This window comes from Apodemus sylvaticus, chromosome 8 (genome assembly GCF_947179515.1).
Source record: "Apodemus sylvaticus chromosome 8, mApoSyl1.1, whole genome shotgun sequence".
NCBI classification, from domain to species: domain Eukaryota; kingdom Metazoa; phylum Chordata; class Mammalia; order Rodentia; family Muridae; genus Apodemus; species Apodemus sylvaticus.
Genome location: NC_067479.1, coordinates 58677651 through 58749739, shown reverse-complemented (window position 1 = coordinate 58749739; position 72089 = coordinate 58677651). Strand labels below are relative to the sequence as shown.

The window sequence follows — 72089 nt, the reverse complement described above, 5'->3', positions numbered from 1 at the left end:
CTCAAATTCATCTGGAATAACAAAAGCCCAGGATAGCTAAAACTATACTCAACACTAAAAGAACTTTTGAGAGGATCAGTATCCTGGACCTCAAGCAGTACTACAGAGCAATAGTGATAAAAAGTGCATGGTATTGGTACAATGTCAAGGCAAGTGGATCAATGGAATAGGATTGAAGACCCGGAAATGAACCCACACATCTATGGTCACTTGATCTTCCACAAAGGAGCCGAAAACATCCAGTGGAAAAAAGAAAGCCTTTTCAACAAATGGTGCTGGTTCAACTGGAGGTCAGCATGTAGAACAATGCAAATCAATCCATTCTTATCTCCTTGTAGTATTGTTGTATTCTCAACTCCATGTGGATCAAGGACCTCCACATAAAACCAGATACACTGAAACTAATAGAATAGAAACTGGGGAAGACTGTTGAGGACATGGGCACAGGGGAAAAGTTCCTGAACAGAATACCAATAACTTATGCTCTAAGATCAAGAATTGACAAATGGGACCTCATAAAATTACAAAGTTTCTATAAGTAGTTCTTAATAGGTCCAGTAACCATATGTTAAATAGTTTCATACATTAAAATACATTTTATTTTAATGTTTTTCTTCTATTTGTATGTGTGCATGTGTCCATGTGTATGTGTATGTGTGACTGTGTGTCTGTGTTTATGTCAGAAGTTGAACTCCCTTGGTTATTGTGGACATGGTAAATAAACTATGTTGGACCCGAAGCTAGACGCCATTCTAAATTCTTACAAGAATCCATTTTCCCCCTGTAGATTGTTCGTGTTCAATAAGAAAATTGATGATTTATAAAGTAGAATTGTGTATTTTGCAATCAAATCTGGAATTTAGCTAATAATAAACAATATACTTTAGTTGTTTAAAAAAAAAGAATTATGGTAGATCATTACCATAAATTACCAGTTACAGAAACCCTGAAATAATTAGACTACACACAATCTCTGCCCTGAGAAAGAGCAAAAAGAATGATTCCTGAATATACAGTTCTCCTATACTTTAAAAGAGCACAGATACCCATATGGTAAATATTGGCACACAGTCTTTACAAGTTTAACACGTATGTATAGGCATATCTTTTACAAGTTTTTATAAACACACACACACACACATGAATGTGATGTGTGCAAATACTACATATACACATATGCAAATACTAAATGTGAATGTATGGCTGCAGAAATATTCCATGCCTGTTTTCCTTCTTGGATTGGCAGCTTTTGAAGACTTTAAGGTTCTGTTTTACCTCTGTGCAGTGTGCTTCATATCATAGACTCCGAGAGAGAGGTTTTTTTCCTGTTTATTTAAATTTTTTCTATTTTTTCTAAATTTGTGTTAATGTTTCTTAAATAGGAAATGTTTGTTTTGTGCATTACTTTCTCTCTGCTTTACCTTACCATGATATTTTCTCTTTTCTTTTTTATTTATTTTCCTTAACCAATTATTTTTCTTAACAATTCATCTTTTGTTTTCCTTATATTCACTTTTGAAATCTCTTTTTCTGGGGTTTACATTACTTTAATTTTAGCATTTTCATCCTCTATAATCTCTGCTCTTCCAAATTTTCTCTTTTTTATTTCCTTCTGAAGATTTTCTGTATTTTCTGACTTTTCACTTTATTTTATCTACCATCTTGTGCATCCTACACACTTTATTGAATGTTTTTGCTCATGCAGATTGCAAGACCAGACAAGTTTCCCTTTTGGAGTTTGTGTTATTATTTCATACTTCACACGTATTCATCTGTGACCTTGATGCTCTGTTGCTACTGCCGTGGCCATCCCCTCTGGTGTGGATGGTAGATCCTCTCATTCAGTGCTTTGTATTTCCTTTCAAGCATTTGGTTGCTTTCTATAACTTCCATGCCTCCTATAGAGTTATCAAGCTGCTTGTTTTCTAAGCCAAAACCCAGGAAAGTCCAAACAGTACACTACACATTTTTTTCAAGGGTGTCTTGATTTTAGGACAAGAATAGCCTGAACTATATTCTACTAGCAATGTGCTGGGCACCACTGACAATGGTGCACACGTACAGGTTCTCTTCCTGGTCAACTTTACCTTGATCTTTCTGTAGACTGACTGGATCCTTAAAACAACTCTTTTTGGTAGAAGCCTACTTAGACTATCCTAGCTAGAATTCTTCCTTTTTACTTCTCCATTTATGTTTTAAGAAGAAAGTCTAGACCATACGGTTCATGTGGCTTCTGTGGTGAGACCCTGTTGCATGCAACCTCAAAGACTGCTGAGGTTGTGTCATTCTGAGGTCATCTGAGTCAGTCCTCAGGGGAAGACACATGATCTGGAGAGAGACTGGAGAACTCAAATCTTCTCTTTGTGTATTATCTCCAGTTGCAACAAAACAAAATATACCTGCATTAGTTCAAGAAGCCTTGTCTGTCAAATATGCACATGAAAAATGCTTTCCAGCTATGTCCTTAGGGATTCCACATTGAACGCACACATCTTTTCAAAGTGGTGCAGACCATTAAGAATGTGAGATGCTGGTGTTGTACCATTACACAGAAAGTTTTGATGCCTATATTTGGTCAAAACCCATCATTACATGATAAATACTTTCAAAATTAATTGTTTTGAGGGAATTTTGTATTACTTCCTTATTTAATATCACCCCAAACAGAATTAATGACAAAGTCATTATAAAGATGTGGTAAAGGTATTCTCATATGCTCAATAAATGTAAATTATCAAGAAGTACAGTCAGTCTAAGGGTTAATAAACAAAAAATTGATGAGATGTGGGTCTTTCAAGTATTTCTTTATGCTTAATTTTGGTGGGGAGTAGGTACTGTCATGATTTTTTTATATTCATATTCTCCAGATTTCAGATTTCTACTTCTGCTGTTCACAATTTCTGGAACCCATATATCTACACAAATGTCTTAGATGTTAAAAATGACTGTTCAGTAATACAAAATGTAGCCACAATCACTAAGATTGCTATGGCTAAACTTTACAGATGAGAGAAAGCATCTTTACTGCTATGAATAGCAAAGCTACTGTTTTGGTTCTTAATTCATGGAAATCAGTTCAACTGGAAATATTCATTCACATGCCTATAATCCCATGAGGTTGAGGCAGGGTGAACATGAGAAATTGTATCCTGGACTATGCAACTATGCACTGAAATACTAACTCAACAAAGAGAGAAGAGGCAGGAAGGGGAGGTAAACAGCAGGGGTCGTCACTTCCTCCCTTACTCTTAGCAATGCATAGTTAATGATGAAAGGGATGGATGGTGGATGTCCTAAGTCATCTGTTAGGTTGCCTTTCCAAATGAATGCGATTTGAGTATGGATCATGATAAGGAGCCACTGACTGCACTTACAGAGTGTACATAGACCACCAGGGTGAGAATGTAGGCAAAAGATATAGACAGGTCTTCAGGCTTTATAAAACAGTAAGGGCATCCCAGAAAGCTTCAGGTCTCAGAGCAGTAAAAGTCAAATGATGTCCAAGAAGAAGGAGGGAGAGGCCCCTGGTCCTGGAAAGGTTCAGTGCAGCAGTGTAGGGGATTACCAAGACAGGGAAGCAGGAGGGGCTTGATTGGGGAACAGGGGGAGGGAAGAGGGCTTATGGGACTTTCGGGAAGCAGGGAACCAGGAAAGGAGAAATCATTTGAAATGTAAATAAAGGATATATCTAATTTTGAAAAAAAAAGAGTCAGTTCCTTCTGATACACTGTGAGTTCCAGCTCTCTGGACATGTTTTGCCTCTGTGGTTTTCCTGTCTCTCATCATAGCTTCTTTTGCTTGCATTTTATGGGCACTGTGAATCTTGCATCAGCTGTTTTATCTTTCCAGTTTAATTAATATTTGTTTCTGGGCAATGAGTGTTGCTTATAAGTATGTAACATTGTATGTTTGATACTTTAAAAATCTCATCTGATCTGGGTTTAAAACTTCTGAATTTTCTCTAAGTTTTTTTTTAATTTGTACTTTTTCTTTGTGTTATAAAGTTTTCACAGTAATTTTATATACATATAATATGTGTGTATATTTAAAGAACAGTGCCACATGCGAATGCAGAAAAGCTACTCTAAACAAAACTCTTAAGTTTACTAATAGTCTTAATGATTTGTGTGCAGTGCCCTGAACATGCCATACTTTTGCTGGTAGTGTGACTTTTATTAGTCTTGGTATCTCTCTGGAAGGCCATATTTCTTTATATGATAATTATTGTAAGTATATGATATATTTGTAAGTATATGTAATTCAAGATTTACATGTCAACTCAACCAACAAGTTTCTCCTGCCCTTTTCTGGTAAACATTTCCCCTATGCATCCTTGGAGCCACTTATCTTCATTGCAGAAATTATTTTATCCTTACATTTATTTACATAAAACTTCACAATCTGGCTGCAGAGCATATAAAGAGGTTCAACATTTTCCTCCTAATATCAGCATGGTAAATGGAGACTTTGTAAATATTTACTTTGGAGAACTAAGGGAAATAACAAGCTAAGCAAAACTGCACAACACATTAAGTTTAGAGAAAGTTTTTTCTTAGTTGACAGTGAATATTAATTATCTTAATAATAAAGTAGGGAGATGAGACATAATTTTAGAAGTGGATCTTAAATTGGGATGATGTTATTTCAGCAACATAAACCTCATGAATGTTAAGAGATACTAAAATTCACATGCTTAACATTATAGTATTACATGTGTTTTCTGTGCAAAATAGTTTTGCAACTGGTAACATGGTGCTGCAGATGGTAAATTTGGATTGAGGTGGGAATGGTGTGTGTACTGGCTGGTTTTGTGTCAACTTGACACAAGCTGAAGTTATCACAGAGAAATGAGCCTCCCTTGAGGAAATGCCTCCATGAGATCCAGCTGTAAGGCATCATTTCTCAATTAGTGATCAAGGAGGGAGGGTCCCTTGTGGGTGGTACTATCCCTGGGCTGGTAGTCTTGGGTTTTATAAGAAAGCAAGCTGAGCAAGACAGGGGAAGCAAGCCAGTAAGTAACATCCTCCCATGGTCTCTGCATCAGTTCCTGCTTCCTGACCTGCTTGAGTTCCAGTCCTGACTTCCTTTGGTGATGCATAGCTGTGTGGAAGTGTGAGCTGAATAAACCCTTTCCTCCCCAACTTGCTTCTTGGTCATGATGTTTGTGTAGGAATAGAAACCCTAAGACCGTGTGTCTTAGCAGTAGAGTTCTTGTCTAGCTTGCATGGCTTTCTAGGTTTGATTTTTGGTACTGAAAGAAAAAGTATGGATGAAGATAGGTAAGTTTGTATACTGTTCTAATGCTTAGTAGCTATGTGATACAGGGGCAAACCATCACTTTTCTCTTTCTGCCACCACCTTGCCCCTTCCCTTCTCTATAAACCTCACATGGAACTGTTTAAAAAAAATGAAAAAAGAAATTCTGAGACCTAGACTTGATAAAAAGAGAAGGAAACTGACTAGGCATATGAAGAAAAATTCTATAAGTATAACAAAATGGAAACAAAGGGACAATCAAAGAAGACTTACCAATGTGAAATGTAAAAATTTCTAAATATTCCAAGTCCACATCCTTCTCAGATATATGTGACACAATAAACTGTACAGGATGGATCTCTGATTGACATTTAATAGTAGTCCTCTTCCTGATAAGTCCTTAATGTAAATACACTTTATACCTTTTCAGATTATCAGAATGCCTCGCTATATATTTTGCTTTATTTTTTCTTTATATGCTTCTTAGAAACCCCTCAGTGTTAATAGGAAGCAGCTTTGATAGATCACCATGATAATCAACTAACCAAGAGAAAATATCTGTATGTTAGAGGTTTCAGTCCATGGTCAGTTGGGCATATTGCTTTGATCATATACTGACCCCATAATTTGTGGTATCAAGAACACAGTCATTCACCTCATGGCTAAGATGTGAAGGACAGAGAGAGTAGGGGGCCAGGGTCTCCCAATGCCATTTAACATGACTTCAATGACCTGACTGCTACCCCTTGGGCTCTACTTCTTTAAAGTTTCACCCATTCCCAAAAGCATCAAAACCTCCATAGACCTTTGAAGACATTCAATATTCAAATTATACAACCCTCCTTGTCAGTGGGAAAGTTATGAATCTTATCTCATTTTATACATGAATAAATCTATTGTTTGGTTGGGTTTTTAAAGATTTATTCATTTATCTTATATGAACACATTGTTTCTTCAGACACACCGGTAGAGGGCATCAGATTTCATTACAGATGGCTGTGAGCCACCATGTGGTTGCTGGAATTTGAACTCATGACCTCTGCAAGAGCAGTCAGTACTCTTAACCACTAAGCTATCTCTCAGGCCTGACATGAATAAATCTGAAGATACTGAGAATGTTTAAATGATGGATATCAGGCTAAAAGTTGGCTGTTGGCAATAACAGGACTGCTGTCCCTTCCTGAGTATGCTGTGTGCCCTATGACTTGAATGTTTTCCTTTTTCATGCCTCCCTATTTCTTTGTAGCATCATCTTTGTAGCATGTTTTCCTCTCATGTTCCTTTTTCTGCCCATTTGACTCTTCAGCCTTGTGGTGGATCAGCTCAGTCATGCTAATAGCATGAAAGATTAAGGACATCTCGCTGAAGCTATATCCTGAAGGCTCCATGCTCATTATAGGCACAGAAAAACACACATGTCCCAGCAAGTTACCATGACAGCCAAAGATTTTAGAAGGTCAGTTTAGTTGCAGGCATTAAGTTCCATGAGGTGTGTGTATGTGGGGGTTCTTTGCTGAGTCCTAACTGTTGGGTTTAAATGGAGGCTTTCACTGAAAGAAATAGCACAACTTGTAGGTCAGTGGTTGCCACTTCCTTTCTTAAAACTAATTGGGACACTAAGGGGAGACAGATAAGCACAACCATTTTTTTTTTGTTTCCTATTTCACCTAGTTGAATTTGTGAACTTCCTTAAATCCTTTTTCCCATGACAGTTACAGAACTAAGATGTCAACATTGGTCTGAAGACAGATGCTTCGTCATTGCTCCTCAAATGACCTTGGAGATAGTTTTTGTTAAGAAACAGATGTCAGAAATTCAGATTGAAAAAATACTTTATCCTCAAGTATTGTAAAATATGAGAGCTTGATAGTATAAAATCATCAATTTAGGTTTCTAAATAGCACAAGTTAAAAGGAAAAGTATAAAGAATTGTTTCAACTAGGAACTGAAAGAGAACAAAAGTGGTGTTGATGTGTGTGGGCTCCTGGAGGCATACACATAATCTGTAACTGTCTGTAAATATAGTAGGAAGAAATAGATTGATGAAGCTTTAAAATAGGATGTGGTCTAAATAAATGCTGCAGCAATGGGTGAAGCTGGAAAGCATTGTGCAAATAAAAATGACCAAGGACAGCCATATGCACACAGACACACAATTAATTAATCATATAATATAGATAGACAGACAGACAGATAGATAGATAGATAGATAGATAGATAGACAGACAAATAGATCGATAGATAGATCGATCGATCGATAGATAGACAGACAGACAGACAGACAGACAGACAGATAGATAGATAGATAGATAGATAGATAGATAGATAGATAGATAGATAGATGAAGATGCTCTCTGAGAAGATTGGCAAGGACTAGCAACTGATAGAGGTCAAAGTTGCATGGTACTTTGTATGTAGTTAAAGGCACTGAATTATATATCATATATTATATGCTATGTGTATTTTATAAAATTTAAAAAAACAAAGAGGAAATTAACTAGAATTGCTGAAGCAAGAGTATAGAGAAGGAAACTTGGTGGCTATGTAATCCAAACTTCCAGTTCCCCTTACATAAAGTGGTCAGAAGAGTACCCATCTCATCTCTGCCTCTGTCAGGAAGCTTTTTTACTGTGGAAACCATTTATAGTAGGTAAAGCTTTAGCTAACATCCAGGCCCACTGCCAGGGCTTCCTGAAGCATTCAAACTCAACATCCTATTCTCCACCATCACAGACAACTCTGATGGATGCTTCATCCCTGGAAGGGTGCATCTGGAGAGCAGATCCTTAGATGTGACTATAATCAGTACAGCAAGGCTGAGAAAGAGCAAGTGGAATACATTTTAGGTGCTGTAGTAGCAGAGATGCCCAATCTCAACCAAGACACACAATATGGGTTTCGTCCAAGCACGGAAAAGTGTAAGAACTAGACATTAAGAAGGGAAATAGCTGATTCTATGATGGGGTTATTATTGATGTTGTTGTTGTTTTGTTGTTCCTTGCAGTGTTATGACTCTTTTGAATCCTGCTGATTACAATGAACTATGCTTAGGTAATTTTGCACTAACCCCATTTGGGGCTTGTTCTTGTGGCATAAGCCATGACTGAACCAAGTGACTGACTCATTGTCATTCCTGGGTGGATCCTGACAGGTAAGGTCTTCATTATAGCAAAAACAAAATATGCCCATGAAGTTCCCTTGTAAACCTGGCCTGTGGAGATGAGACAGTGCATCTCTCAAGACTCAAAATCCCAGGCCCTTCAGACTGAGCATTTGACACTGACTGTCCTGTGACCCTGCTCTTTACTAGACCTCAGTTTGAAAGGTATCAGTTCTGGAAACCCTGTTCAAGTGAACATTCCTTCACCTTATTCCTGAACCCTTCATGGCATCCCAGATCAGGGTGAAAATGTTCCAAGCCATTCAATGAATTTCTCTTACAGAGCAGTGGTTCATCTGTCACCAGTATTTTGTAACCAATCAGTTTTCATTGACTTGTGTCTTCATCTATTCCTTTTTCTGTCTTTACTTTTTCTTTTTCTGTGTGAGTTGTGATAAACTGACCTGTTTGGGTACCATCTTTGTTTTATTAGTCATTGTATTCTAGGTGAGGCAGACCTTTAGATGCAAACTTATATATTAACTCATCTTCAAAATAGTTTTGAATGGTACTAAGCTAAAACTTTGGAGAAAGCTAAAGGTATACAGAAACATCCCTGACTGCTATTTTTATGACATCAACTGAGCATGATTAGAGCCATTTTAATATGCCATCATTATATCTTAAAATGAACATGTTCAAAGAGTTTCTATCTGCCATTTGACTTTTTGGAATATATGTTCTAGTACCTTGAGCTAAGAATGGTCATGAATGTGCCTGGCATCTTTCTTTATGTAATGATGATATTGAGCTGAGAATGCTTAGGAAGAGAGTCATCCACAACTTTCCATATTATTATGTATAGAAATTATAAATAACAATTCTCATACTTCCTTGTTTTGGGGTGCAGAGTTATTGCTTTAGCTAAAATTTCAGGTTCTTTTCCCTGCTATAGAAATAAATATTTACTGTTTTATTTCTTGACTGCACTTATCTTGGGCTTTGTACTCACCAAGATGCAAGCTTCTTGAATTGGATTGCAATTTTTTTTAAAAGAATAAAATGACCTATCCCTCATGGAGAAAGCAGAATTCTTGAGGTTGAAATTGCCCTCACAAACTAGAGGACCTTGTAGTAGTGTGATACTTGTGCAGGGAGACTGTCATAACTGTTCAATATAAGCCAAAGCCTTCAGATTTCAAGAAAACTACTCAATAATAAGTAATATACAAAGAAAATGTGTAGAAATAATAAGCTAACCTAGGGTATATGCCAAGATACCTATCTAGCATAGAAAAATCCCCCTGTGGTGGCCAGTGTTGCCTGGAAAGACCTTTCAGTCTTTCTTGGAAATTATGACTATTTATAAAAACAGTCCTGCCCAAGGCCTCATCTCTGTTGGTGGAACTGTTATTTGTGGTTGATTAGAGAATAAAGGCTTTTTCTTTTTACCTGACTTTGCTCCATGCTAATACTTCTGCCATGGTCAAGCCTGGAGTGTAGCTAGATGAAGCCCTCACTGAGGCATACTAAAACCCCCTCTCATGCTGCCCAATTCTGCTTCCTCACTTCCCATCATACCAACGATAGCATGAACATACTTCAAAATCAATTTGCCAACAATCCTCCTCAGAATCTGCTCCTCCAGTAACACAGACTTCAACACAAGGAACTTCAGGAAGATGATGCCTGTATGATTGTCCACCATGGCATGCCCTTAACTGGAGCCAAAGGGCTAAGAAGTGATACTGCATTAATTTTATCACAAAGGAATTTTTGAAAAGGACTATCACTGTCGACCAATCAAATATGAGCAACACGGACACAACAAATTTGAATCAAGGAACAATATTGACAACATAAAATCAGTAATTGTGAAAACAAACTGATGTTCTCCATATTAATCAAGGGCTCAGACAAAGAACAGTGACTGTGTGTGAGGTAAATGAAGGAACCGAATGTTGGCAATCTCAAGCAGATAGTGCAGATTTTTTTTTAAAAAGGCACAATAAAGAACACACACACACACACAGAGAGAGAGAGAGAGAGAGAGAGAGAGAGAGAGAGAGAGAGAAGGAGGGAGGGAGGGGGAGAGAGAGGTTAGTGCACATTGGAGGTATTAAGAACTTTTGCACTTTTTGGCAATTGAGGAAACTCAAATGGCTCTGAAGCACCTAAAGAAATGTTTAGCATCCTTAGTTATCAGGAAAATGTAAATCAAAACAACACTGAGATTCCACCTCACACCAGTTAGAATGTCTAAGATGAAAAGTTCAGGGGACAGCAGATGTTGGCAAGCATATGGGGAAAGAAGAACACTTCTCCATTGTTGGTGGGACTGCACGTTGGTAAAGCCACTCTGAAAATCAGCTTGGCAGTTCCTCAGAAAAGTAGACATAGTACTATCTGAGGACCAAGCTATACCACTCCTGGGCATATACCCAGAAGATGCTCCTACATGTAATAAGGACACATGTTCCACTATGTTCACAGCAGCCTTATTTATAATAGCCAGAAGCTGGAAAGAACCCATATGTCCTTCAACAGAGGAATGAATACAGAAACTGGTATATATACACCATGGAGTAGTATTCCACTATTAAAAACAATGAATTCATGAAATTCCTAGGCAAATGGATGAAACTAGAAAGTGTCATACGGAGTGAAGTAACCCAATCAAAAAGAACACACATGATATGGACTCACTGATAAGTGGATCTTAGCCAAAAAGCTCAAGAAGAACAAGTTACAAATTCACAAATCACAGGAAGCTCAAGAAGAAGGAGGACTGAAGTGGGCGTGCTTTGGTTCTTCTGAGAAAGGGAACAAAATACTCACAGGAGCAATAATGGAGTCAAAGTGTGGAGACTGACAGAAAGGCCACCCAGAGACTGCCCTACCTGGGGATTCATCCTATAAACAGTCACCAAACCCTGAAACTATTATGGATGACAAGAAGAAGACAGGAAATCATCAAACTCAGGGCTGAAATCAATCAAGCAGATACTAAAAGAACCATACAAAGAATCAACAAAACTAGGAGCCGGTTCTTTGAAAAAATTAACAAGATAGATAAACCTTTAGCCAGACTAACCTAAGGGCATAGAGACAGTATCCAAATTAACAAAATTAGAAGTTAAAAGGGAGATATAACAACAGAAACTGATGAAATTCAAAAAATTATCAGATCCTACTACAAAAGCCTGTACTCAACAAAACTGGAAAATCTGGAGGAAATGGACAATTTCTTAGACAGATACCAAATACCAAAATTAAATCAGGATCAAATAGATAATCTAAACAGTCCCATAACCCCTAAAGAAATAGAAGGGGTCATAGAAAGTCTTCCAACCCCAAAAAGCATAGGACCAGATGGTTTTAGTACAGAATTCTATCAGACCTTCCAAGAAGATTTAATACCAATACACTTCAAACTATTCCACCAAATAGAAACAGAAGGAACACTATCCAACTCATTCTATGAAGCCACAATTATGCTGATACTAAAACCACACAAAGATCCAACAAAGAAAGAGAATTTTAGGCCAATATCCCTTATGAATATAAATGCAAAAATATTCAATAAAATTATTGCCCACTGAATACAAGAATATATCAAAATCATCATCCACCATGATCAAGTAGGCTTCATCCCAGGGATGCAGGGATAGTTCAATATACAGAAACCCATCAATGCTATGCACTACATAAACAAACTCAAAGAAAAAAACACATGATCATTTCATTAGATGCTGAAAAAGCATTTGACAAAATTCAGCATCCTTTCATGCTAAAAGACTTGGAAAGAATAGGAATTCAAGGCCCATATCTAAACATAGTAATAGCAATATACAGCAAACTGGTAGCCAACATCAAACTAAATGGAGAGAAACTTGAAGCAATCCCACTGAAATCAGGGACTAGACAAGGCTGCCCCCTCTCTTCATATCTTTTCAATATAGTTATTGAAGTCCTAGCTAGAACAATTAGACAACATAAGGAGGTCAAAGGGATACAAATTAGAAAGGAAGAAGTCAAACTATCACTATTTGCAGATGATATGATAGTCAACTTAAGTGCCCCAAAAAACTCTACCAGAGAACTCCTACAGCTGATAAACAACTTCAACAAAGTGGCTGGTTACAAAACCAACTCAAGCGAATCAGTAGCCTTTCTATACTCAAAGGATAAGCACGCTGAGAAAGAAGTTAGGGAAATGACACCCTTCACAATAGCCACAAACAGCATAACGTATATTGGGGTGACTCTAACAAAACAAGTGAAAGACCTACATGACAAGAACTTCAGATCTCTGAAGAAGGAAATTGAAGAAGACCTCAAAAAAATGGAAAAACCTCCCATGCTCATGGATCTGCAGGATTAATATAGTTAAAATGGCCATTTTGCCAAAGCAATATCCAGATTCAACGCAATACCCATCAAAATCCAATTCTACACAGAGTTAGAAAGAGCAATTCTCAAGTTCATCTGGAATAACAAAAAACCCAGGATAGCTAAAACTATTCTCATCAGTAAAAGAACTTCTGGGGGAATCAGTATCCCAGACCTCAAACATTACTACAGAGCAATAGTGATAAAAACTCCATGGTATTGGTACAATGTCAGGCAAGTAGACCAGTGGAATAGGATTGAAAACCCAGAAATGAACCCACACACCTATGGTCACTTGATCTTCGACAAAGGAGCAGAAAACATCCAGTGGAAAAAAGAAAGCCTTTTCAACAAATGGTGCTGGTTCAATTGGAGGTCAGCATGCAGAAGAATGTGAATTGATCCATTCTTATCCCCTTGTACTAAGCTCAACTCCAAGTGGATCAAGGACCTCCACATAAAACCAGACACACTGAAACTAATAGAAAAGAAACTGGGGCAGACCCTTGAGGACATGAGCACAGGGGGAAAGTTCCTGAATAGAACACCAATAGCTTACACTCTAAGATCAAGAATTGACAAATGGGACCTCATAAAACTACAGGTTCTGTAAGGCAAAGGACACTGTCAAAAGGACAAAATGTCAACCAACAGATTGGGAAAGAATCTTCACCAACCCTAAAGCTGACAGAGGGCTAATATCTAATATATACAAAGAACTCAAGATGGTAGACCTCAGAGAACCAAATAACCCTATTAAAAATGGTGTACAGAGCTAAACAAAGAATTTTCACATGAAGAACTTAGGACGGCTGAGAAGCACCTTAAGAAATGTTCAACATCATTAGTCATTAGGGAAATGCAAATCCAAACAACCTTGAGATTTCGCCTCACACCAGTCAAAATTGCGAAGGTTAAAAACTCAGGAGACAGCAGGTGCTGGCGAGGATGTGGAGGAAGAGAAACATTCCTCCACTGTTGGTGGGATTGCAAGATGGTACAACAACTTTGGTAATCAGTCTGGAAGTTCCTCAGAAATCTGGGTATGACACTTCTGGAGGACCCTGCTATACCACTCCTGGGCATATACCCAGAGGATTCCCCAGCATGCAATAAGGACATATGCTCCACTATGTTCATAGTAGCCCTATTTGTAATAGCCAGAAGCTGGAAAGAATCCAGGTGTCCCTCAATGGAGGAATGGATACACAAATGTGGTATATTTACAAAATGGAGTACTATTCAGCCATTAGAAACAATGAATTCATGAAATTCTTAGACAAATGAATGGAGCTGTGGAACATCTTACTAAGTGAGGCATCCAGTCTCAAAAGATCAGTCATGGTATGTACTCACTGATAAGTGGATATTAGCCTAGAAACTTGGAATACTCAAGACATAATCCACATATTAAATCATGTCCAAGGGGAACAGAGGAGTGGCCCCTGGTTCTGGAAAAACTCAGTGCAATAGTATAGGGGAATACCAGAACAGGGAAGTGGGGAGGGGTGGATGGGGGAATAGGGGGAGGAAAGAGGGCTTATGAGACTTTTGGGGAGTGGGGAGCCAGAAGAGGGGAAATCATTTGAAATGTAAATAAAAAATATATCAGATACATAAAAAAGAACAGAGTAATATCATTTATTAAACCATAGTATGCTTGAACATCACTCTTTGTGTGTGTGTGTATGTGTGTGTGTGTGTGTGTGTGTGTGTAAAATATTAAATGACTAACTTCTAGCTCCAGGCATGAAACTTGAAAGTTCTAGGCTCAAGATTATTAATTATTCAACATTATGAAAGATAAAATGAGGGCTGATAAAAGGGTTTGGAAGGTAAAGGTGCTTTCAGAGCAAGCCTGGCTACCTGAGTTCATCCCCTGGAACCCACATAAAGATGGATGGAAAGAACAGATTTTACTAAATTGTCCTTTGAGTTGTACATGCATGCATACATGGCTGTGTGAACACACACACACACACACACACACACACACACACACACACATACCATGTGTATATTCTACACAATGGGAAGGTCAGCGAAATGACTTATTGGGTAAAGGTGCCCATGCAGGATAGAGACAATTAACTCCTGAGAGTTGCCCTCTGACCAGCACATACATACATAGCAAATAAATGTAGTTGTTTCATAAGCAAAACAAAACAAAAAATGGCCATGTAAATTGTGTCTCAGAGAGTCATTAACATAAAGAAACAAGCAAGCAAGCAAACAAACAAAACCAGCAGGGGCTTAAAGGTAACTCACAAGCAGATTATGACTTTATGTGAAATAGGAATGTATCTCCAGGTCAGAAGAAAGGATTCTAAGTTTATAGTCTTAACCTCAAGACTCAGTCATATGTAAGTAGCTCTGTATTTAAGAAACTCCTAGGTGGAGAGAAAGGATCCAACAATGCGAGTTGATAGGTGGACTCTAGACATAGTGAGTCTGGAGGTCTGTCCTTGAGATACAGAATGAAGACGGTCAGAGGTAAGGAGTCCTGGTAATGGATGCAATGACACAAATATGATACAGGGGAATGCCACCAAGGTAACAGCGGAGCACGCTTCGTGGCAGTGGTAAAGCTACTTTGCTCATTAGAGTGAATGCAGCTTCATGTGAGAGAAAACCCAATTCGACATGCTTTGAACAACAAGGAAAATTTATTGATCGTACAAGAAGTCCCAGTAAAAAGTGGACCTAGTTCAACAATTGTTAATCTACCAGTTCAATAACATCTTAGGAAGTGCACTTGGATTTTGTTTATCTCCATGCTCTATCTTGTTCATATCATCCTTGTCTTCAGATCTCAGCACAGCTGCAGCAGTACCAGATGTCAACAGCCAGAAGAAAGGATGAATGGGGAAATATTCCTCAGAAATTTCCCAACATGCCTCCTCCCTCATCCACAGGGACAAAATGGGGAGTTACCCATCTATTTACAAAGCTCTGACAAAACAAAATTGTGATTTTTATGAGTGGGTTAGAATAACATGTATGGAGTGGTGCCCATTATTCAAAAACCAGACAGCAAGACTAAATTAGAGTTCTTAGAGCAAGACAGGGGGTATTTGGTACCCAACCAAACATGTTGGTTCTGCCATATGTCAATGAAGCTGAAGATGTTAAAGACAATGTTGTTATATTGTTGACAGACTATCTGATTTTTTTTTTAAATCTAGGAATTTAGATGCTTATGCAAGATCTCACAACTTAAGATTTATTTCTACGATACCAAAAACAGTTTTAAAAAATAAACTCTGTGTGGTCAACATCTTTGATTTAGACCAAATAAAACACATCTGCAATCCAAACCCTGGCCAACAGGTCTCCACTGTGTAACTTTTGGTTTATATTCACTTCTTTAGCTGAAACACTCTCTATTTAGAAAGGGAAGCTCGCTTTAACTATGCTAGTATTTGGCATACAAATATCTATGACTACATTTTTTAATAAACACATTTTACTGGATAGTAGAACACTCCCAAAATAACAAGTGAATAAAATTTCAGAAGAAAGACTAGCAAGGACATAGAACCAGGTGCTTACATTTTAAAAAACAAAACAAACAAAACTGCATGTTCTATGCTGACAAATTAAAAGAATCAAGACACTGCTACTTATTTAGCAATCAATGCACTGCCCACCCCCCCAGTGGCTTATGATTTTGTTTTGTCCTCTCTGTTCTGTTTTATTTTCATTAGAGGGTACATCAATCACCTCAAATGAGGACATTAAGATCTTCAAGATATTTGAGCAGTCAGTCAACATTGTAGTAAAAACAAAGGGGAAATCAACTAATTAGTTTTTCAGTTTATACATTCCTTTAGCTATCTCCCTAGAAATATGGAAAGGAGATCACTTAAATAAGCACAGAGATTTTCAAAAATGTATCTTTCTTAAATGTTTTAATTTCCTCAAATTACAGCACAAACCAGAATATGTTAACCTCTGAGGGTCAAGAGCACTAGTAATAAGGAAGTAAGCACGTCTTTTTTCCATCCAAAACATCGAGGCTTCCACTCTGACCATCTGATCATCGACCCTGGCTTAGCTGTTGCTTCAGACTTTTGCATTTGGGTCCCTTAAAGAAAGAAAAACCTCTCAGATGACCAAAACATCCTGAAAAATTAGCCAAGTAGATAAATAGATGTAAGGTGATGCTAATAAAAAATATAAAAGAATTCCATGAAACTCTACTCTGCAGTGTATAAACTATGCGATGCATCAGCAATGAAGAATTAGAAGCAGCAGAAGGTCAGAATGGAAGGTGAGAATCTCACTCTGCAGTTCTAATGCTGAGGCAGGTAATTAGCAGAATAAGGACAGAGGTTGAGAGTAGGGAGTTACGGGCATAGAGAAGTGGTTCATGGAAAGTTGCCTACCCGGAGGATGAGGTGCAGAGAGAGCTATGGATGTTGCATTTATTCCTACCATCCTTGTGCACTATTATGAAAAAATGAAGAACTAGGGCAGGGGGGGTCACCATAACTTTGTAGCTGAGATGCTTTTACCTAGGTTATGGAGAAAACTCTGAGACAGGGCATTTATGCTAGTCCCTGCCCCACAGTAAACACCTTAGGTGACATGGTTGGGGCTTTTTACCTTGGCACTAGTGGTGAAAAAAGACAATAATTTCATTATAGATATCATATGTGGGTGCAGAAGTGGGCTTACTCTAAAAATAGTAAAGGAAGTACTTTTGTGTTGCTAGGATAAAATGGAAAATAAGTCAGTCAGTAGAAATGCACATTTTTGCCACCTTAGCCAAGCTTACTTCTTTTGTGGGATTACTGCCCACTTCTTCACCTAAGTATAACCCACTTCCAGGGGCCAGTTTACATCCAAATACCCTGCCTATGGTCTTCCACCTCACCAGCTCCATTCATTTTGACACCACAGTGTTTTCTCATTAGCATCTCACACTTTGGCATAAATAGCATTTGAGGAGCTAGGTACACCAGGCACATTTGACCTATTTGCTGACTAAAACTATAAGACATCTTGACAAAAGGAACTTAGGCCCTTCCTCTTCTATATACAACAGAGAGCTAGGCATGAGCAGATAAATCCTGCCATTTATTTAAGATTAAAAAGGACTTGACTTATCCCAGCTTCCCTTTGTGTGTCTGCTTATACAGATAAGGGTTACTCTTTTAAAATCAACAATAATTTCATAAATATCTAATAAATATCTTCTAGAATGAGTATCCAGCAACAATTCTTTGGAAGACACTTGCCTTATATAATAGCAATATTAATTATCTTTCAACATTTATAAAATAAGTTTTTTTATAGTAAAGATTCAGTAGCCATGGGTAATCAGTACAGAAGAAGGCCTTGCCTTTCCAGGTTACCCAGAACAAACGTGCTGTGATGGGGATTAGGTAAGCCGAGGGAGCATTGACAAAGAAACTGTGTATTAGAGCCAGTTGACAGAAAATCTACCAGTGAGCATCTGATACTTACAAGGAAACAGGAATTGGTGGTGGTGGGAAATTTGGCTTTGTGATTAGCTAAGTAAGAAGATAAAAAGGGAAAATCAGTTTAAATTAGTTTCTTCAAAAACATGTATGCATGCTGAAAATAGTTAACTAGTTTTCAGGGACAGAGACTTTATAAACTCACCCCCAAGAATATTTCTATACCTGTGAAATTGACCTTTTCAGTTAGTTCTGAGACTGTAATCCAGACATGACCATAATGCCAACAGCTATGTGATGATAAGGGTTACTGTGGACTTAATTTTGTGCATCCACATAATTTGCATGTTAAAGACCTAAGCCCTGGTGTGATGATTAGATTTTGGGCATTCATACCTTGGAGGTGGAATTCTCAGAATTGGATCGCTCTCCTTAAGTGGAAAAATACAAAGAGATGATTTTATCTCTTCTTTCCCTAATCTTTCTCCCCACCCCTTTCTTCTTTTCCTTCTCCTGTCCCTTTAATTAAAAAACAAGGAAGCAGTCCTCACCAGACACCAGGAACTTCCAGCTCCTCAATCTTAGAATTCCCAGTATCAAGAATAGGCAGAAATAAATGATGTCTAATCTATATAACTCATGCTGTTTTTTCTGCATCCCTCTGGACTAAAAATGGATAACATATAGGGTAAATTGTACTGGTTGGTATTTGCCAACTGAATACAAACCTAGATGTATCTGGGAAGAGAAAATATCAATTAAGAAGATGCCTCTACAGGACTGACATGTAGGCAGGTCTGTAGAATATAGTTCTGATCTATGATTGATGTGGGAGAGACCAGCACACTATGGGTGGGGCCGGCCTGGGAAGGTAGTTCTGAGTTATATAAGAAATAAACCTAAGCAAGCCAAGAAAAGCAATCAATTAGCAATACTCCTCTTTGGATTCTGCTTCGGTGCCTGCTCTGGCTTCCCTCAGTGATAAACTTATAAACTATAAGCTGAAGTAAACCTTTTCCTCCTCAAGTTGATGCTGGTCATAATGTTTTAACTCAACAATAGAAACACCACCTAAGACACGAATATTCTGTATTATCAACTTCTAGCTCCAGGTTCTTAATTTAGGGGATAAGTTCAGAGGTAAAATTGTAAAGGGATATTTTCACATCTAGCATTTTAAAGAAGATTTTCAGAAGAGTTGTGTTTTATGTTAATATGCACATAAATCTCAACACTCTACTGAATCACTAACTGAGCAGTATGGGCTTTGTCTTTTGAGATTGGGCTGGATGAAAGAGAAGAGAAGCTGCTAACTCACGATGTCAGGTGGAGGATCCTGCTCTTCAGTGGGCAGATCAGACACATGGAGCTTTTTCATCTGACTCATCTAAAATGAAGAAATCAAACTTTACGATGAAACCATCAAGTGCCTAAATACAGCTTGAAGGCAAGTGAGCCTTTCCCAGCTTAACATCCTGAGAGACGTAATACAGGCAAGATCTCAGTAGCAAAGCTGGACCATTTATAGGAGGATTTCCCGAGGATATCATATCAGGCATATCAGGGATAACTTCCATCCCAAACATCGCCACTGATGCTGTCCTATAGATCTACTTCAGCTGAAAGCCCTAAACGTGTAAGACATGGCAATGGCTGTATCATACATGTTACATATTACATGGTTAAATATACAAATATATGCATCACTTTATATAGAGAGAAATTTACCAGGAGTAAGAATAAACTTAGAATCAGAGTGGACAGAATGAGAGGGGCAAAGAAAGGAAAGAGAAGACAGGGAGGAAGAGGAAAAGAGGAAAGAGGGAGAGAGGGGGAGAACATGTAACATTTCTTCCTTTATTCTCTTTGTATTTCATGAACTCTTCCTACAAAGGCTTTTTGTCTAGAATTCCCTTTTGTGTTAACAGAACACTAAGGAAGATTGTCAATGTGAGTGTGCAGAGCTCACAATTCTTACTATTTGTTGATGTGTAGTTGGTTTCTAGGCACGGCTATGCACAACTGACAGACATATGGTCATAATGCAAGAAGGGTGGAAATGACAGACTCAGGCCAAACTAGAATTCACCTCCTGGGGTTGAACATCCTTCACCTTTTGGGGTCTACACTTCTGCTTGTGTAGCTTAGCATCTTTGGTGGGTGATAGCCTGTAAGAGAAAACATATCCTGTGAATTGCACACCACCTTCAGCATGCCAGGGAGATCCAACAGAGGATGTACAACTTCCTTTGTCTACTGTGCCATGCTCTACAAGGGTTACTTCTACTTCCACATCATTTTTCATTTTTTAGTTGCAAGTTAGGCACCATTACTATCCCGAGGTTCACAACCATAATGGTGTTAAGTCAACTTCTGCCTAAATCATGATATTTAATCATTCTTAATTCATCAAGTATTTACCTAAGAGTTATTTTGTATGAATCAGTTCCACCAAAATAAGTCAGTCTTGGAAAGTGATGGAAAAGATCGTGTTGTGTTAAGATGGTGTTTGCAAGAGAACAGATCTGCATACCAGTGAAGCCTCTGCTTCTTACTTTGGATGAAAGCAAAGGACTTTATTATTTTTTCCCTGTCCCCACACTCATTGAAAGTGATTTCCATACCCCTAGGAGACACAAAAATTACATTCATCCCAAAAGTGGGAATATTGCAGCTTATTCATAGAAAGTCCTCTGTACAATGTCTACTAGACAACTATCAATCAATAAATGTGTTCTCTTCTTATAATAAAATGCAAAAATATTTAGTAGTGAGGGCTAATGTCAACTCTTGTCATTAATTACAAAAAGGATACATATCTTGCTGTGAAAGGGACCCCTATTCTCTATTTTGAAAAAAACAAAAACAAAACAAAACAAACCACCACCACCACCAACAACAACATCAACAACAAAAGAATACAAAATGAAAAACCACAAAAAAGCATGATGTATGGTTTTCTTAATATTTGAAATAAAATAAAATTAAATCTGAAGGATTAAGTCATAGACTCCAATGTCAACAGAAGTAGATGACAGAGGATCCCCAAAGCACATGAGGGCTTACCTCTGAACTCTCCGTTGCTTCCTTCTGGCACTGTGGTGCTGGATCACTATAGCAACCACCACAAATATGACTGCTAAGGGGAAAAGCACGCCAACCACAATGGAGAAGTCTATAACAGAGAGCACAGGAATCCTATTGAGGACACAGGATCTTTCCTCGTTATAGTCTCTTTCCTTCCTTTCTTTCTTTCTCAATTCTTTCCTTCTCTCCACCCCTCCATTCCTTCATCCTGCTTTTCTTTCTTCCCTTTCTCCATCCTCTTTCTTTCTTTCCCTCCCTTTCTTCTTTCCTTTTTGTTTCCCCAGAAAGAATCCAATCAGGTAGCCCAGGCTAGCCTTATATGGATTATGTAGTTAAGGCTAGTCTCAAACTTGCTGTGATCCTTGTACCACCAGCTCCCATGTAACAGAATTAGAATGGAATGCCATTGAGCTTGTCCTGGCACTTTTATTTGTCACAAAATTTATGTAGATTTTGCCAAAATAACCTGTCTCCCTGGGAAGTTTCTCACAACTAATATTCTGGTCAGCCTTCACTGTTATGGTGCCTGTGGAATTGGAAGGGGAAAGACCCATATGAACACAGGCTGAGCTGAAGAGGGAATGAACAGACAAACCTTTGGACACTGTATTTATTTCTCTCTGCTTTCTAACTCTAGGTATCATGTGATCTGGGACCTCATTCTCCCACTACTATGTCTTCCCCACCATGATGGACTGTATCTCAAAACTGTAAGCTAAAGCAAGCCCTCCCTTTCTTAAGACACTTAACCAGTTATTTTGTCAAAGAAACAAGAAAACTAACAGAATTGGTAAAATGAAATAGTGTTGATGGTGACTGCAGTGCTAGTGTTTATAAAGAGCAAGTAAAATGGAAATCCATGGACAACTTCCAGAGAAGGTGTGCTGAATGCCTTCTTCCTGAGAAGTCTTGGAAGAGAAGAAGGGTAGTTGCAGTAGTAGGAGAGTAAAGGCTGGGAGCCTACAAGAGAATATGGACTGAGGAGGATGGCAGAGCAGGAACCCAAAACATTTTAAATCCAGTCTTGAAATGAAAAGAGAAAGAAATTAAAGCTCTGAGATAGCATTGCTCCCACTGACAAATAAAGAGCCAAGGCATGAGCAGAAAACCAATAGAGACATAGTTCCTGTTTTCTCTCTGTTCCTGACCCACCAGCCTAGACAATAAATTAAACCTGGATGCATTGCCATCTCAAGTGTTCATTTCGTTTATACTAATCTGAAACCATCAGAGACCAGAAAGTACACACATCTGAAGAACAGAATAGTCACTCATCTTAGTACATAGATTACCAATCCAGTCACAAGAGTAATGGTTTCAAAAATTCAAATAAACAAAAATTCAAAGGCACAACACACAGGTGGAGGTAGACACTCCAGAACGCAGAATTCAAGATAAGAAAATGGTGTTTATTCAAATTTGTAATTCTCTTCAACTTCTATAAAATTATTGTTCGAAGTCAAAGGAAAATGAAACTGACATTTCTGCTAGATACAGCTTAGCTTTAGAATGTGGGTGTGAATGGATGCATTTGAACTAATGTTAGAATGATAAGAATTTTAAGAATACAAAGAACCTAAATGGAGTGCTTACAAATACTCCAAGTTATGGCTTTGCAAAAACAGATGGTAAGTGTGTAGTTTAGGATAGAAATAATTAAACAGCAATACTAGCTTCTATTGCTAATAATGGTGGTCTTGATCAGCATATAGCATGAAGCTTTTACAAAACAAAAAACAACCTCAACCCATGAAAGTACTAAAAACATAGGAAAATTTGCTTTGTAGACATTAATGAGTAAGCATTTAGGCAAACACAAAGGAAAGAGTGTCAGTTTCCTTTAATGATGTAACCCCTAGGAGGTCAGCACACTTGAGGGTAGGCCCTACCTCCAGTCACAGGATAGACTAGATGGCAAAGAAGAAAAGAAGACAATGCCTGGAAATTGGGTTAGGAGGGAAGGAAGGGTAGGGAAGGTGAAGCTGGGGGAAGTTTGGAGAGATGGGTAAATATGTTCAAAATACATAGCATGGGACTTGCACCACTTTAACACAAATGTAATTTAAAGAGAAGACCAAGAGGAAAATGATTGGAGAAAGGAGGCTCAGTTGTAGTTTGGTGGGAGAATACATGTACAAGGTTCTGGATGCAAGTTCCAAGACTGACAACATAAAAATGAGAATAAAGAAGAGAAGGAAGAATGGTTTGGAATCACAGAAAAGCAGAGAGGGCACACGAACAAGGAAAACATAGAGGAACTGTACTTTGGATGACAATGTGGTCTCAATATAAGTTTGTTGACTATCAAATGCACGCTCTACAGTAGGAGTGAGGGGGCATAAGAGAATCTTTGCATATTGTACTCAATGTTAATATGGATCCACCACTACTCTACAAACAAAATCTGGTTAAGAAGATAAATAGAAGTGGAAAATTTTAGGACAACTAATAAAATAATAAAAACATGTACATCCTCTAAATTAATAAAAGAATGGTCACTAAAATGGCCAACTGGTTTATAATACAGAACAAAATGAAATAAAACCAGAAAAGGGAATAACATTTGAAATGTAAATAAAGAAAATATCCAATTAAATAATTAAAAAAATAGAGTAAAAGGAAACTTAGGTAAGGCAAAACACATAGAAACTATATAATAAAATTGAGTATTTATGTCCCAGCATATTAGTAATATGTTCTCCAGCTTAACTTTGAAAAGTAAAGCTAGGCCCAGTGGTTTATGAGAGAGCAAGAATTTTAATACTGCATGCTTTTCTTAAAAGATGGAAGTTTCAAGGGGGTTCAGAAAGGATGACTGTAAATATGAAGATGTCATAGTGACACAAACATATTAGGATTATGGCTCAGCCATCTTGGCCTCTCGGAACTGTAGACTTTGAACAGCAAGAAGCAATAGAGATGGACTGTGTAAGTTCACAATGATGACCCTGTAAATCTACCCAGAACCATTCTAAATGTGTATGCAATTAATATCTTGGTTTCTAATCAGATAGTTACTGACAGTACCAAGTTGTAATATTAAAAACAATCAGTCTATGGTTCATTTTATTTTATTTTATTTTATTTTATTTATGTATGAGAGTTTGATTGCATGTATGCATGGGCATCATGAGAATGTAGTACTGAAGAGGCCAGGAAAGCTTGACAGATCCTCTAGAACTGGAGTTACTGAAGGTTGTGAGCTGTCATGTAAGTGCTGGGAATCAAGCCGGCATCCTTCGTAAAAGCAGCACGTGCTCTGATCTGCTGAATCACATCCCCAACCCCCAAACACAGCTCTAGAATGGTTATTTTTAAGAGTTCTATACAGCAACTGGTAAAACAATGAAAATAAACTATTAGTTGGGATTATATGCAAGAAATGGTACTGACAAACCTAAACACAGGTAGGCACAGGAGGACACAGTGCAAAGCTCATGTTAATACTTTTTCTTGTTCATACACAAAACACCTACACACATGGCTACATGCTAAACCATAAAGTAATCTTCAATGACTTTTGCCATATGCTCCATATAATATGTTCTCTGATTACCATGCAATCATTCTAGGTATTAGCTAAATAATTACTAGAAAAACCCACATTTTCTTGGATGTTAGGAAGCAGGTTGTAGGAGGATGCTGGTGGGGAGAGTTGGGGGATGCTAAGATATGTTGTAGTCAGCTACAAATGAGCTCTGGTATATTACACACTAGGAAGAATAGGGAAAGAAATTCACTGTGCAACTGAAAATCTGGCAAAGGGATTTATTGGCACCTGTTACCATACAGAGATGATGAATGTTCCTCAATGAATTTATCTGGTAATGTATGTATGTGCCATGTTGACCTTTTTGCACATATGATATGGCTCATTTGATGTTTATAAGAAGTTTTACTTTTGCTTTTAGAGTTCATTATCAAATCACTGGATAGTGAAATTGAAACATGACAACCATGTTTACAGAAACTAAAGTTTGTTCAGAGACTTTTGCTAGGATGAGAGTCAGATTAAAAACAGTGATTTGCATCATATATCTACTATTAAAAGCTGTAAGTCAAACTGGAAAAATAATTATATATTTATGTTTCCAGTTAGTGGATGCAAAAAGATTCATTAGAAAAAAAATTGATGTACCACGACTTTATAAATTGCACTGAATAAATTTGAAATATTTCAACAGAAACCAGGAAATGTAACAGCAAAATTGTAACAAAATATTATGTGGTATCTCTTATCTGAATAGCAATATTTAGTGACATAAATAAATGCTTTTAAGTGCATTCTGGGTAGTTGGGTGAAGATAATCTTTCTGAAAGAGTACTCATAGGCTTATCAGATTTTACTGTCCTAAATTGTTTATTAAGTATGAATTTTACCACAAAATCACATACATTAATGGTGTCAGTGGGCCCCAAGAGTGTTGTTTTTTCTCTGTGCTGAATGATAACCACCACCCACTGATGGGTAGAACCTGAGGCCTTTACCCAAGGCCATAAGTCTTGAAGCCTACATATGCCAGCCACCATCTCTCTGTGCTTGTGGACTGGTTTTGGAGATTCACTGGATGTCAATATTTCTTCTGAGCTTTATGGAATGGATCAGTGAAGACAGTATTAAATTCATTATGTGGAATCTTCACCAACCCACTAATGAAGAACTCCCATAGATGAATAAATACATAAAAATAAAGGTTTTGGGAAGAGCAAAGTCATGGTATAAGGTTAAATCATCAAATAATTTTCTAATTAAACAGTTGATTCTGTTCTGAATGTACCCTGAAACCCCACCCCAATCCTGATAAACTGAAGATAATAATATATTGCATAATAATATCATATAAACTTAAAAATAATGAATTTTAGAATCTCCATAAAGATAGAAACTAAAGAATTTAGAGAAACAAAGAATACGTTGAAGTCTAAACATTAAAATTAAATGTTATTCTTTTGACTGAAACTCCTAAAAAAATCAACTGAGTTTGGAACAAACAGTTCATTCAGGCAAATTCTTAACCATGTCTCCATTCCCATTATCTCTGAACATAGAACAATGTTGTTTCATGAAACCCAGAGACAAAGCTCCAGGAATCGCTCCCTATACACACTGGGGCTTGTTACACAAATAACCAAAGCTGGTTCTGGACAACAACCTGGAAACAAGCGGAGAAAGGAGTTGAAAGAGGACACTCAAGAAAAAAAGAAGAGGAAGGAGAAAAAGAAGAAGGGGGAAGAGGTGGCAGGGGAGGGAGAGGAAGAGGAGGAAGAGATGGAGAAGAAGAAGAAGAAGGAGGAGGAGGAGGAGAAGGAGGAGGAGGAGGAGGAGGAGGAGGAGGAGGAGGAGGAGGAGGAGGAGGAGGAGGAGGAGGAGGAGAAGGAGAGGTTTATAAAGCGCTCTCCTCCATGTGGAGTAAGTATTTTTCATGATAGCAAGTGGAAGCCAAAGTTCCCAGTCTGGCTCATTGCCTCCTTTATGACCTAGAGGGAGGCCTGTCTCTTACAGCCTGATCTTCTATCCAAAGATGTGTCCTTAGGAGCATCAAGCAATCCAAAATGCAAGGAAAAGCCATGTTGGCCAGTTTCAGTCATTCTACCTCTTGTTCTAAAAAAGGTGACACACCCCAAAGAAGAGTCCAATGAAATTTGGGCAACATGTGAATGAATGAATAGGACAGCCCACCCATAGGTACCATGGGTAAACAGGATAACCGACCTGTAGTCAGGATGTGAGTGAGCAGAGCAGCACGCTTCAAAATACAAGAAAGTAACTCAGAGAACAGAACCCAAAGCTACCATCATAATCCAAGTCATGTTCTCAAGGAGTCCTGTGGGTTAATATTAGCTAACATCTTGTCTACTGTTACATCCTTCTAACATTATTTCCACTGTGGAAGAACAAAGAGCAGGAAAATGTAAAATATTAAAGTAATTTTACAAATGAAGCATTTGAAGATAGCTTTCTGTATGAATATTGACAATGCAAGAGTGTTGAAAATATGATTTGAAAGTTGCAAAAGAGATCTTTGGGACGGATCACACATATTCTGTAACCATAGTGGATGACTCCAGAGAGACAGCATGATCCAGACACAAATAAACTCAGTGAGAATGACAGCGCGCACAAGACCGGCCACAAGAGACAAAATCCCAGCGGGGAGCAGAGAAAGTAGACATAATGTTCTGATACTAACCAAGAAGCTCTTCAGAACTGACATCTGCTAGGGAATTCAGGTTTCTCAAATGGAGTCTCACTGGGTATGCTAATCACACTCCAGGACAGAACCCATGTCTAGTTGGTCAACACAAGATAAAGTCCATGTGTTTCTGGGAAGTTTTTTATTATTTCTATTTGCTCTATTATTAGGTTTTCACACACACACACACACAGAGGGAGAGATACACACGGTGGGGGGGGAGAGAGAGAGAGAGAGAGAGATAGATAGATAGATAGAGAGAGAGAGAGAGAGAGAGAGAGAGAGAGAGAGAAACACGAAACAGGGTGAGTAAGGAGGTAGAAAGGATGTGGAAGGAGTTTGGGAAGGGTAAAGAATATAATCAACATACATTCTATGTAATGAATTGTAATAAAATAATATTTATAAAAAGGCAGAGAGGTGAGCACTGGAATTCATCTGTTTTCTGACTATGCCATCAACATGACCAGCTGCCTCATGCTTCCCCTACCACCATGACTTTACCCCATAATAGATGTCACCCTTAAACTGTGACCCCAAGTAAGCCTGGAATGTCTTGAGTCGCTTTTGTTGGGTATTTTTAATGACAGCAACAGGAAAATAACTAATACAAACAGGTAGGAAGAACTTGGCAGAAAGGGGCAGTTTTCTCAGGCCAGATATTCAGTGTTACCTACGGAAGACTGTGGCAGAATCCTCGCAGTCAGGAGGGGCCCATCCTTCCTTGCACTGACACTGAAGTTCATGGTCACACACCTAGTGGAAGATGGATGCTGTGAGTGTCACCATGGGACTTAGTGCACCCTTCTAGGCCCCATTCTTTCTTATGAAGTTGATTTTGACATGAGAGAGACTCCTGCTCTGCTGACTTTCCTCTGCCAAGATGAAGTTTGAATGATGCATAAGGATGTCAGTAACGGGTGCTCAGAGGCAGTCTCCCATGCTACATGCTGAGTTTCAGATGAGCATAATAGCCGTCATCACTAAATAATGAAGGTATTCTTTCTGCATTGTCACAACAGATCTAAAACTACATAAAGCTCAGCAAACTGGAGGTGCGGGGCTTTCCAAACTTACTGCATGCCCCTTGCACTTCGAGGAGCAGTTGGCTGACTTGTATGTCTTCTCCATGTCCACACACTCAGCATTCATGCACACCTGAAATGACATGGAAAGATGAGCTTGATGAATCATTTCTAACGATTCCATCCTGGTCAACAACTGGATGGAATTGAGTCTTACATTTTTCATTAATTCTGACCTCAAACATGTCTTTTTTTAAGGACTTTTTATTAGTTCCTTGTTACTTGAGGATTTTCTACAATGTGTTTTGATCATATTTATTCCCCTCACTCTTCTCTGGTCCAGCTTCTTTCCTACTCAATAAACTTTGTCTTTTTAAAACAAAAAAAAAATTAGGACCAATTTGAGCTGTCCAAAAATTCTTGGATTTGTGGCCTTCCACTGGAGTGTGGTCAACTTTCTGGGTTAGAGGGTATGCTTTTAGAGAAAATTGACACTTTTTCATCCAGCAGCTACCAAATTCCAATGGGACCTTAACAAAGGATGGCTCTTTGTGCCTACCTTCCCTCCCTCTGATGGGGTTTTCCATGGCTTGAGTTTATACAGGTCTTGCTCATGCTGTCACAATAGCTTTGAGTTCCTATGTGCAGAAGCCTTGATGTGTTTAGTTAAGATTTGCTGAATTTATCCATGTGCCTGTAAGTAAATGGCATGTGTATGTTGGTGCCTATAGAAGGAAGTGTGAGGTCTCCTGGAAATGGAGTTATATGTTGTTGTGAGCTATATGGGTACTGGCACCCATGTGTTGGTCCTGTGGAATAGCATCATGTGCTCTTATCACTAAGTCATTTCTTGGTGACCAAATTCAACCATTTTAATAGGAAAACACTAGCATGTTTTGAATGAGATAGATCAAACTCTATAAGTTTTACTATATAATAAAATATTTCGAAAGCCCTCCTTAAAATGGCTTTGCTTCTTTCCTGATGAGTACTTCATTTACTCTAACAGCTCCTCACATATGGAGCTATTTATGATTATAGAACCAAGATAGTTGTAACTGACATCTGGGAATAAGAGTTGGAAGGACATCACACATGATGCTACAGTAAGTACCATGAGTGGGAGGTAAATGACATTCTCCATGGCACTTTACCATCTTCAGAGGAGCTGCCATTCATAGAGCACCCACCAGGTTTGAAGCACTGAAAGTGACAGTTTGTCTTTCTGAGCCTGAATCACCTCACTCAGGAAAAAATTATTTTAGTTCTGTTTAATCACCTGTAAACTTTCTGCTTTCACTTTTCTTTACAGCTAATAACCCATTGTGCATACATACTGTATCTTTCATAACCACTCATCTCTTGATTGACATCTAGGTTCCATTTTCTAGCTATTGTACATAAAGTGGTGATTATTATTGACGTCTCTATAGTAGGATAAAAATTTCTTTCATGTTTATGTCTAGGAGTGGTATAGTCAGTTCAATTGCTTTAAAAAAGACCTACAGAAGATCAAGTCAGCCACAATTTCTGTACAGTAGATGATCTCCAGACCCTGCCCTTTTTTAAGGAGCTATTGACAATTTATACCTGCTGGAGATGATGGCATTGATTTTCTTTGACAACTGGTAGGTTTCATGCTCCAGTGTATGTGTCTACATCCGGGCAATTATGAGCATGAGGAGGAGGGTGGTAAGGGTTGATGGGAGTAATAGTGTAATTATAAGGAAGAGGTGGTGGAAAAGATGCTGGGAGAGTTGAAGGGAGACTTAGGATGTATCTGAGCATATTTCACTACATACACATCATGAAATCTCAAAGAATCATAAAGGATGCCCTACCCAATATTTATGAAGTTTTATAACACAATCCTAAGGACATGGTGGGCCTTTATAAAATGTTATTGAAGGGATGGGTGCAGGCTTGCATAAATCAAAGGCAAAAGCATATTGTGAGCATGGTGTTCTAAGGAAGACTGGAGGTGGGAACAGATACGGAGTGTGGCATTGCTCTCAACCTGTTCTTACACTTGAGCTTCCTTTGTCTGATTGCATTGGAATAAAATGCTCTCTTAAAAACAAGTGGGGAACTTTCAACAGTAAAGATCAGAATGTATTGAAGTAGAGTTCAAGGGTGTTTGTTAATTTGAATTGTTTGACATACATAGAAGATGACTACAGACACTTGGTATTATTAATAGGGTAAGTATCTATGTGCTTTCTTGGTCTTCTTTAGTCCTATGAGTGAGTTTTAAAAACATAGGTCAACTTTGGTACTTTCCTGTCCTTTGTCAGGGCAGCTGACTACTGCACTACAAGTTAGCACTACAAGCAACTGGGTGATAAAACTCTGACAATGAAAACTTATGTCATGTTGGTGGCCATATTATGCTTCAGAGGAAAACATCCTCTTGTTACGAAAAGATGCACAGGCTGGAGAGATGGCTCAGCAGTTAAGAGCATTGAGTATTCTTCCATAGGTCCTGAGTTCAATTCCCACCAACCACATGGGTGTTTATAATCATCTGTAATGAGATTCAATGGCCTCTTCTGGTGTGTCTAAAGACAGTGACACTGTACTCACATATATAAAATAAATAATCTTGAGAAAAAAAAGAAGGAAAAGGTGCACAAGGGACATCCTTGTGTTTCTTGCTTCTGCAGTGCTGGGTGGTAAGCATGGGGCATGAATGGATGCAACAGCAGCTGGAAATGGTAGGAGGCAGGGAGAGACAGCATTGGTCCTTTGTGGTAGCATTGCATCACAGAGTGTACCACGAAGGCTCTTAAGACTCTGAACTTACTACTGTGTGAGTTAACAATTGTCTTTATTGTTTCAGTCTCTTTTAGTTTCTCTTTTGTTCCTCTGCAGCCTTTATCACCCTAAGAGTATGTCAATTCTGATTATAGAATTCATAATAAACAGCACTGAGTTGAAATCAAGATCCATATGTAGGATAAGAAACTGTCAAAGTGCAATTTTGACTTGCCTTGTTATTTCCACACTTGGTTCCATTGGCCACCATGTCTACTCCTTGACTGATATCTTCAGGATCAAATAATTTACATGTCAGGAAAGATACTGTAAGTCCATTCCAGGGCAAGTCACCTGATCCGCCTTCACAGAACAACTTCCCACACATGGCATCTCTACAAACAACATCAAATCACAAACTTTATCCCATAATTCAAATTTCAGTTTTACACAAATGCAAACCAGCACTGGCTATTTTATAAGTAATATCTCCCTAAAGCTTCTAGCTGTGCCCATGCACAGTGCCATTATTCTGCATTAATAGGAGACTTAAAAGTTAGCAAATATGTTGTTTCTCAAGTAGAGATCCCTTTACAAGGAATTTTTGCCAATTGTCTAAGTTAGGGCTAGAGGGGAGAGGACAGATTCTAAAACCTAAATTCTAGAAGGTGGACTTGAATAAGGGAACATATTCCATTTCTGGGCATTGTTTTCCATCAGTTTTGATGATGAAATGTGTGCTGGTTAGTTTTTGTCAACTTGACCCAAACTGGAGTCAAGAACCTAGGAAGAGAGAACCTTAGCTGAGGACCTGTCCTCATCAGATTGGTGGGGATGTCTGTGTGGTATTTTCTTGATTAATTATTGATGTAGAAAGGCCCAGCTTTACTATGGACAGTACCTTTCCTAGCCAGGTAGTACTGCATGGGATGTGTAAGAAACAATCTGAGTAAACCATGGGGAATGAGACAGTAAATAAAATTCCCTAGGGTCTTGTCATCAGTTCCTGCCTTCTCTTCCTGCCCTAGAGTCTCTCAATGATAGATTGTAACATGGAAGAGTAAGTCATTCAAACTCTTTCCTGCAAAACTTGCTTTTGGTCAAAGTGCTTCATTACAGAAACATAAAGCAAAATAGGACTGAATGTGATGGGTGGAGCTGGCAAAGCCACCACTGACTGAGAGAAGTGCCTGGGGGTGGAGCTAGAAGATACTCAAAGGGCAGATTCTTGGCCTTACAAAGGTGCCTAGACAGTCGTTATTTTTTATTATTCATTGCCCTCAGATAAGCTCTAAAAGTTAAATGCCTCAATTTTCCACAAAAGAACAGTCTGCCCAAAGCCAGAGGTCTCTTGACATTTCAAAGCACTAAATATGGCAAGCATGGCACTCAGAGTTCTCCCTCTGAACCTGCAGATTAAACTGCTCAACACACCAGGGAAGCCATTAGTCAACCAGCGCAGAATGTGCGAAAAGCCAAGGCCAAGCAAACCATAGTCAATTGCTTTATGTGAATTTCAGAGGAGGCCTGGGAACACCTAATCTGGAAGGGAGAGAATGAGACTCTGCTGCTATTGCTCACGGTTAGAGAGGATATGGGTGCTGAATTAGGAAGGCATAGCTATTCGATACTCTGCTGCACGCTTTTCAAGAATAAGACAATGATTCACAGCAAAACTGTAAGGATGCTGCTGGACCTGGAAAAAGTGAAGATAACTGCCCACCACAGACAATGACTACTAGATGACTAGGTGTTGTCTCAAGAGGGACGAAATATCTGAGCATCATGTTCACTCATTATCTGCTGTTAACATAGTTATACAGGCTAATACGATGCTCATAGGCTACATAGGAGGGGTGGACCAGCCCTACTACCTTCCCCCACATACCCCTTGTATTGCTTTGCTAAACTCTGTGGTTTTCCCTTTCCACAACTGTTTCATTCACTTCCTAATATAAGAAAATAAAATGAATAAATATAGTGACATATTTAAGTTGAATTTTAAAGGTTGTCTTAAAGTTGCAGAATAAAAAATGTTTTCAAAACTTTCAAGTTCATCTGGTATGGCTTTTAGACTTTTCTCAGGATGTCAATACCTAAATTAAAATGAACTCTTTGGGTGAATTGTCATTCATTTTTCTTGCTATAATCGTTCTCATGCAAATGTCATGACGAATTTAAAGACAATTATTTATGTCTTGTAGTTGTTGTTTTCTGTGTAGATAAATATTTCTACCCAGAAACTCATAATAAAAACCACTATCTTGAAAAAGTACCTAAAGTATGTCCAATTTCTTTTCATTTTTTTCTACATAAATTAAATGTGTATGACTGTTCTGTCTGCATGTGTGTATGTGTACCATCTGCATGCCAGGTGCCTGATGGAAGTTAGAAGAGGGCTTCAGTTCCCCTGGAATTATAGCTACAGGTGTTTGGAAGCCTCCATGTGTATTCTGGGAATTGAACGCAGGTCCTCTGTGATAGCAACTAGTCCCCTTAACCTCTGAACTATCTATCTAGCCTAGAAGTCACTTTCTCTTGAACTAGAATAAGACAGTGCGTGTGGGAGAAAATGTGTCATTGTCCCAGTGGGGACTGCGGAGAGAAGATTTAGACAATATGGCCACTTACTTCGCTTTGCAGGGCATGTGTGTGCCATTCTTCATGAGACAGTATCCGTACCTTGTTCCACTTTCATTCTGCTTGTAACATGACGTATTTGCAACCTTGGTTCCTGGGATAAGACACAGATGAAAGTGGCATATTTGAAGAGAAAATAGATAAGAAATATAATACAATGAAGTATTAACAAAACATAAAGTTAGAATTAAAAGTACAGATTGAATATCCCTTGTCCAAAATTATTGATTTTGGAAAGGTTTGGGGTTACAAATCTTTTTATATTTTGAGGTATTTTCATATAAACCTTGTAATAGCTACAGAATAGGGGCCAACCTCAAGCATAAAGTTCATTTACTGTTTCATACATACTTTAAATGCATAAAGACATAACTGATGGTCATTATGGGCTACACCACAATAGGATAACTCATAGATCTGATGAGACACTTAAATTTAAATGAGTTGAATATGTAGTATATAAATATGAGTTGAATATATATATAAATATGAATGAGTTGAATATATATATATATATATGCCACTGATAACAGGTCTACAGTATGTGGGTGATAAATATTAGCCATTCCTACTGCATCTCAGATTATCAATAAGGAAGTGGAGATTCACCCCAAGCCACACAGGAAGATACAGAGGCCAGTTTCACCCACCTCTCCCTGAGTTGAACCGTCAAACCCTGACTATAAGCTGCCCCACTCAGTGATGAATAACTCTTAAACACTAGCAAACATTAGATAAACCTTTGATGGATAACTAACAAAAGTAAAAAAGCAAAAATTTATAAAGAGTTTGTTTTTGTTTTCAAGAAAAATAGTTCCCTGGGGTCTCACTTCTTGAATTCCTTGTATATATTGGATATTAGCGCTCTATCGGATGCAGAGTTGGTGAAGATCTTTTCCCAGTTTGTTGGTTGCCATTTTGTCCTTTTGACAGTGTCCTTTGCCTTACAGAAACTTTGTAATTTTATGAGGTCCCATTTGTCAATTCTTGATCTTAGAGCATAAGCCATTGGTGTTCTGTTCAGGAACTTTTCCCCTGTGCCCATGTCCTCAAGAGTTTTCCCCAGTTTCTTTTCTATTAGTTTCAGTGTGTCTGGTTTTACGTGGAGGTCCTTGATCCACTTGGAGTTGAGCTTAGTACAAGGAGATAAGAATGGATCAATTTGCAATCTTCTGCATGCTGACCTCCAGTTGAACCAGCACCATTTGTTGAAAAGGCTATCTTTTTTCCATTGGATGTTTTCTGCTCCTTTGTCGAAGATCAAGTGACCATAGGTGTGTGGATTCATTTCTGGGTCTTCAATTCTATTCCACTGGTCCACTTGTCTGTTGTTGTGCAAATATCATGCAGTTTTTAGCACTATTTCTCTGTAGTATTGTTTGATGTCGGGGATATTGATTCCCCCAGAAACTCTTTTACTGTTGAGAATAGTTTTAGCTATCCTGGGTTTTTTGTTATTCCAGATGAATGTGAGAATTGCTTTTTCTAACTCTAAGAACTGAGTTGGGATTTTGATGGGGATTGCATTGAATCTGTATATTGTTTTTGGCAAGATGGCCATTTTAACTATATTAATTCTGCCAATCCAAGAGCATGGCAGATTTTTCCACTTTCTGGGGTCTTCTTCAATTTCCTTCTTCAGAGACCTAAAGTTCTTCTCATACAGATCTTTTATATGTTTGGTTAGAGTCACACCAAGATACTTTATATTGTTTGTGGCTATTGTGAAGGGTGTCATTTCCCTAACTTTTTTATCAGTCTGTTTATCCTTTGAGTATAGGAAGGCTACTGATTTGCTTGAGTTGATTTTATAACCAGCCACTTTGCTGAAGTTGTTTATCACCTGTAGAAGTTAGTCAAGATGATAAAATACTTGTGACTCTATTTCCTGGATCATTTGAAACTTAGGAACATATTAATCTCTTATTATAAAAAAATAAATTTATGCTGAAAGCAAATAAAAGCAAATAACTTCATGTGTAAGCAAAGGAAACATTATAATAAAAATCCCTAATTCCTGAGTTACTGAGTCTAATACTTTTGAAAGTACAATTCATATACCCTTCAAGCATGTTCATTGCTACCTTTCCTCAACCAGAAACATCTTTGTATTTTCCTCAGATTTCAAACATTCTACAATACAAAAAATCAGGATATTAGATTAATTAGATATTTGATTAATGCACTCTCAATTGTTTGATCTATCTTTATTCTTGGACTTTATTCATTGCCTTATAAAACAGCTTTGGAAGAAAAATTCACATTGCTAAATATTTCTGAATTCAGTGGCTAGGGTAATAAAGGGCAAACCAGTGTCTTTGGCTGTGTGTCCCTCCTTCTCATCCCTCCTTGAAGAATTCTGTCCCATCTTTCTTTCTTTTTATTTATTGTTTTTTTTCTGTATAAGTACTAGTAATTATTTTCTTTCTTTTTTTAATTAGGTATATTTTTATTTACATTTCAAATGTTGTCCCCTTTCCTGGTTCCCTCCTCCCAGAAAATCCCATAAGCCATCTCTCCTTCCCCAATCAACCCTCCCCCACTGCCCTGTCCTGGTATTCCTCTACACCACTGCATCAAGTCTTTCCAGGAGCAAGGGCCTCTCCTCCCTTTGGTGTCTTAACAAGATCATCCTCTGCTGCCTATATGTCTGGAGCCATGGGTAACTTCATGTGTACTCTTTGGTTGATGGTTTTGTCCCTGGGAGCTCTGGGAGTACAGGGTGACTTATACTGTTGTTCCTCCTGTGGCGCTGCATACCCCTTCAGTTCCTTGGGTCCTTTCTCTAGCTACCCCATCTTTCATAATGACTGCCACAACTCTTTGGTGGGTCACAAATGCAGAAAGTTAAAGGTTAGTAACTACATGTAAAGCTATGGAGTAGAGATGGTTTTAGTCTTTATTAATTGAGCATTTTCATTTATTTACTATTATAAAATATCTGCTCTATCATAATCACATTTGATGGTACCATGAGTTTTGATTTGCAGGATTATCTTGGGGGCTAAAACTGTGAGTTTTATTATGAAATCATGTTATAAACTTTTTCAGACTAATTTAAAGTAAAGTCATTTGTGAATCACAATATTTGGAATTTGAAGACAAATCTGCTTTTGTCATATTTTATGATTGCTACCATTGAATGAACAACTTAATCGTCTTCTCCATCCAATATCTAATAAATATGTTCCATATTAATTCAATAAATAATTTTGACATCAACTAAAGTTAGGCACTGAAAAAAAAAAAACTATGGATCAAACATACTAAGTCCCTGGATAATGAGGTAACAAGATTTGGAATAGAGTCAGAAAGAAGAAATTAAGACATCGTTTCTCTGTATAGCCCTGGCTGTCCTGGAATTCACTCTTTAAACCACGCTAGCCTCCAATTCAGAAATCTGCCTGCCTCTGTCTCCCAAGTGCTGGGATTAAAGGCATGCACCGCCACTGCCAAGCTACATACATTCTTAAGTGATTTTATACACCATGTGTCCCTGTGACCTAGAATCCTTCCCTCAGAAGTATCAGAAGGTGCTTTGCAAACTGTGAAGGGAGCTGTTTGGCCACAAAATCCTTTGGCCACAAAAATGACCTGCCCTACAGGATTTCTCCAATGGTGCAGTAATGACACTTATATCTTGGAGATAACCAGCAATAACTAATTAGACTTAATAGCTAGTACAATATAAAGGAACTCATGCCTGAGACTACCAATAATTTGTAGCTGGAAAGGTCATAGATACTAGAGGAGAAATTACTATTACTGTTTATTCTAAAGCAATACAGCATCTAACTTTATTCTAAACATGTATCCTTATACCCATTAACAACTATAGCTCAAATCCTCTTATCAAAGACGCTTTTAAAAAATATGTTTTGCAACAGACTGAGGCTACTGCAGAGATCCAAATATGGTCAAAATGCAGAGAATGCATGACTGTACTGGCTGGTTCTGTGTGTCAACTTGACACAAGCTGGAGTTACCACAGAGAAAAGCCCTTGAGAAAATGCCCCCATGAGATCCAGCTGTAAGGTATTTTCTCAATTAGTGATCAATGGGATGAGGAGAAAGGCCCAGCACATTGTGGGTGGTGCCATCCCTGGCCTGGTAATCCTGGGTTCTATAAGAAAGCAAACTGAGCAAGCCAGGGAAAGCAATCCAGTAATTAGTACTCCTCCATGGCCTCTGCATCAGCTCCTGCTTCCAAGTTCCTGTCCTGTGTGAGTTCCTGTCTTGACTTCCTTTGGTGATGAACAACAATGTGGATGTATAAGCTGAATAAACCCTTTCCTCCCCAACTTGCTTCTTGGTCTTGATGTTTTGTACAGGAATGCAATCCTGACTAAGACAATGACCATGGGGTTCCTATTCTTAGCACACCAACAATGTAATCCCTACACTTCAGGCTCCAGGAAAATTATGAAAAAGAGGGCAGAAAAATAAAAGAGCCAGAGGACCAAGATGTCTACTGCAATGTAGTGTCTTCTAGATATGACCCTATGAAATCTCAAGAGTGTCATTGCCTAAGCAAAATCTGCATAATGACCACATCATTCACCACACAATGGAAATATGAGAAACCATAAGATACCACCCCTATGTGAAAAACTACATGAGCCAATGGCTGCGAAGGGGGGAAGAATCTGTTTTCATTACTTATGAGAAAACTGCTAAGTTATGCAATACCAAGTGGTTAGCCCTAAACATGTCTATGTATGAGCAACATGTTCTGTATGTGTGTGTGGGGAAGTGTAGGAATAAGGGATGAGAGTGAGAGAGGAGTTAGATAAAGGAAGAGATAAATTGATGTAAACACAGTGTACTCGTGTATAAAACCTCTACACTTAATCTTAGCCAAAAGGCCAAGAAGCAATGTATATAAAACCTCTAATTAAATATGTTAAAGAGACTTATTTGTAATTTTGAGAAGTGACATAGTTTATAGGAGGAATAGAATAGTTTGATTCTTTGGCCAAAGTCAAACCCTGTAACTGGGCTGATGTAGACACGGAGAGGAATTTGTCCCTGTGATGCTCATCCTCATAAACCCGATGAATGATGGGATCTCCATGGAAACTCACTTCTGGGTATATTCAGGAGGTTATTTCCAGAAATATTTGACTAAGGAGGGAAAGCCCACCTTGAGTCTGGGTGGCATCATATATGAGCTGAAGTCCCAGAATACATAAACAAAGGAAAAGCTGAACTCAGCCTGGGTTTCATCTTTTTGTGCTTCCTGATTGGAGATACAATATAACCAACTGCATTCTTGACTTCCCCTTCCTAAAGGACATCCCCTGGAACTGGGAGCAAAATTTAACCCTCATTTTGTTAAGTTTATTTCTTTAGGCATTTTGTCACAGTAGCAAAAGAAGTAACAAATGCAGACTCTTACCTGGGCCCCACATGTCCATGCACTGCTGCTCAAGGGTGGGGCAGCTGCCCTTCAAGCAGTAGCCAAGCCCATTTTGGCAAGGGAAGCCATTGACTCTGAATCTGTCAACTGGGCAATGGCTGGATTTACCATCACACATTTCAGGCAGATCACACTCATCTTTTGCTGCTCTGCACACAACCCCAGGTTTTTTAAGCTGCAAGGAAGCAGAAATTGAGAGTATGTGTCACCCTGCCTTTTGCTCTAACACCTTAGAGTAACATAAACATACCATTTAGTCTTCAGAGTCATGGCATAATTTTAACATGATTCATTTTGCACTATATCCATGTCATGTCACTTGTGTTGATGTTGGCCAGTGCTCTGAGTCTTCAAACAATTAATGTATGGATTTGTAATACTAACACTAAAGAAACGTATAGTAATATAAGAGGCACACTGGGCAATGTCTTAGATGGCGTGCAGGGAGTTGTTTGTCTCCCTTTGTTGAATGCTTCTTTGTCATGATTTACAAGATTTAAGTCTGTAACTTCAGGACTCTTTAGTGAAGTGAAAGGGAGACAAATCTGCCAACAGCAAATCTGCATACCTCAAGACTTTCCCAGGCATCAAGTTTCCTGGGTTCTTTTCATTACAGAGTAGGGCATTTCATGTCACCTCTTGTTACGGAATGTTGTATGGTGAAAAAGGAAATAGCCAAGTACTGTCTTGCTATATGAATCCTGTTACAACAGTACCATAAATTTTGCCCCTACTTAAAAAAAAAAAACCTTGATAAAACAAACTCCTCCTCCACTTCAGCAAATCAAAGGAGGACCATCTTTTGCTAGCTGTGTGATTAGGCACAGACCACATGCACCAAACAACTTCCATTATTATAATACCAATTGCAGGATCAGACCAAAACTGCAGCCAGAGTTTACCAGCCCTCCAAATGTAATTCCCACAGCTTCAGCCAACTTAGTTCTCTTATAACAAACAACCCAGAGTCCTCCCACCCTCTCTTATCATTTAGACATGCTTTCTTTTAGTGTCAAAATCTAAATCTAAAGTCACATCATTCTGTTTTCCAGTAAGCAAAAAATGTTTTCATGTAAAGTGTCCTCTGATCTCTCCAGTGTAAATCTTTGCTTCTTTTTCTTCCATGTAGTGAGAACAACTCCTTTAATTTAGGTTTAATTTTTTAAATTAGATATATTCTTTATTTACATCCTAAATGATTCCCCCTTTCCTGGATGCCCCCTCCCTGAAAGTCCCATAAGCTCTCTTCCCTCACCCTGTTCCCCAATCAACCCCCTCCCACTTCTCTGTCCTGGTATTCCCCTACACTGCTGCATTGAGCCTTTCCAGGACCAGGGGCCTCTCCTTCTTTTATCTTTGGCATCATTTGATATGTATTCACATGTGTCTTGGGTCTTGGGTATTCCAAGCTTCTAGGATAATATCCACTTAATCAGTGAGTGCATACTATGTGTATTCTTTTGTGATTGGGTTACCTCACTTAGGATGATATTTTCCACTTCCTACCTATTTGCCTAAGAATTTTAGGATTGAATTTAGGTTTAAATAATGTGTCAGTCATGTTTGCACATGTTGGTTTGTCTATTAAATAGTGACCACATTTTTTTATTTCTCAAAAATTATACTGTATGAATTTAAGGTGAACAATGTGGCATTTTGGTGTGTGTGTGTGTGTACATCTCTATAGTGAAACAATTATAATGGTCAGAAAATTAGCATTATTATGGTCAGCAAATTAGCATTGATCTCATAAGGTTAAGCTTTGTGCATGCAAGTGTATGCTTATAGAGAGAACATGTGAAATCCACTCTCAGCAAACTTCCACTACAGTATCCATTATTTTTACATTGCATATAGGTGCATGTGCCTGCTGCACACGACACCTTTAGCTCCGTTAACCTCATATAACTGCCTGTTGTTACCCCTTTGCCAACAGCCCCTCATTTTCCACCACTGATAACTGTGGCTTTACTCTGTATCTGCACAGTCAACTCTTTTGTTAAGTGGAGCCTGATGTATTCCAGGCTGGTCTTGAAACCTTTGTATAGAAAGAGATAATTCTGAACTTCCAATCCCCTTACCTCTACCTCCTGAATGCTGAGATTTAAGGCATAAGCCACCATAGCTGGTTTATACTAGACAAGCACTCTGCCGGCTGAATCACATGTCCAGCCCTAATGTCAATGATTTTAGAGTCTGTATCAACAAGAGATCATGCAGCATTTGTCTCTCTTGTCTTTTTTCATTTAGTTGGTATAATGTTCTCATGGGTTGTCCTGGTTATCACTAATAGAAGACACCCTATTTTTCACATTTTTCCCCTAAGACTCCTTTCACTCAAAAGAAAATGAGATAATATCTTATTTGCATTACTGGATATCTCACTGAATTTGTAAAGTACCTAGTGAGTGATTGAGTCTTTATTTTGAAGGAAGAAAAACACTGACCTGCCTGTTTCGTTTAACATAATCACTGAAACATTAATATAGAAAAATAAAACATCAGAGTCTTACTTGGCATTTCTCACAGCATTCCCCCAGGGCACACTGGAAACCTGCCTTAATTTTACAGGTCCTTGCATCACAGCATTTGTTGGTGCATTCCTGGGAAATATCACCACAGATGAAAGCAGATATTATATTAATACAATTCATAATATAGGTTATTTGTCACATACATCCATTATTTTCTATCATTTAAAATCTTCCTTCAGTACAATGAGGATAAGCAAAGACACTATTAGAAAGAGTCTGAGCTGCTGGTAGTTTTTTTTTTCTGATATGTTCTTACATATGTTTTAACAGACATATTCTTTCTATTCTTTTAATCAAATATATTTCCCCCAAGTCTTTCATATAAATATTAATGGGTTATTTTTCATGATGAAATATGAAGAAAAACAAAAGGAAATGACAGTTTTCAGGAAAATCCAACTTAATTTACCCAGATCATCAGTTATGCTTCTGTCTCATCTTCAATTTAGTTCCATAGTCAACATAGATACCGAATATTATTATTATTATTTTTACATGTGCATGTGTTTGTGTGCGTGTGTGTATGCGTATGTATTAAATGAAGTAATGTCACTTGGGATGACAATACTTCTCACAAAAGCTATAGACCATCTAACAAAAACCCCAGTTCCAGACATGTAAATTCCATTTTGAGTTGTTAGTCAATAGAGTCCAAGCAACTCCAAAACCAATATAGGCCATTGCTGCTGCTCTTAATTACTTCTAGGTGGTTAAAAGTAAGTCTCTATTGCTGAAGACACCACACATTTTAGACACAATACTCTGAAGATTCAAGCTGGATCTAACTTGAAGCCTCTTTCTTGGGGTCTAGCTTTTGTAATACAATAAAGTTTTGGCTTTTTGTTTGTTTTTGTTTTGTTTTGATTGATGCAAAAGCAAGAGGTTTATTTTCTGGTGCATGAGGGTCAACCTTCAATTAGTCCCTCAAGGCAAGTTACTAATAAGGCAACTCCAAATGGCTATTACAAGCAATTTTTATACTTTTTAGGGGCACAGGTTACACCAGCAAAGTTACAGTTCAAACTTATTGATACTGAATATTATTAAATTAGTCTTTGACGTGTATATTTTGTCCATCAATTCAATTCTAGTACACATCCCAGATTAGCCACTAATGTGATGCAATGCATTTGTCAGTGACATCTTATTGCAATGTCAAATGGTTGGACTCCCATTAAAGCAATATAATTTATTTTGATTTTGGTATTTTTGAGAGATCCAAACTCCAAACTATTTTTGCAGAGATGCTAGAGAACCTAGAACTTCAGGAACCTTCCAATGCTCCTGTTAAGATTCTTATGGAAAAGCAAGACTTCAACTGTTGTAATATTTTTAGAGTTAAAACTACTTCCCTTAATTTAAATATAAACACAATCAGGGGAAGATAACCCTTGAAGATAGAATGAATAAATTTTAAATCTTATTCTGAAGTCACTGTAAAGCTAATCCTCAGAAGAAATCATGCATCACTCCTGTTAAGTGAAATAATGTGATTAGGGCAGAACTCTACTTAGAATTTTGGCTGGCCTGTGAATGGGTTGAGGTCTGGACAGGGATTGTGATGCCAACAACTTCTGAGTCTTGACAGATGTGAGATATGCGACATAGCAATCCATTCTGCAAGTGGGTGTGGGAGTCAATAATTAAGACTGAATCTAGATCTTGATTCTCGTTCTAGTCAGGTCTGTGAGCCTTGGAAAGCAAATGATTTGCTGTCTCTAAACAGTGCCATATTGCAATGCCTAAAGGGATGCTCAATGACACACAGTCACTTGAGCTATCCAAAGAATTTCAACCAGAATATTAGGGATGAAGACATGAAGTCTGTATTGGTGAGGGGTATTGCTAAGTGAGGATGGAAAAGGATCTAGTGAGGAGGATAAAGAAATATTAAGTCTTGCACATCATATTAGCCTGAAAAATACCTACCTATCCAAAAGCCCCAAGAAATTCATTTTATCAGTGGGCAACATAATCTTTATAAACACACACACACACACACACACACACTTAGTAATTGCTAAGTGAACTAGATTATTTTAAAGGGTATTTTAAAGTACCTTGGGTGTACCACAGTCACAGTCCTCATTCATTTCCAATAACTGATTCCCACAGACTGGGGTGGATATGATATCTGATGGCAACGGGCTATTAAAGAGGCAATGTGATAATTTTTCTTCAAGAAACTGTCCATAATTGACACGACTGCAGGAGCTGAAATCTGTAGGCATATGGAACCTATGCAGATAGAGAAGGAGACAAACCAGTGCAATCATAATGCCTGATATCAGCTACAAAGATATCTACAATTTACCTCAAAGATCAAATCCAAAACACCAGGTTCTAAGATGTGAGAACATCTACATTTCTAGACTCACCCTCCTGTGTGAACATAAGCATCTTAGCTTAGTGGAAAAACATGATCATTCTCAAAGTGTAGCAAGATGGTCTTCCAATAAGAACAAAAATGTGCCATGGCCTGTCTGTGTCAGGCTCTCATCCTTAGATTATTTTGGAATAACTGAATCATATTTATGCATAGATCTAAAAACTCATATTCCTCTAGTTAGGTATCAATTGTCATTTTTCACCTTATTAATGAAGGTCGGGGTTAAACATGCAGTAATAACTGGGAGAGATGGCAACTGTGCAACTGGAGGAAAGCCAGACCCTTTGCATGGAAGGAGTATGAAAAAAATAACCCAATAGAGTAAGCAGAAAGGGAAGAACAGAAAAGAGGAAGTGTGTGTGTGTGTGTGTGTGTGTGTGCGTGTGTGTGTGTACAGAAAGAGAGAGATTCATTCAAGATAAGACTTCCTGAAAAAATTTTTCAGTAACACAATGATAAAAGTATTTTTTTTTCATTTTCTTTCCTGTGAGAAATCTCGTTTTCCCCTTTTATTGAAAATAGATTTTTTCCCTCACATAATATATTCTGATTATGATTTTCCCTCCCTATATTTCTCTCAATTCTTCCCTTCCTATCCAGAAAAGAATGTGCTTCTAAGAGATAATTCTAAAATATAACAAAATAAATATAATATTATAAAACAAAAGCTATCACATCAAATTTGGACAAGACAAATCAACGTGAAGAAAAGAACCCAAGAGAAGGCACCAGAAACAGAGACCCACTTGTTTTAACACTAAGTAATTCTATAAAAACACTAATGGGAAGCCATAATATATACACAGACAACTTGTAGGACCCATACAGGCCATGTGCATGCTGCCTCAGGCTCTGTGAGTTCATCGGAGCTTTGCTCATGTTGGCTTAGAGGCCTTGCTTTCCTGGTGTTCTCTATGCTCTCTGGCTCTAACACTCTCTGCACCTTCTCCTCCACTGATTTCGTGAACTCTGAGAGGAGGAACAGGATCTCATTTTGGTCTAGTTGTTCTAAATTTCTCACTCTATGTCCGGCCTTCGGTATCTTTAGCTGTTCCCCTCTGGTGGTGCAAAAGGAAGTGTCTCTGATGCTGGCTGATGATGTTTGTCTTTCTGGATCTGAGGTACCTCATTCAGGATGGTTTTTTTCCTAGTTCCATCCATTTGCCTACACATTTCACTTTTTTCTTTGTTTATTCTTTTTTATTTGTTTGTTTTTTAACAGCTTCATTGTGTAAAATGTGCAATATTTTCTCTATTCACTCTTCTGATGAGGGACATCATTAGAGTTTTCTTCCAAAACTCTTTTCCTGTAGTCACCCACTCTGAGTTTATGGAAAATTTGACAAAAATCCAAGGATATTTTGGCACCATACACCATGTAGATAACACAAGAAGAAATTGACAAGCTGCCCTAACTTCAAAGAGAGAATGTATGTCTAGTATGGCACATTTCTTTTTAATTACATATTGGAGCTGGAGAGATGGCTCAGCAGTTAAACTCATCCACTGGCTGCTCCTCCAGAGAATCCTGGTTTGGCTACAGACTCCCATGTGGCAGCTCCACTACTGTCTGTAACCCTAGTGTTAGGAGACATGAAGCCCTCTTCTGGCCTCCAATGGCACCATATGCAAGTGGTGCACAGACATACATATAGGCAAAATAACTATCCACATGTAAATAAATAATTTTAAAATACATGTGGGTGCAGGTCAGCTGGTATGGTACAGGGAGTCAAATATTAAATTATTATGAACTAAATGGAATTAAGGAAAATGAACTTTTAAAATTTACAGTAATGTTTGGTTGTCAATACCATTTAGCTTTATGAATTCTTATCTGCCTAGGCCTGTCAAGTATTCTTACAGAAGGGTCATCAAGGCTGTAAGAACTGTGTCTGAATCCAGAGCTGAGAGTCTGTACAAGCTGTGTGCTACCCTAGGAGCACAGCCTTTGCCTTTGTGGTCACACTTGCTCCTGAAAATCTGGGTTATCTTTTGCATTCTGCATGCTTTCCAATACAAACCTTTGTCCCTATGACATTGTCCTTCACTCATTATTGAATGCTATATATATTCAAAATATAAAAATATAAACTTGCTGATTTTACTAAAATTCTTCTAATTCTGAAACATAAACTCTTCAACAAGTTGATGACTATGACCTTGAAGATAGCACCAACCACAGTACCAGAGACACACAGCTTATCCCCAACACCCTCACCTTAGTGATTGCTCCATCACACAGACTTCAGATGGGCACTTGCAACTCAAGTAGTCATGAATCATGCCAAGGTTGTGGCCCATTTCATGCGCCATTGTTCCCGCGACTCGAAGATGGTGGTTACTGTGGTCCTAATGGTAATAATGGGGAAAATGCCATGGAGACATACTCTTCCTGGTGTCCAGTTCAGCTGAAGATCTCTCTCTCTCTCTCTCTCTCTCTCTCTCTCTCTCTCTCCACATGGTGTATGTGTGTATGTATGTGTTCTCTCTGTCTCTGTCTCTCACTCTCTCTCTCTCACTCTCACTCTTTCTCTCTCTCTCTCTCTCTCTCTCTCTCTCTCTCTCTCTCTCTCTCTCTCTCACACACACACACACACACACACACACACACACACACACGAAGAAATACAAGTAGGGAAATAAATTTATCATTGAACAGTAATTCCAAAATATCAGTACAACCATTTCAACATGAGACAAAGTGGGCTCCTGGATAATCAGTACTTCAGGGATGATCATTAGTAGGGATTCTGAGATAATAAAAGGATTAGTTCTTCAGAGAGGCAATTATTATACTTATTTAAATATACAACAAGAGAGTTTCAAAAGCCACGAAGAGAAAACATGCAGTTGAAAGATAAAAATAGAGATCAAACTAGCAACTATGTTTATATAATTCAATGCCTACTTTAAAGATTCAAAAGACCCAAAAAGTGCTATAGATTACGTTCATATTATTGACAATTATTGAACACTAACAGAAGACAATTTCATGTCAATTTATATAGAGCCACTAACTAAAGAAAACTATCAAAAAATAAAATTGTACAAAGTATACTACAATGCATAAAATAATAGAAAATTCTATATAACACTTATAAATAATATGAGTTAAAGCCCAAAAGAAAAATTATGAAGTATTTAAGGTGAATAGATACAACATTTGCTCAATGCATTGCCACAGCTAAAATGCTATATATGAGGCATTAATTGCATTAAAGAAGAACAAATTTAATGTGGTATAAATAGAAAAGAATTATTAATACAAGAGCAAAAGTCAATCTTAGAGGAAGAAACATTGAAAGCATCACTGATCTTTGTAAAGATAAAGGAAATTGATAAACACCAATGGAAACTGGCCATAACAAAACAACTATACACAATCGATATGGTAACTAGATAAGGGATGGGCTTATTAGTGATATGGTAAAAATTGTGGTGGATATCATCTATCAATTTTGCCCACTGAAATATGTGGATTCTTTTCAAAAAGATGAAATTAGCCTGGTTACTCAAGTAAAAATAATCTGAAAAGTATGAATAAATCAATGAATCAATAACAGTAGATTTCAGAATTCTTTCTAAAGGAAAACTACAGTCACACACATTTTTACTGGTCAATTTTGTTGAACACTTGGGAGAAATAGTAGCAATTCTATTTCAATAGTCCATAAGATCAGAGTGAGGAATATATCCCAACTCCCTGAATGTGGCCAAATTTCTTATAACAACAAAATCTTTAAAAGTCATATTATACAAAAATAAAGCTACAGGTAGATACTGCCCTTGAATCTAGATGCAGAAATCCTGGAGCTGCATTATCATTATAAATTAAGACAATATTTTATGAATACATTAGATTTATATCAGAATGCCAGGTTAGGTCAATATTTGCTATTTAGTTGCTGTATTTATTTAGAAACAGGCAGAAGGCGACCTTCTCTATGGACAGGGTAGAAGAATTCGGGATTTGCATAGAATCAGTGTTTGATCTTCAAACAGACCTGAACAATGCCAACAGAATGGTAAGGCGAACACATTGAAGACATGAAGGCTAGACCCACTGTTGATCCAGAAAAGTCTGTTGAGCTATAAGGAAGAAGGGAACAGAAAGAAAAGTGAGAAAAGCAACTTATTTAAAAAGTTAACAATTCCTTTAAAACTCTAAACAAGTACTAGAGAAATTTAAGTTTCCAACGACCACTTAAGTATTAACTTGGGTTTTGAAATAGTGAGAGGTATGTTTCCAATACTATCGTCTGCAGAACTTGAAATTCAAGCATTTGAATTTAAGAACATTCAATGTTTACCATGTGCTCATGATATTATAATTTAATTTCCTTTTAAATTTATTCTTATCCTTTGTCAAGAAACTTTTTGTCCTTTAGTCCTATCAAATGCACTCCTGTAAATAACTGTTTGGTTATAAGCTAAATGTTATGTATATATTTTTAAAATTTGTATCTTTCTCATACTTTATTTTAAGCACTTATTCATGTTATTTTTATAATGTTTTTGTTGGAGAAATATTTTAAAAGTATTTATGTTATTAAGTACTTTGCATTGAACAGAAACATGTTTGGACCAATTGCATTTATTTGCTAATGGATTTTACTGACTCTAATTTTGCTTTTGGAGTTTCTTTATTTTTAATTAGCAGTGGTGACAGTGCCTTTCTTGGCCAATGTTCTTTTGCTATCTGCACGAGGCTTTGAGCCTTGTTCACTTACAGATAATTCTAAGCACCTGTCATTTTTTTTAATTCTCCTAGTTGGTTCAACTTGTTTTTTCTCATTAAACATCATCAATGGGGAAAAATATTGATTCTGCCATGAAAACTGAGAAAATTAATAGAATTTTCCCTTTGCTTTCCATTCCCTGTATATTTTATCTTTTTATTTAAATATTTATTTACAGATAGTATTGGAAAAAATACCTCTCATTATTTCAAAACTTTTTATATGGAAATTATACTTCTGCATTTTGGCATATTTAAAGATTTATCATGTTGGTAACTTATCTTAAATTCATATTATAGATGATTTGATACTTGATTCTGCCTTGGGATGGTATCAATTCTCAACATTGATAACATATTTTTTCTTTCTTTTTTTTTTGATAACATTTATAAAGAGAACATCTTCCATTTTGTAATTAATCTATTTTGGCTTCTTTTTTCCATGAATAGAGTATATTTGGACAAATTAATATTATTATCTGGTTATTCCTGCACATAGGCATCTTGTTAATTTGTCTAGCAAATGGAAAGGCTTACCATTAGAATTGGAACAGTGAATCTTCTATCCAGAGAATTTGTATCATTTTTTCCTGTTTGAGCTCATCTGTTCAAGAGATCTCTTCTCAGTGTTCCATTAAACTTTGACCACACATTTAAATCTTTTATATTATTTCCATCTTTCTATGCCATTGCTGTATATATAGTATATGAATATACAGCAATTTGACTGACTCTCTTGAGAAAGTTCAAATCATTTAGGTTTTCTAGCTACTAAGATCATAGCTCAGGAACTCCTTAAGGAACAAACTACACCAAAGTGTGTCTCAATCTAGAAGTCACTTTTCTAAGTGAAGGAGTTGTGTCTGCTATTCTCCACCATGTCCTTCAATGAGTCCTCCCTGTAGTGCTCACAGCCTGATGAGCACTTTTAGGTGGGCCCAATAGTATGGAATTTTAGTTATGTTCATGAATATATTGTGGATAAGAGCATATAACCATTGTGGTTAAGAGTATACATCATATCCACTGTGGTACTGTGTGAAATTGAGGGTTAGGTTGCAATGATCAAGGTTTTTCCTGAGCTTCATGGAATGCTGGTATGAGAGAAGTGAAGAACTTTTTAAAGATCCTACTATGTTGAAATGGACATACTAGAGGAAGTCTATGCTGGCCACATGAAAGATGGTGTATACAGACATACAGCCTGGTTCTCTCTCTCTCTCTCTCTCTCTCTCTCTCTCTCTCTCTCTCTCTCTCTCTCTCTTTCTCTCATACCCACTCTAACTATGAACCTGTGCTGGGGCCCATTCTTGATTTAATACACCAAAGAACAGGCTTTTTTCTTTCATTATATTTATTTTAACTCTTTTTATTAACTAGTCTTTTAGTTGAATAGTCTCTAGTGTTGGGTTTTGATACAATACTCAGTCTTTGATTCTTTGATTCTTTCCCCCCTAACTCAAGGCTAAAGTTAATCATTTCTTCTAATCATAGAGTTTCAATTCCTCTTTTCATGATCTACAATTCTCCTTCTTTTGTGCAGACTCAATAAAACAGAATTCTGATAAATGCTTGCCTTATCTATATTGAAGGAAAAAGCCACAATTTGGACCCAAAGCAAATACATATTCAACAAGAACCCATCTGTGTGTGTGTTAAAAAACTAACAAATAAAAATCTGTGTATAGCTTTTTACATGTTACCTACACCCTTATATATCATTCTCATCATGCAAAGAGGAAATTATACATACGAGATGAGCTGGGCAATATCATGATGCTTTCGTTTTAGCAGATCATTTCCCCTCCACTTAGAGAAGTTTTCCAGGGTGGTGTTGGCATCTGGTGTTATCTTTATTTTATCCTCATCGGTCCAGATTTCCACTCCAACTAAGGCCACGTGAGCATCAAGCTTGTTGTAAAGCTGTCCAAACAGTGCACATCACAAAGCAGTGAATTATAACATTGAAATCATTTTTTAATATTTACAATGCACTTTATTTTTCAAAAACCATCAAGTATCTCATTTCCTTTATCGCTTTGAGCATTACTGGACTTCTTCTGACAAAATGCTCCTGAACATTACATTCAAGTAACTACTTGAGAGTCATTTTCGAGATGGAATGAGGAAACTGTGAATAAGTAACATTCTATAGCTCCAGAGATGCTAGGTCTATTTTGTTTCTTGTTTACTTTCACTCCCTGAAATGATTTCCTACAATAATTTGGCTATCAGTATTTTATTAAGCGAATTTTGGGAAACAAAATTCTTCCAAATAAAACTTGACTTGTTATCTTTTGATCCTAAGAACATGTGGTATTAATATCTAATGAAATAGTAACAGTCATAGTCATTCCTCACAGCCCCTGGCACTCATAGCCCCACGAGACTTGGTTTCCTTCCTACATTCATGCTCACCCATAACAACACTCAAGAACACCCCTTCACAAAGTGTTTAAAGTTACATTTAGTAAAATATATCATACCATGTTGATGTAATTGGCCATCTCAAGCACTCTCTTTCTTATTTCAGCAAGATTTTTATTGTATTTCTTAAACTAAAAGACAATGAAAAGACAGAAATAAGAGCTGATAGAAATTCACTGAATTGGAAGATTTAAAAAAACAGTTTAACTCACTTTACAGTGATTATAACTATTAATTATTAATAATTTAAAATTTTAATTTAAAATTTAAAGCAAATTGAGTCACTTTCAATGAAAATTAAAGAACTTGGGGAATAGTATTTTATTTTCTCCCTTGAAATAGCAGGTCAGCATTTAGATCTTAGAAATTTAGCCATGCATGGTGGCACACCTGTAATCTCAGCTGTGACGGGCCAAGGCAAGAGGACCATGAGTAAGGACAGCCTTGGGTATGCAGCAAGACTGTCTCAAGCAAAACCTCAATAAAATAAAGCAAGGGATTATTCTAAATATGCCTTAATTTAATTTCCATGGTTTCTTAAATATGTAGAAATAGTACAAAGCATGGTTCACCATGTGTTAAAACTATGCACAGTATATGAGCCCAACACAAGGCCATAGATTTGAGTTGTGATAATTATTTTTCCAATAGTTTTGAGATTCAAGCATTTTTCCTGTTGGCATTAAACACACAGAGAACCTGTTTAGAAACTCACAATTAGAAAATGTGTTCCTAGAAAAGAAATGAAATGGTATCTAACACCAATGGTTTCCTTTTTTTCAAAGAGCCCATCCACTGGGCTTTTTTATATTTGACTGCTACCCCCAGAGTGTAATCCTACATTACAGATGAACAACTTTACCAATGACAACATGACAAAGTAGTTTAAATGGAAACTAAATTTGTATCTCTAAAGATAGTAAGAAAATAGATTTTTAGAGCCAACAATATAATGCATGCATATGTGTCAGTTATTTATTTCTGAGAAGAAACACCTGTCACTTTCATTATAGATATCAATTTCATAGACAGAATTATTTTCCACATGGTTCATATTCTTCATCTTTCTAAATAGATCTGAACATTTCTATTTTACACAGTAAGTTATGAACAAGTTTATTTTGTGAACCTGGCAGTGGTGGTGCACACGCCTTTAATCCTAGCACTTGGGAGGCAGAGGTAGGCAGATTTCTGAGTTCAAGGCCAGCCTGGTCTACAGAGTGAGTTCCAAAACAGCCAAGGCTACACACAGAAACCCTGTCTCAAAAAAAAAAAAAAAAAAAAAAAAAAAAAAAAAAAAAGATTATTTTGTGAGATGCATTTATTTGATGTAATTACCTCACCATTATCCAGGACCACATAATATTCTATGTATTTCTTAGGCTCTTGAACTATTCCATCATTCACCTTCTGAAATAAAAGGAAAACCATGACTAAGACATCATCTTTGCTATTGATCTTTTATTTAGCATGTGTGGTCTTAAAAGAGTTTGGATTGTATCTGAGAAGCAACACAGACAATATTACTATTTTAACTCTACCACAACATCACAGCATGCATAAACACAAGATTCAGAATGTTAGAAAATGAAGAGAAATGATTGTCTTTTATGATTCCACCCTCAGAAACAAATTACTTAAGATATAATCTTATATATTATCTAGTAAGGTATATACTTACCTCTTTTCATAGGAAGAAATATTTACTACCAATCTATATGTATTCACACTACTCTGGAGACTGGAATAGATAAATCTACTTGGTCCATCAGCATAGCAGTTCACGAGAGACAAACCAATAGATGTAAGTATCAACTATAATTAGTATTGTGGGTGGATTCAATGAATGACTGAATGTGTGCCATTAGATAGTGTTTTCAAAATAGACAATTAGAAAAAGTGGTTTTTAAAGTCTTGGTCTATACATCATACTCATAAAAATGGAAAGCCAAGTAGTGAAAACAATTGGAATGTAATCCAGAAAAGAAAAGAAAAAAATCTAAAATACCAAGATTTATGGTTAGTTGGCAGTGATATCTTTAAAAAAAAAACAGGGAAAGTTTTTGTTGTTGTTGTTGTTGTCAGAATAAATGGGATGTGAATTTTGCACATGCAGGGACATAGAGTGTAGGAGATGCTGGGAAGAATCCAACAGACATGTGTAACTCAGGTGGTAGCTTGGATCTTATGTCACATGTGGTGGCTGGAAAGACATCCAAAGGTTTTAACATGATTCATTTTATAATGAAATGTCACTCCACCTAGTACAAGGAGAGTTGATTCTGCTAAGGTCGGAACAGATATAGAAAGGACAGACAAGCTTTTGTCATGATGATCTTGGGATACTGAGAGCTCAGTGAAGAGATGGACGCCGAGTGAGGAAAGAGAAGAGAAACCAACAATAATTCCAATGCATGGGCCACAACTAGAAACAAACAGTGGCAGTGTTCAACTAGGGTGGGAAAAATGGGAAAGAAGCATATTATGTTTGGTGCATAAAACAAGTAGTTCTAGTTTACTATATTAATATTGTGACGCCAAATATTTAAATGGCTACAAGACTGAAAATATATTTGCAATAATAGCCAGTTCCTAGGTCTCCCCTAGGTCTCCCCCTCCCCCTGCTTTTTTATAACCAAGGACTCATATATCCCAGGTTGGATTTGAATTCATTCCATTGCATTGCCTCCACCTTCTAAGTGCTGGGATTTTCAGGCAAATACCATTGTGCCTTCTTTACAAAGTGTCTGGCATGGACCCCAGGGTTTCATATACCTTAGCAAGAATTCTACTAACTGAGCTACATCCTAGCCCTACAGAGTCTCATTGAAGGAAAAACATCTGGATTAAGTGAGATTACCTGGGAAGAATTCCAAAGCAAAAAGCAGAAAGCAGTTTAACCAGGGCTTCTAGTATCAAGTAACCAACCAAAAAAGGGTGACCAGAAAGGAGCTTCAGAAAGCCAACAAAACAGCATGTCAGGAAAGTGTGGCCATTTCTACATGGCTCCCAAAGTCTCAAGATGGAACACCAGAGGCTAGTGCCAACCAGAACTAAAGTGATATTGAGAGAAACATGTGGGCGGAACAAACTCATCTGGGTTCCTAGATAAGGCTGGTATCATTTAATTCCAGGGCAAAGAGAAACATCCTTAGGTTTTGTTTTGTTTTCTTTTTGTTTGAGGGGGGTTGTTTTGTTTTGTTTTTTAACTTAGATGGTTAGCTGGTTTTACTTAGAACCAGTCTGCCTGGTGCTTACAGATTCTGAAAACACTTGCAAGAGATAATCAAGCAATGAAAGCGAAATGACAGAAATAATTTAGTGCACACCACACAGCTGAATACAGCTGGGCTTGTTTTGTTCTTCTGTAGTCATAACAAGATTCCATATAAGAAAAAATATTCTACGTTACAACAGGTAGATCCTGTGTTTATGCTGCTTGCTACTGCATTCCCAGTGCACTGAACAACTCTGAGGACAAATTTCTCTTATTTCCACCTCAAAAGAAAAGGCCCTACACATGTGCATTGTTGTGAGATTTGTAATGTTGTCTACTCCTAGCTATGAGATATTATGTTCCAGGCTTCTTTTTAGCACTTGGCATTGTTGATGATAATAGCTTATGCAAGACTCTTATTGAGTAAATAATTAATGTACAGTAATGTTTTACCATGAGTATAACTACAAACTATTAGTTTCAGTTGTGACTATAAAATGCCAGACAAGCTTACTGCTAAGATTAGACCCAAGGGCTGGAAAGAGGGCTGAGCAGATAGAACCCTGCCTGTGAAAATGTGAGCTCTGAAATGTTCAACTGTCCAAACCCACTGTTAAAGATGGATGAGTGTAGTGGTCTACCTCCAATCCAAATACAGAAAGGGCAGAAACCAGGGATTCCTAGAACAAGATGGCTAGTCAGGCTACCCAAGATGGTAAGATCTGGGCTCATTAGGAGCCAATATTGTAATTGCATCTCAATATATAAGATGAGGATCATTTAAGAAAATCATTTGACAGCAACCTGGAGTCTCCACAGACACACAGACAGGGTCATGTATACACGTATGTATGCACATACAGCACACATACATACATACATACATGCATGCATACATATGAAAAGGACAAAGGGAAAAGATTAAAACCTAGGACAGGACACAAAACAAACCCTACGCACAATCAACCTGGTGGCAGGAAGGACCACGCCCTGATGCAGCCCTTGGAACCATAGCGCATCATTCACTCCACAGTCGCTCTTCTCCTGGTCTTCATTGGGGTCATCCTTGAAGAGTGCATGTGCCTGTTCATCCAAGTTCTCCGAGCTCAAAGGTTCGATAAAATACTTTTCATCACCTTGACTGAAGTAACCCCTGAGGAACATAAGCATTCAGGTTTCTTAACACAATGGTCTTGCTTTGGAATTGTAGAGTCAGAGTCCTCAAAATCCTCATGACCAGAAAATAACCCAGCTCATCTGCAGCTGACACTAGAAATGATTCCTCACTTGCCTCCTGTTTTCATACTGTCCCTACCCTACAGGGGCCTCAAAAGTGAAGGAGGCTTATAAGAGATTAAAATTCTAGGCCTATTTCTGATTAGCTGTGAATCTACAGCAATGCTATTTAACTAAGTAGCCTCACTTTTTAATCTGTAAAACAGAAAAACTTAATGAGTAATAGGAGGATGGTATGGGGTGGAAAGAGAGCAGGAGAAGCATTTAGTCAGCAAACATTTCCAACTTCTTCACAAATCCTGCCTGGTACTAAAGCCTAAGCTGACTCACAGATCACTCCATTCTATTCTTCCATGTAAATGGCTGACTGCACATTAGATTGCTTTTGAGATTTTGAGAGGCTTTGGTGCAAATGATAAGTAATTTCAGTTGCATTTTTATTCCTTAATTAATCTAGCATTCCAATGATTTAAAGTTTGTCTGTAATATATGTAATGAGAACCATTCTAAATTAAGTACTGTACTAAAAACAGAGGCTGAAGAGATCTTCAGTCTCTTCCTCTATAAATCTTTTATTCAAAAATGAGGAAAATGAATGTATAGAAATCATTTTAAAAATGTATATGCAATTATTTAGCAAATACACATGTATCCAATTATACCTAATTAGTACAAAGTAGATATGCATGAGTATGCAGTTTCTAGGACTGGAAGACCTAGATGTTTGTTTCAAATGGTTTTAGTTGAATTACAAGGTAGTTGAAGTAAAATGTCTTAACAGAGACAGATGTAGTGACAAGCAGGAAATAGAAGATACAGTCACTGGGGCTTGATAAGGAAATGGAGGCTGGAGGAATGAGGCAGGAAGTCTTCAAAGACTTTATGATGTCTGACTGAGTAAATTATTACTTGATTATTGCATCCATGAGGTCAAAGATACAGGAAAAATAATGGATTTATGAGACAATCGATTTGCTTGGTTTGAAACACATAGAGATTTAGACTCTTGTATACATGAAGACACACAGAAAAGGAAATTAATAAGTTCTTGGTATTGATAAAATACCAGAGAGTAACAGACACATATAGGGAGTCAATACCAGGCCGAAGAATATAATATTCTTAAGGATAAATGCTGTCTGCATCTGACTTTTTCAGCTGCTTGTTGGGTCTTTCAGAGGGGGGTCATGATTGGTCCCTTTTTGTGAGCACTCCATAGCCTCAGTAATAGTGTCAAGCCTTTGGGCCTCTCCTTGAGCTGGATCCCTCTTTGGGCCTATTGCTTGACCTTCTTTTCCTCAGGCTCCTCTCCATTTTCATCTTTGCAGTTCTTTCAGACAGAGACAATTATGGGTCAGAGTTCTGATTGTGGGATAGCTACCTCACTTGATGCCCTGACTTTCTGCTGGAGGTGGGCTCTACAAGCTCCCTTTCCCCATTGTAGGGCATGCTGTCTAAGGTCCCTCCTACTCCTAGGTCTCTGGTATATTCTGGAGGGTCCCCTCAACCTCCTACCTCCTGAGGTTGCCTGTTTCCATACTTTCTGCTGGCCCTCAGGGCTGTCCTTTTCCAACACCCAATAGCACATCATGTTCCCCTCTTCCCTCTGTCCACTTTCCCTCCCAGGTCCCTCCCTCCTGCCCTCCCTCCCTCCTGCCTCGTGATCTTTTTCTTCTCCTATCCAAGTGGGGCTGAGGCATCCTCACTTGGGCCTTTCAGATTGTTGACCTTTTTGAGTTCTGTAGACTGTATCTTGGGCATTCTGTACTTATTTTGGCTGATATCCACTGAAAGAGTCAGATGCAGATATTTGCACCCAATCAGTGGACAGAATCAGCTGACCCCTATGGTTGAATTAGGGAAAAGCTGGTAGAAGCTGACAGAAGGGCAGCCCTGTAGGAGAACCAGCAGTCTCAATTAACCTGAACCTCCAAGAACTCTCAAACACTGGACCACCAACAAGGCAGCATAAATCAGCTGATGTGAACCCCCCAACACAACATATATGGCAGAGGACTGCTGGGTCAGGGTTTAGTCAGAGAAGATGCACCTAGCCCTCAAGAGACTGGAGGCCCCAGGGAGTTTAGAGGTCTGGTAGGGTGGGCACATGCTCATAGAGACAGGGGGGGTGGGAAGGAGGTATACAATATGGAACTATCCAAGGGTGGACCAGGAGGGGAATAAAATCTGGAGTGTAAATAAATAAATAAATAAATAAATAAGATAAAAAAATAAATTAAAATTTTTTTAAATTAAAAAAAAGAATTAAAAAAATTAAAAACTAATGAGAAATAAAAGCAAGGAGAGAAAGAAGAGGTCTGACTATAAAAGTGAGTCTCAAAAACCTTCATTTTTAAATAACAAAGGAATAAAAACAGAACTGAAGGCAGTTCAGTTGTATTAATTTCATGCTTTAAAAAGAAATGGGATTTGATGCAAAATTTCAAAATTTGGTAGCTGTTAGATATCACACTTGACTATAATATGTAACTAATTATACCTGACGGTCTTCAGACTTATCAAACATGAACTGTGATCAGTGGGATGTGGAAATAGTCCTCAAGTCTCACCTTAGCCCTTGACATGTGCTGATGCTGGCTGCAGAAACTTTCTCATTTATGATGTGTCCTTGGTAGTAACAGCTATCCTAAGGGAAACAAAAGGCATATTGTAAAGGGAATTCTTGAGAATTCTTAGACTCCACAACCAATTAGAATTTGACATCTTGCAACAGGAACAATTTTCTGCTGCTTGGTAGTTAAGTTAGAGACTTTGTTGTTGTTATTTTAGACAGGGTTTCTTTGTGTAGCCCTGGCTGTCCTGGAACTCACTCTGTAGTCCAGGCTGGGCTCAAACTCAGAAATCTGCTTGTCTCTGCCTCCCAAGTGCTGGGATTAAAGGTGTGCACCACCACTGCCCTTCAAGTTAGAGACAGACTGGGAGCGCACAGCCCTTCTATCTTGGAGGAGATGTGATATTAGACTATGGAATCCCAGGAGGTTTGAAGGCTTGCAATAAAGAAGGGACCCCTGGGGAGGATGCCCAGCGATACAGTTACGGGCTCCATGAAGGGGGGATTACTTAGGGCAATATGGAAGTCTACATTTGATATTGAAGAAGTAGTCTGGAGTGTTACAGACCAAATAATTAGGAGGTGTGATAGTTTCCTAAAAATAGCAGCCATGCTTAGCTCTTCACATTATAGAGTCTGTCTGCAGAAAACAACTCTAAAGAAAATCTATGCTCCTTCCGCCTGCTTCTCACGAAAGCAGGAAATGGTTACTGGGGCCATCCTCCATCAATCTTAATAAAATGTAATAATGTGAAAAAATTCATTAAGTGATTATTGCTGTTTGGGAAAACAAAACAAACAAACAAACAAACAGCACCAAGGCTGTAAAAGCAGTTTCAGTCCTATTTGCCTGGCAAGGACACCATCTTTAGGTCTGCAGGGCACACTCCATTACCCAGGCACATAGCAGATGTCATACCATGATTTGTGGGCTTGTGGTAACTTTGTCTCCACTGGAATTATAGTATGTTTCTGAGTAGTCTGGTGCAAGGAGCTTGCTGGAGAAAGAAAAGGGAAGAGCAGAGTCACACACACATCAACTGCCAAATCCAGCAAACAAAGACTTCCTGGGCTGCCCAGATAAGTTGCAACTCCTCAGCTTCTCTTGTGTCCCAGACAAGTCCATCTACACAGGAAAACACTGAGCAGAGATGTGATGTGATGTTTGTGTGTGTGTGTGTGTGTGTGTGTGTGTGTGTGTCTATGTGTGGGTGAGTCTGTGTGTTTCTCTATGCTTCTGTGTATCTGTGTGTCTACCTGTCTCTCTCTCTCTCTCTCTCTCTCTCTCTCTCTCTCTCTCTCTCTCTCTCTCTGTGTGTGTGTGTTTGTGTGTGAGAGAGAGAGAGAGAGAGAGAGAGAGAGAGAGAGAGAGAGAGAGAGAGGTTCCAGACGGCTGTGAGACAAACCTCTGCCCCTGTTCACATGAGACCTTGTTGCTATTTCTAGGAGAAACTTGAGAAGAAGCAGAACTGAGGTCAAAGGTGACAGAAGTAAGAATTTGTAACCAGTTTGGTAGAGAAGGCACAACATTGCCTCTGCCCCAGCCTTCCCAGGGAATAGTCCTGTGAGGCTCTTTATCAAGACAAACAAAATCCAATGCAAATTACATTGGACCCACTCAGTCATTTGGTAAAGTAATAAAATATGTCTACTAGCACCTCATCATTTTTTATTTATAAAGTGCCAAAAGCCTAGTAAACTATTATTTTGCCTAATGTTTTTCTACCATTTCAAAGGAAAAAAATTCACTGACTTCTTGGGTCCATTAGGAGTAGAGTGAAGACTGTTGGGTCACTTTTGGGAGCACTAATGCTGATAGCAGCCTCACCAGTCACTTTCTGCACTTTGACTTGTAAATGAGGAGGACAACAGTAGACAGACACACACTCACTTGTTCTTCTTCAGATACAGCACAGCAATCTTTCCGTTTACTGTCATTTTGTATCTTAGCTCAGTTTCAAATGTTTCCTGCAAAAATACGCAAAAATACACTGATAATCCAAAGTGGCTATGTCTACTGATTTAATCCTTAGCAAGTAATGCTTTTTTTCTAGCAGTGGACTGTGAGACCAACCGTCTGTCTAGACCATAGGCAACAGATTAATCTGTCAACTAAATAGACAAATTAGGTCTGTGTTTGTGTGTATGCATGTGCATGTGTGTGTATGTGTGTGTGTGTGTGCATATATTTGTGTTCTGATGTGCATATGTATGTGCATTATGTATGTGTTTATCTGTCTGTGTATTTGTGTGTGTGCATGTACGTGTGTGTCTGAACATATATGAATGCATGTGCATGTGTGTATATGAGCATGTGTTTCTCTGTGTATATGTGCATGTATGTCTATATGTGTACATGAATGTGTGTGTTTGTGCTGGAAATTGATACCAGGGTCTTGCAAATGCTTGCTAAGGATTCTACCACTGAGCCACATTCTAGCCTCCTTATCTGATATCTTTATATATAGCCTTGATATATTTAGCAAGGTTTAATTTGGACCACTGATTATGAAAATAAATATTTACAATTATAGGTTAGGAGATAGCATGTGGGGATAGACAGGATAGACGGGAGTAGAGCTATGTCAAAGACATAAAAAGTCCCCTTAACTGGGGCCAGCTTAGCGGGTGTCTTAGTGGGTGAAGGCACTTGCCTGGCAACTTGAGCTCTATCCCTAGGTATTCATGTGGTTGAAATGAAACAACCCCTGCCCACCCACATTCACCCTATATATTAAGTCACCATGCATCAGACTAATATTTAGAAGTAACATAGGCAAGCAATGTGTCTCCAGTAAGACCAAGCTTATCACATCAAACACATGTCTCTGCAAAATCACTCAAAACTCAGCATCATGAAACTGGACAAATGGCTCATTCATTAAGAGCATGTGTTGTTCTTTCAGAGGACCCTAGTTGGACCCCTAACACCCAGGAAACAGTGACTCACAAGCACTGATCTCCAAGAGTTCTGATGGCCTCTTTTTGCCTTTACACGTATCTACCTGTGCATGGATACACACACACACACACACACACACACACACACACACATACACACACACAGTACAAATAGGTTTTACAGCTATCTAGCTGCACATGCATACTCAGAGACACATAGTACATACAATTAGCTTTACTCTAGTGACTAAAATTTTAAGCCATCCTTGTTTGACAATGTGTTGTTTCATTATAAGACTTGTACAAATTTTAATGTTGTTTACATAGAAAAAGATATATATTTCAGATAATGCCAATTTGCATTTATTTGCATTGTTTATTTCCTGGCTATAATTTAAGACAATTAAATTGTATATAATAATGTGTATGGATAGATGGTAGATAGTCAAATAATAGATAAGGTAAGTTATATATAATTATTTGGAAGCATACAGCATAATATTTTATAAAATATCAAAGTCTGCACTCACTAGCCAACCTAGTTGGGAATGAGTATATTCCAGTCCATTGAGACTCAGTCTCCACAAGCAAAATGGATAGCATTATAGTATAATAATCTATGACCTCACATGCATATACATGTAAATGAGCAAGACACATAAAGTGCATGTACAAGAACTAAGACCATCATAGGCATACTAACCTTTGGCTCTGGCTCTTTAGTCTCTCTTTTATGCAGTGGATGAAGTCTTATGGGATAAACCACTTCATATTTCTTGGCTTTAGGGAGTTCTTTTATTGCACTTGCTGGGGAAAAAAAGAAGGAAGAGAAGGTTTAGCTGTTCAGTAATGGCGGCTGTACTGGCTGGTTTTGTGTGTCAACTTGACATAGGCTGATGTTACCACAGAGATAGGAGCTTCAGTTGGGGAAGTGCCTCCATGAGATCCCACTGTGGGGCATTTCCTCAATTAGTGATCAAGGGGGAGGCCCCCTTGTGGGTGGTGCCATCCCTGGGCTGGTAGTCTTGGGTTCTATAAGAGAACAGGCTGAACAAGCCATGGGAAGCAAGCCAGTAAGTAACATCCCTCCATGGCCTCCACATCAGCTCCTGCTTCCTGACCTGCTTGAGGTCTAGTCCTGACTTCCTTTGGTGATCAACAGCAATGTGGAAAGTGTAAGCTGAATAAACCCTTTTCTCCCCAACTTGATTTTTTGGTCATGATGTTTATGCAGGGATAGAAACCCTGACTAATACAGCAGTTATGCTCACTCCAATGGTTGATGCCCCAGAGAGACGTTCAGTGATTTAGGTCATTGGTCCCAGACACGAGGAGAAGTGAACAACACCAGAAACCCACCTACCCACCCCTGATCTTTAATTTCTGATTTTTAATATTTTTCAAGGAAATATTCTCAAGTGCCTCTCTGATGATAATATTCTTGTCAATTTTCCCATTTTTCTTTATTGTTTTGGATCTGGGCAGCAACTGCCCAGCAGGAAGATGAAACAAGATAAAAGCTAGACAGAATCCAGTTCTGGAAGTTGATCACTTCAATAACAAAATAGAAACACTCCAGACCACATTGGCTATGAAATTGGAAGCAGATACCCACCATTTCTGATTGAACACATGTTCTTTGGAGTTTTCAATAGTTATATTTGAAACATAGTTCTAGAAAAAGAGGCTCCAGTGTTAGGCTCCTAGAGAGGAATGGCATGAGAAATACTGAAAACATTTATTTTAAGTAGAAAAACTATGAAAATGAGAATAGAGGATCTGAACAGTCACTGACCAGGGAAGGGCTGTGTGGCAGCTAGAGTCACACCAGGAGGAAAGTGGAAATTCATCTCAAACAACCAAAAAGTTGAGGAGACTCATATCCAAGCCTTTCCTGGAAATTAGGCTAAAAGAGAAATCCGGGGCTTTCCAATAATTTTTATTGGATTTTAAATTTTATTTTTGTTGTCCACAGGGACACAGCTCTAAGAAGGCACTCAGAGTCAAATAGTGATTGAGGCAGTGAAGAAACCCTGTGGCTTGGGGTTCGCTCTTAGAAAACATTTCAGAAACAAAGCTAGAGCTGAAGCGAGGGCTCTGCAGTTAAGAGCACTGGTGGCTCTTGCAGAAGTCCCAGGTTCTCCTCTCAGCACCCACATGGCAGGTCACAGTGGTAACCACAGTTCAGGGAATCGGATGCCCTCGACTGGCCTCCTTGGCCTGCAGACATGAAATTTGAGTACAGACATACATGTAAGAGGCAAAATATTCACATACCTATCTATCTATCTATCTATCTATCTATCTATCTATCTATCTATCTATCTATCTATCTATCTATTTAATATCTCTCTCTCTGTGTGTGTGTATATATATATATATAAAGACAGTATTGGTACTATAATATCTTAATTTTAGATTTCAAATTTTGACTCCTTGAAAAAAAATGACTGACTAGGCTTTGTCTGTGATGTGTCATATAGTCTATAACAAATAGATTTGTATATATAATAAATATATACAAATAAACACAAACCACTATTGTGTTTTCAATAGGGTCACAGTCATTCAGATACATTCTCATCAGCTGTGACAAATAAGCTCCTGTCATACTCTGTAGCAATTGTACAAAGATTTTCTTTTTCTTTTATCACTTTCTCTTTTGTTTTTTTTTTTGAGGGTTTTGTTGTTGTTGTTGTTGTTGTTGTTTGCTTTGCCAGGAACTCAGTAGGCAAGCCTCAAACTCAAGATCCTTCTTCTTCCCAATCCCAAACACAAAGCCCAGTACACAAAGTTCTTGAGCTGCTTGCTTTTGCATTAGTGAGGTAATATTTGTGTTCTTTATGTTTGTGGAATTTAATATAAATCTTTATTAAATATATATTCAATTAATTGTAATTTTGGTAAAGAAATATAATAGTATTATTGACCAAAAAAATGTTTGAAGTTCTTAAATGTGGAATGGTCATTCTCTCCTGTTAAAATTTCATGATTACTTCACAGCAGTGAGATGCCACAGCTCTTGTCAGAAATGTGCTAATGACAAGGGCACAATTCCCTGCTGCCTCTTTAATTCACTGACACAGAGCAAACACACCCTAAGGTGCCTGCATGCTACCTGGTGTACTAAGGTGGCTAATCAGCACAATTAGCCCCATAGACATTGAGTCATGAAGCCACCTCTCACTGATGCTGCAGCCTTGATGGTTCTCTTTCTTAAATGCCATTCTAAGGAGGAGTGGGGCTGCAGAGATGTCTCAGTCATTAAAAGTACTTCCTGCTCTTCCAGACAACCCAAAGTCCACTTCCTAGTACACATCTAAGGTGGGTCACGACTGCCTTAATCTGCATCTCTGGGGCCCTTGACACCCTCTTCTGGTGTGCACAAGCACCTGCACTCTATGCACTTATGCACACAGTCACACACACACACACACACACACACACACACACAATTAAAAAGTAGCAATATTTTAATGCCACATTGGAGGGATGGAGGACAGGCTCAGTGTTTAAGTTACTCTTCTAAAAAACCCAGCTTTGATTCCCAGCACCCACCTGGAGACTGTTTCTTTAAGATCTGACATCTTCTCTTGGCCTCAGCAGTCAGATGTAAAACACCCATACACATAAACATTTTTTAGTTTTATTAAAATGAGAAAAACAACCAACCAAAACCCCTCATCTGTGGGGTTCATCCACAACATGTGTGATCACAGCAGGAAACCAGCAGACTTGTCCTTTGAGTCATAGGTGCTGGCAATACCTACCTGGGCCTTCCTATAAATAAGAACATGATCATAGCCCCACTCCTTCTTAATGAGAAAAGTGAACAGGAAACTAGGTCGCCCTATTCAACAGCAAGCAGTTTTCTGTGTTGTAACTTCAATTTTAGTTAGTTTGAAGCCTAATAGTTCATAAAAGGCAGATATCACCAACCTGGTTTTAAATATTGAGTCAAAACATACAAGCTACAAAATGTATTCCCAGCTCACTCTTTGATGGGGCAACACTTCCAAATAGAAACCAAAACAAATACAATAATATTTCTTCTTAAAGTCTTTAGCAAATTCACTTAGCTAAATGAATTAAGTTTCCAGTTCACGCCAAACTCTTACAACACAGTAAGTTCTGTAAAGAAACAGATAGAATTTCTCTTAGAAAGCTCTGGTTCTCCTGAAAGCTGTAAGTCCCTTGAATTAAGATATTTGAGATGTAGGGATTTCCACACCACAGAAAAGATGGAGTAGACAGATATTGTTTGCCTCACATGGACTCCCATTTGATGGAGATGGGGCAATCTTCTCCCAAATGAATAAATTCAAGTTAATTATTTGGAAGCCAGTAGCATAAACAGAGCTAACTGGCATCCAGGGATTACACAAATCCAAGATGTAACACAATATGTTTCATTAATTTATTTTAATGTTTGCTTCCTATGTCCCACAGAACTCATGTGTTGGGTAAGTTTTGACTGGGAAAACTGGATCAAGAGGAAAACAGTTATTTTGGTTTGAGTTAGAGGTGTGTGTGTGTGAGTGTGGAATTGTGGATTAGATTTTTAACCAAAAATTAGTTTAAAATAAAGCAAAGCTCATTAATGAGATTGATGTAGCTGACCTCAATCTAGAATGCTGTTCTAACTAGGTCCATTTTGGGACATTTGTGTATAATAGAGGCATCTTCATTTCCTGTTAAATTTCCTTCAAATCTGTGAAATTGTTTCATGACTGTCTTTGCAAAGGAGATGTTCAACCTTTAATGCAAGTTTATGCATTGACATTGACACTCTGTTCTCTCGGATGCTTGTACTTCTAAATGTTGTTCAGTAAAAATGAGAATGGGGAGGACTAGAACTCATATTTTAAGAGAGTTATTATTTGGCTATATAGGTTAAATTGTGCCTACTGGCTTACTTTTTCCAATCACTAGAAATAACAGCTATTTTTTTTTTGAGCCAAAGTGCCTCCCTGGACATATACCTGAAACAAGATGGAGACTTACCTTTGTGGAGGCATTAATTTATTTTCTCTTTTCTAAAACACTTGCCATGTCCTTTTAAATATTTGTTTTTTCTTTCCCTCTGATGAAATCCCATGTCACTTTTCTCAGGGGATGGTGATGCTCATTAAAAGCACTGGGCCCTATTTTGCATATCCATCGTTTATTTAAAAATAAAAGTTAAAGCAGGTCAAAGTTACTGGCAGAGGGCACCTGCAAAGGGTTCTGATGATAGGGAGGGAGAGATGCAGAAGAAGAGAGAAGAAACCAAAACTTTGTTACTTGCATTCTGGCTGTGAAACTAGTTACCTTGGAATCCAGCAAGGGTATTCCAGAGGCAGGGGGATACCTTGGAAAGGGCAACATGGATGATAAAGGAGGCAGCGTGGCATCCTACTCACGATGAATGTCCCCTCACTGCAGAGCAGTCAGAATGCCTGTTATCACACCCTCAGAATGATAGCACACTTAGGCATGACTCTAAGGCTTTACATCTCTTGCTACCATGTTGCTGATGCAGAGTTGTGGGGAGCAGAAACAGTTTGATGCCTGATTTCTTAGGAAAGATAGTAGCATGCATAGGTCCCACCATTACCCATGGGACTCTGTTACTGGAACTGCCTGATCAGTAACTTTCTCACCTTGAACAAACTGGATCCCAAGTAGTTCTTCAGCTTCTAATGAGTGTGGAGTCCCCAAGAGTTCTGGGGATTGTGGTTTTGGAAAATGTGAAGAAAGACTTCCTATTTAAAAAAAATTGCTGCTGGAGATAATGGCTCAGTGGTTAAGAGCAGTGACTGCTCTTCCAGGGTTCCTGAGTTTAGTTCCCAGAAACCATATGGTGGCTTACAACCATCTGTAGTGGGATCTGATGCCCTCTTCTGGTGTGTTTGAAGTCAGCAACGGTGTAGTATTACACATAGATAGATAGATAGATAGATAGATAGATAGATAGATAGATAGATAGATACTTCTTTTAAAAAATTTCTAATAAATGAAGGGAATCCCTACTCTTTGATTTGTATACATCTAGGAATTTGTAGTCAACGGGTAATGCCTGTAAGGATATGTTAGTATCCTAAATATTTAAGAATATTAAGTACAATTTTTACAAGTCTGGAAAACAGTGGAGAAGCCATTTTTGGTAAGAAAGTGTCAAGGGCATTAGGAAGAAGGACAACCCTTCTGTGCTTGATGGCTTCACATTTGTTCACAGTCTGTTCATTCCTGGGATCCAGCAAATATTCTATGGTCTAAGAAAACATTTGCCAGCTAATGCTAAGACTGAAGCTCCAAACACAGAACAAGCCAGAGTAATGTGTCAACAGATCCCAGACACGTGAAACCGAGCTGAAAATTTATAAAATGAAGAGAGCTGCATGCTGTTAGGAAGTAGCCGTCCCCTCATCTAAATTCTTAGATGTTTGCTCTAACCAGTGAAATGGAACTGGGTTATCAAGCCACATGGACCTAAAACTCCTCCTCAGCAAGAACATGACAACGCTTTGTCCGCACAGCCCCCTACTAATTAATGGTATCTATTCTAAGTGTGACAACACGCAGTCCTAAGTAATGTAAGTTGCTGAAATGGCCCCAATTATAAGAGCAGATACTTTCCTCAAATCTTGGTGGTCACAACCAGTCAAAACAGCTGTTTCATTGAATTAAAAAGTGGCACATTTTGCTTTTGGATTCAAAGGTCATATTCATGGTTTAAACGTATGGGGGCTTCCCTTTCTCTTTTTAAAGATATCAGAGCTGACATGTAAATGTTTCAAGGAAACCTCTAATTGCTCTCCTGCACATCCATCACAGATCCCAGGCTGCAGATGAAAACCAGTCCAAATGGTTAGAAAAGCTAGTTAAAGGGGGTTGTGGGGGAACCAGATAGCCAACATATTATATACCACAAAACCAGGAGCAGCTAGCATGCAGTCCTGTGACATGCTGAACAGAACCCCAAAAGGGTTAATGCCTACCTGGAACTGGAGAAAGGAGGAAGGAGACCACCAGAAGATGCCATTGCTGCATTCTGTGATCCCAGGAGCAGTGGCTGCTCCACTCACACCTGTGAGGTTGCTTCTGCCCCAGCCTCCTCTTAAGGGAGACAGAACGAAACTCCCTGCTTCATTGTGTACGCCTCAGCAAGTGTTTACTGAAGGTGTTGCACAACTTGGGCGCTGTGGTTCTGCCGCAATGGCATGGCAGGCGGAAGTCCTGGCTGCCTCTTGGCTGGCTCTAAAATTTCCTCTATTAGGAGCTATTATTTCCCTCTCTTTTCTTCTCTGTGTTGTCCATTCAAACTTAAAATAGCAAGTTTTCAAGGTATTATGGTAGCTCAATAGGTCACAAGGAGGTAACTGCATTGACGGATCTTGATATGTGCCAGGCACTATATCACATACATAATAATATGGAACAGAATTCTTGGAATATGTATATGCTATATAGTACGCACACATGCATTATTATGTGTACATGTGACACACACACATATATATAAAATATATTTAAACATGAATTTATCATTTTCAGCTAAATCAATAAAAGTTGTGGGTAATATTCTTTTACATAGATATACATTTGCTTTATAGAGTGATTTTTAATTAAATCTAATGTGTGAAATTCTTATTTTCAATCACTTTGCACTGTATTCTCACACAATGATGTTCACAAGAAGTTTAGACTACCCTGAAATAAGATGTTTCTAAAGACAGAATTTCACAAATTCTAGGCTCTCCTGTAACATGCTGTGGATGTTCTGGGATTTGTAGGGTTTACCTCCAAAGTCAATTTTTACGCAGTTCTGCAGATCAAATGCAGAGTTTGATGCATGCATGGCAAGCATTTTATCAGCTGAGCTACACCCTTCCTATGCAGTAATGATTTTCAATAACAGAAGTACAAGACTGCAGATCACCAAGGTGGTTGTACTCTAACTGAAGGCTTGAATAAGATGAAAGACGATGACTCAGGAATGGAAGAGGGGAGTCTCTGAGTCTGTTGTTGCCATTAGGAGGCTAAATTGGATTATGGGCATGAAACAATACTCTGTGACCAAAAGATTATATGTAGTTGCTTATTAAATTTTAGGTGCCCTCCAAAACTAGTGTTCTTCTTATATTAGTCCTACTGACACGTTTGTCTTTCAAATACCATTTTAACCCCATTTTGTATGTGAAAAAAATCAAGTTTAAAAACATTAAGACTCCACCAGATTAAGACTCATTGTCTCCATTGTGTAGATTAAGAGGCTTAGGCTGGTTACTCACATTACTCATGCAGAAAATAGAAGGAGTGGAATATGAACTCCATGCTTTAAAGTGTTATTGAATGGGCTGTCTTGGCCTATTATTTTATACATAAATAGTGTACTTTAGTAGATTTCAACATGACTGGGTAGGATCAATACCCATTATTTATTGTGAGGCGGGCAATGTCTTCATTACTAAATGTTTCAAGACTTTCAATCTACCTATAACACCAGCACTTGGGAGACTAAGGCAGGAAAGTTGCTACAGTGTGAAGCCAATTTGGGATCTATAATGAGTTCTTGGCCAGCTTAAGCTAAAGAATGCTGCTGCTACTGAAGAGAAGGAGGAGGAGGAAGAGAAAGAGGAGGAAGAGGAAGAGAAATAAAAATTTTAAACATATTTTTATGAAATTTTCTTCCATATGACTACTCCGGGGTCCATAACTCTTACATTAGCATGTGACTTGGGAACCTGGTCACCAGCTGTTTTGAACAAGAAGTTGGCATCTGTAAGTATGGGGTATTGGGTGCCACTGCTCTCTTCGCTCAGCACACAGGCCTCTGATGTGACATCACACCCGCATTCTGAATGGTGCCATCATCCACAGAAGTAACATTCCCCAGTAATTAATTCTCTGACATAGGACAACTTATCTTTACTCAGGACAGTGGTTAAGTGTTCCACAGTCACAGAGAAAGTTGCTGTCACAGCAGGGATCCCGAACAAGCTGAACTTAGAATTTAATGAAAATCCTAATGAATAGAAGTGAGGGAAAAGGATAATGACAGAAATTGCCAGAACCCTGCCCGATGCTGTAAATACACGGTCTTCCTCGTGCCTCTCCAGAAGCCAGAAGGTTACAGAGATAGATGGCGCAGCAAGAGAAGGAGGAGCACAGGGCTCGTGAATGGCAAGACACATAGGGGTGCAGTTCTGCCAGTTTCTCATTGCTGTGCCACGTTCCATGTCTCGCTGAATGACTTTGTCTTACATCTCACATAGACACCAGTCAGTTCTAATGTTGTACAATGAGCAGCAACCAGCAGTTGATTCAAAGAGGCTTTGTGGGGAACAATAACAGTGTACATTGGACATGTGTTTGTAAAGCGCCTACATTTTTCCTTATCAACACCAGCTTCTCTGAGCTAAAAGTCATCTGAAGAAAGTTCCCTGCAAGATGATCACTTTTCAAGAATCACATTACACCCAGTGACAATGAAACTGGACCGGACGTGGCAGAACCTTCCTCCTAATGAATAAAGATTTCAAGGAGCCAGTCAGTGGGCGAGTAGGTGGGACTTCCGGGTCAGAGAGAGGAAGATGGAAGCAGAAAAAGGCTAGGGCATTTTGGACAGGAGGGTGATGGAAGGCAAAATGTAGGTAGCAGAGGCCCCCGGTTCAGGTGGTGGATCCTTTGGGATCCACCAGAGGATTTGTAACTTAGAATAGTTTACAGTTTAGGATGTTAGTTGCTGCAACCAGCGATTGTGTTACCCGCTGATTCTAAACCAAGTTTATGTGGTGTTTTCCTTCTCAGGGTGACTCAACTGGGTTCCAGAGGGGAAGGTACGGTGGCAAATTGTGGGTTTGCAAGAAGTGCACCCCAACTTGCCATGGGAATTTGGAAGCATGGGGCTGTTGTGACAGCGACCTGCCATAGGAACTTAGCAAGCCAGGCGGAGAGATTTCAGAGCTGCGGGTCAGTCTGCCAGGCTGAGAACAGGTTGGCCTGTCTGTGAGGCTGAAAACAGGCTGACCTGGCTGTTAGTGCCTTGCCGGCAGTAGCATGGGATTCTTATTTAATATTTCCTGCTACACCTGGACGCAAAGCTCATCAATGTTTTAAACCTCAGATGCAACTGTGCAGCTCTTGTCTGCTGTGATTTCTGCAAGGGATGCTGGGAAAGCCACCTCCTACAATACATGTCTGCTATCATTTTGAGTACACTTTTGTAATTTCAACAATTATTTTTTAATTTTAACTTTATTTATTTATTTATTTATTTATTTATTTATTTATTTATTTATTTATTTATTTATATGTGTACATATATGCAAAGTTTGTACAGTGCCATCAGAGGCCAGAATGGGCATTAGATGCCCCTGGAGTTGAGTTGAAGGAGGATGTGTGTTTCCAGGTGTAGGTGTTGGGAACTAAACTGATGTCTTCTTGCAAGAGCCATGAGCAGCACTCTTATCTGCTGAGCTAGCTCTCCAGTCCCATGCTATAGTGCTTATGAAAGTTTAATGGCATTGAAAACCTCAGTGACACATGAAGAAACCACAGCCCACTGGCACTGTGAGAGTTTGGGGCATTTAACTGTAGGTCTGTCCAGCTCTCAACACCCTCACTGAGAAGACACAGTTCAGTAGGAGGTCATTGTAAAACTGTCCTTCTGGGATGCTGGCTGGGATGTTCTTGTAGGAGAGAACACTCTGCTAACACCAAGCAGCAGGGAGAAATTGAGGCTGTGTAATCATTCTGCCACGTGGCTAACCTAAGAAACTGCATTTTAGGCATGGG

General features: G+C 38.3%; 1 protein-coding gene across 3 annotated transcripts; it reads right to left on the bottom strand.

Moving 5' to 3' along the window:
* Window positions 1–15427: 15427 nt before the first annotated feature.
* On the bottom strand, window positions 15428–68446 carry Adam28 (ADAM metallopeptidase domain 28). 3 transcript variants are annotated; one of them, XM_052191109.1, is made up of 23 exons: window positions 68291–68446; window positions 62014–62117; window positions 60301–60377; window positions 59329–59407; window positions 58408–58484; window positions 55562–55754; window positions 52723–52794; window positions 51444–51515; window positions 50711–50880; window positions 48224–48308; window positions 46438–46568; window positions 43888–44065; window positions 41807–41896; window positions 39273–39468; window positions 33866–33968; window positions 31470–31629; window positions 28533–28613; window positions 28133–28211; window positions 21241–21349; window positions 20264–20342; window positions 19493–19561; window positions 18221–18267; window positions 15428–16835 (listed from the first exon to the last, which is right to left on the bottom strand). In XM_052191109.1, the coding sequence occupies exons 1-23, from the start codon at window positions 68340–68342 to the stop codon at window positions 16814–16816; spliced, it is 2325 nt and encodes a 774-aa protein (XP_052047069.1). In that variant the 5' UTR covers window positions 68343–68446; the 3' UTR covers window positions 15428–16813. The 3 variants fall into 3 exon arrangements, with proteins under 3 accessions (XP_052047069.1, XP_052047070.1, XP_052047071.1); XM_052191110.1 differs by having other exon boundaries at window positions 15428–15700; XM_052191111.1 differs by having other exon boundaries at window positions 20288–20342.
* Window positions 68447–72089: the final 3643 nt, after the last annotated feature.

Excerpts from the sequence above, each read along its gene's own strand:
- Adam28 (XM_052191109.1), bottom strand. The coding sequence starts at position 68,342 with ATGCAGCAATGGCATCTTCTGGTGGTCTCCTTCCTCCTTTCTCCAGTT. Across the intron at positions 41,897-43,887 it reads GTGACTGTGGTACACCCAAG|GAATGCACCAACAAATGCTG; the intron begins GTACTTTAAAAT and ends GATATTTCCCAG. Across the intron at positions 39,469-41,806 it reads AATGCTGTGAGAAATGCCAA|CTTAAAAAACCTGGGGTTGT; the intron begins GTAAGACTCTGA and ends GCTTCCTTGCAG.